We start from the raw sequence: 72,089 nt of genomic DNA, 5'->3' as shown, positions 1-72,089 counted from the left end.
GGGAGAGACACCTCTAGTGAGCTGTGGACCCCGGTCCAATTCTCTTTCTTGAAATACAATCTCTTGCAATACTTGTTCTCTTGTTTTCTCTGCAAACAATCATCTTCCACACAATACGGTTAATCCTTTGTTACAGACAAGCCGGTGAGATTGACAACCTCATCTGTTTCGTTGGGGCAAAGTACTTTGGTTGTGTTGTGCGGGTTCCACGTTGGCGCCGGAATCTCCGGTGTTGCGCCGCACTACATCCCGCCGCCATCAACCTTCAACGTGCTTCTTGGCTCCTCCTGGTTCGATAAACCTTGGTTTCTTTCTGAGGGAAAACTTGCTGCTGTGCTCATCATACCTTCCTCTTGGGGTTGCCCAACGAACGTGTGAAATACACGCCATCAAGGAGCTGGGAAGGAAAAGCCGTCGTCTTGTACGAGGTTTGGACCGTGCTGGTGCTGCAAGAAAAGGAAGGAGACTGGTTTCTCAAATTAGCCGATGAACGGTCATCGGTACCGTGGGATTGCAAAATACCACGGTCAAGAAAAAATAATAATCCGATTCGTTGCTATCGGTCTTGGTGTGGCAAGCGGAAGGATGGAAATTGGATTAATGGAAAGAGGAATTGAAAGAACAATTCTCATTAATTCGAAGGAGCGGCTTTACAAGAAGAGCCGATGGCTCTCAAAAGAGGGATCTGGTGCCTAGTGCACTGCTACTGCTAGTCCTACTCTACTAGTCGTCGCTGTCCTCATCATCGCCGTCGTCGAGGTCGTCGGCGCTGCTCCCGGGAAGCTCCTCGCCGGCTGCTGCCCCGGCCGTCGGCTGGAGCTTCCTCCTCCTCCTCGTCATCATCATCATCCTCGCTATCCGCCCGGTTGCGGAAGCGCTTCGTTGGAGGGTACCCGGCGGAGGAGGAGGAATCATCTTCCTCCTCCTCATCTTCTCCTTCCTCGTCGTCATCGTCGTCCTCGCTGTCCGCCCACATGCGGGAGCGCTTCTTCGGCGGAAGCCCGGCGGAGGGAGGCCTTGGTCTTCTCCGCTTCTCCTTCTTTCTTCTCCTTGTCGGAGGAGATCGGGTTCGCCCGGAGCGGGGATCGTCCTCTTCCTTGTTCTTCGGCGACGATTGGAGAGAGAGGTCGCAGGCGGAGGAGGAAGAGGAGGACATGGCTGCAGGGGAAGAGGGTTTTTTGGCGTTGGTGGGCAGAGCAGAGCAGGGGGATGGAGTGGTGAACCGTTTGGCACAGATAAATAAAGAGAGTGTAGTGGAGGTTTAATGCCATGACGGTTCTAGAAGACGTGATGCCGAAATTGTCAATTCGCACATAGAAGCCCAGGAGGCGAGGCGTAATGATGGAAGATTCTGCGGCAGTTCTGCTCTGCCACGACATGACCCGACGAAAGAAGAGCATAATGATTTTGGAAATGTCATTTCCAAAACCAGGGGGGCATGTGTTATCACCAGAATTTGACCGAGTCGGAGGTGGGCCGCGATCAAGATGGACTTGAAGAATATATATATAGAAGAAATACGTGAATCGGCCTTACATGCAAAGTTTGGGCTAGTTTGCCCTTGTATACGTAACATATTAGATTACGTGTCGGTTAAGAGTTAGAGTTATACCCGTGCACGGTTAGGTGCACGCCTAAATTAGAAAGTCCCTTGGACTATAAATATGTATCTAGGGTTTATGGAAAAACAACAACCAACGTTCAACACAAACAAATCTCGGCGCATCGCCAACTCCTTCGTCTCGAGGGTTCCTCCGGTAAGCACCATGCTGCCTAGATCGCATCTTGCGATCTAGGCGGCACTAGCTGCCCACGTTGTTCATGCGTTGCTCGTCTTGAAGCCTTTTTGATGGCGAGCAACGTAGTTATCTTAGATGTGTTAGGGTTAGCATTGTTCTTCGAATTACATGCTTTCGTTATGCAACCCTTGCACATCTAGCCGCCCTTACACCTATCTCGGGTGTAGGGGCGGTACCCGCTTGATCATAGTTTAGTAGATCCGATCCGTTACGGTTGCTCCTTGTTCATCAAGGATTAGTTTAACATCCGCAATAGTTAGGCCCTACAAAGGGTTGGAGGATCCGGCGGCGTGTAGGGTGACGTTTGCTAGCCCTAGAAAGGATGTTCGGGGATCAACCTCGTGTTGGTTTTTAGGCCACTGTCTAGGATCGGCTTACGGTCACCGTGCGCGAGCGCGAGGCCCAATCGTGAGTAGGATGATCCGATTATGCGGTGAAAACCCTAAATCGTCGTAGATCTCATTAGCTTTATCTTGATCAAGCGGGACCACCATATATTCGGACACCTTGTACGAATCATGGGTGGATCGGCTCTTTGAGCCGATTCACGAGGATAACTCTGAGAGCCGATCGAGGCTCGTATTTAATGTTTACGTGTATGCCATGCGGGAAACTAAGCGAGGCATCATCCACACCTTCCACGACCGGGTATAGGTCGGGTGGCACGCCCTTGCGATAGCATCGGACGTGTGACCGGGAGGCTTTGCGGGCCGTCACTGCGAGGGACCGGGGCCGGCCGCGGCCCTAGTTGTTCCCGGCTCTCTTGTGTTGCCCGTCTCCGCCCGCCGGGGGGTTTCGACGTCAACGGTACCTTAATATCCAGTAGTTTCCCTTGAGGCCCGGCTGCCACGTGCTGGTAGGACAAAAGATGTTGTGCAAGTTTCTCATTGCGAGCACGTACGACTATAATTGGAACACATGCCTATTGATTGATTAGTACTTGGATACCGTTTTATTATTATACGCAAATGCCACTGCTATGATTGTTACATGAGTTTCTCTCATCCATGCAACGCCGTCATCCGTCCCCGTGCCTACGGTATTTTAATCCTGCTTGTTTACTAAAATCACTACTGCTTGTCTTTGTTACTCTGCTGCTCGTTATTTTACTACTGCTACTACTATAAAACTGTTACTACTTGATAAACTCTTGCGAGCAAGTCTGTTTCCAGTGCAGCTGAATTGACAACTCCGCTGTTAAGGCTTTCAAGTATTCTTTGTCTCCCCTTGTGTCGAATCAATAAATTTGGGTTTTACTTCCCTCGAAGACTGTTGCGATCCCCTATACTTGTGGGTCATCAGTATGGAGCACTTGAGTCAAAGATTGAGCCCTATCAATAGTTTCTAGGTCCTTAACTTTATCAAGTTCATAAGTTTCAATTTGTTGCTTAAGGCCTTGAGATATGCACCTTTCGGTTTTTAGCTCTTGTCTTAGGAGATTGAATCTCCGTTCCTTTTCATCCAATTGATATTCTAATTCCTCAATGGACTCATCCTTTTCCTTGAGTGAGTCTGTTGCGGTCAGAAACCCACCGGCGGGCAGCGACTGGCAACACCGTAGAGCCGGGAACAACTAGGGCTGCGGCTGGCCCCAGTCCCTCAGAGCGACGGCCCGCAAAGCCTTCTGGTCACACGTCCGTCGGTGTCGCAAGGGCGTGCCACCTGACCTATACCTGGTCAGGAAGGTGTTGGATGATGCCTCGCTTAGTTTCCTGCATGGCATACACGTAAACGTTAAATACGAGCCTCGATCGGCTCTCAGGTTATCCTGTGAATCGGCTCAAAGAGCCGATCCACCCATGATTCGTACGGGGTGCACGAATATATGGTGGTCCTGCTTGATCAAGATAAAGCTAAAGCGATCTACGACGATTTAGGGTTTTCACCGCATAATCGGATCATCCTACTCACGATTGGGCCTCGCGCTCGCGTACGGTGATCGTAAGCCGATCCTAGACGGGGCCTAAAAACCAACACGAGGTTGATCCCCGGAACATCCTGTCTAGGGCTAGCAAACCACACCCTACACGCCGCTGGATCCTCCAACCCTTTGTAAGGCCTAACTATTGCGGATATTAAACTAATCCTTGAAGAACAAGGAGTAACCGTAACGGATCGGATCTACTAAATAATGATCAAGCGGGGTGCCGCCCCTACACCTAAGATAGGTGTAAGGGCGGCTAGATGTATAAGGGTTGCATTACGACAGCATATGATACGAAGAACAATGCTAACCCTAACACATCTAAGATAACTACGTTGCTCGCCATCAAAAAGGCTTCAGCACGAGCAACGCATGAACAACGTAGATAAGCTTATGCTGCCTAGATCGCAAGATGCGATCTAGGCAGCATGGTGCTTACCGGAAGAAACCCTCGAGACGAAGGAGTTGGCGATGCGCCGAGATTGTTTGTGTTGAACGTTGGTTGTTGTTTATTTCATAAACCCTAGATACATATTTATAGTCCAAGGGACTTTCTAATTCGGGTAGTACATCCTGATCGTGCACGAGGTCAAACTCTAACTAACCGATACGTAATCTACTATGTTACGGATACAAGGGAAAACTAGCCCAAACTTTGCATATAAGGCCGATTCACGTATTTCTTCCGTATATAATCTTCAAGCCCATCTTGATCGCGGCCCACCTCCGACTCGGTCAAATTCTGGTGATAACACATGCTCCCGGTTCTGGAAATCGACACTTGCCAAGAGCTTCACTACGAAGGTGCATCTAACATCATAGAGTTCACGTCATGCACGATTAATTGCTTCCTTGATTTTCGTTTATCATCAATCTAAAAGGATCATCTTAGATAAGGAAGGTGGAAGTATCCATTCACCTTGACTTTGCCGATAGCCAGTCAAGACTCCCAAGAGCCAACCGATGGTACGACAGCAGCCGCAAGAGTACAACGGGAGTCAGGTCATCTTGAGTTATTCTTGCCATGAAGGAAGAACCAACATCATTCTCCGTGGAGAAACTCAGATCCCCAAATCGCCGCCCGGCAGCTCTACGGATCTCAGATCTCAGCCGCGCCGTCCCGATTCCTCAGCGCATCCAATGGCGGAATCAGCCAACGCCAACGCCATGGCCTCCGGTCTGAAGGTAATCCTCAACAGCCCCCTTGCCACGTGCATCAATGTTAGGAGTAAACAGCAAACACCTGAATTAATGTTCTATTCCACTATCAATTTTAGGTCTCAGACATCCTGCTGCCACATCCTTCTCTCGCAAATTCTATGTGCCTCGGTCCTCGCTCTTCCGAGAGTCCCGCCCTCTTAATTTCATGCGAAGCTAACGGAATCCCCTTCGTGAATCGAACTTAGATCCGACCTCCCGGGCCGACCGCCCGCGAGCCCGGCCTAATCCTCCCGAGGGTTGGGTGACATGGTACAACAGAGTATCCAAAACCCATTATGCCACCCGGGAAGCCATAGGGATAGCCGATGCCCCGTCATTATCATTGTCTCCTCTTGAGAAGAATGAAAATATTCCGAAAACCATCGGCTACTTCGGTCCGACGCACCGAATCGCTTCATGTTTGGCCACGACCCTATGGCACCAACCCCGCTGGATGTGGCCATGATCACAGGCCTAGACATTGCATCCCCAAGCCCTTCTCGCATTCAAACCGCCGAAAGTCCCTTTCACCCTTTCTTCTAAAAAGAGTGTACCGAGTTGGGGTGCCTACCTCAATTGTTATATGAAGACCAAAGGCCCCGTGACGGAGAGAGAACACACAGCCTTCCCGAACTTTTGGTTGGAACACTTCATATTCTCGTGGCCCATCACTTGCCCCTACCAAGAATTACCTTTCCCTAGCCTATGAACTGGCCAAAGGCACCCATCTTGGCCTAGGCAAGCTGTTTCTTGGAGAGGTCTATCGATCTCTTCAACTGATGTCTGTCAAACTGTTCTCTCAAAAGACAGTTAAAACTGGCGGTCCCTGGTGGTTTATTCAATTATGGGCGCAGCTATACTTTCAGAACCAGATCCCAGACTTCCCACCTTTGACCTCCTGCACCTTTCCAGATGCTAATGGAAAGGATATCCGATGCACCAGCTATGGCCAAGCCTTGTATGGTCTCCCGAGCAGCGAGGTTGATCCCTAAGGAAGCAGACAGGGTGGTTCAAGATCTTCTTCCAAGGTTTGGATAACCCCTGTTCTTTCCTTATACTGAACCGGAGAATTTTGAAAATCCAGTCTCCTTTCGATTGGATAACTTTGCCGATGACGCTAGCACCCAACATCCGTATTCCATCATGATTCGTCCTTGCTTCCTCCCCGTTGGCATGAGTACCTCGAACCGGATCATCAAGCCCGGTTATGAGTGTTATCAACCGGTAGTGGTAGCCCGACAGCTCGGTCTTGGGCAGGTGCCTCCACACTTCTTCTTACACCACCTGACAGCAAGCGAGCCGAACCGCCCGACATCCTTATCGGCCAAAGGTGTTACACCTTCTTTGATGCTTTGGCCATTCCAATCCCCCACGACCTCCGTTTCTCCTTCACTACCGACGGTTTCGAGACTTGGTGGTCCATGTGGAAGACCCATGTCTTCGAAGGGCTTTAGGACCGCCGTTGAGACAACTTGATGCCGAGTATGACGTCCCCGCAGACCAGGTACCATCTACTCAAATATTTCTTGTAACCGCTTATGGTGATTGTCCGTGACTCGACTCCATCTCCCGGCAGCAACAAGATGGCCCAGCTCCCACGCAAGCCGATGGCTCCCCCTTCGTATTCCTTCCTCCGGCCCCGATGGTTCTCTTCTCGCTAGAGCTCGCCACCTCTGAAGAAAGTCATAATGCAGAGCCAGCCGATTTCACCGAAATCGGCTCCCAAGAGTAAAGCATCTTCGGGGCCAGTTGCCCCCCGAGCCTCGACTCAGGCGAGGACGGCAGTGAGGAAGGTGGCTGTCGAGAAGACCCCGAAGCGCAAAGCTCCCGCCCGGAAAGCTTGCACGTAAGTTGATCCGTGTCTTGATCGAACACATTTGCCTTCCCAACCTTTGTAACATGGTTGTACCTCTTCTTTCGGACTTCCACCGAAGAGAACTCCGAGCGAGGGAGCACGAGTCCAGTCCAAGGGACTCCTCCCCGAGCGATACGGAAAGATCCACCACACAGAGCCAGACGGACTCGCCAACGTCGGCTTCTAGGAAAAGGTCGACTCCCGAGCCTGCTGTCCTTCAGGCTCCGATCCAAACGAGGTCACGCATGAAGCGTCGATGCGTCAAAAGGGCTCGCACAGGCCCACAAGTCTCCTCGCCGAGCCAAGAAGTTTCAAATGTAATTACCTCAACAGCTCGTGTTCCACATCGTCTTGTCACTAATTGGATTGCCTCACCATTTCCCTTGCAGACTAATGGGACTTCTAGCGGGGACGTTGAAGAGGTGCCGATGCCATCTCGCTGCCCTTGGCCTATCCAACTCGCCAAGCGTGACCGACCAAGTGGCTAACTCTGGCCCAGTACTACCGCAAAGCCGATTGTCACAACATCGGCTTCCCTTCCTTTCTTGGGAGAGGTAAGCTCCACTCTCTCGGGCCTACTCTTTTCCTTTGTCGTATGCTCATGCTGCTCTTGCTCGTCTGTCAGGGGTGTGATACTTCAAGCTTGCTGATGTTCGACCCCGACTCCATCGAGCCAGCTGTTTCCAAAGCAGGTGAAGAGCCAGACCCTAGTCTGGTCGATGGCCCGCTCCAGCGTCTCAAAGTTTTGCTCTCCTCCTCGGTCGAAACCCTGGTCGAGAACCCCGAGGCAATCAAGGGCATCCTCGAGGACATCCAGCCCCGTCTCCCAGTGACGCCGCAAGTTAAGCTTTGGCCGGCGGTGACTTTGTCGGTTTCAGGTCAAGGGTGCGATCGGCTCGTCAAAGGATTACTCTTCGCCGCGCCCAACTCCCGTTGAGAGCCGATATTGCAGACAAATGTCAACGGCTCAACGAGAAGAAAGCCGCTTTAGACGCCAAGACCGCCACTTCTACTCATAGTGTCAAACTTGAGACCTTGCGCAAGGAACTGGAGGACCTTGAAAAGAGGGCCAGGGAGACCAAACAACTTATCCAAGATGAGGAATCCCTCATTGCTCGCTCCCAAGAGGAAGCAAAAGGTCTCACAGCTCGATCCGAAGACCGACCCGGCTGAAATTCGTGCCCCGAGCGGCCAGCCGGTGATGGGGAGAGACGAGGACGACGAGGCCGAGATCGCCGAGGTGGATCGAATCCGTGCCGATGCTCTTCACGCCCTTAATGCTTTTCTTCAGTAGGGCCTCTTTGTGTAAACTGATGCATGTAAACTTGCTTCGCTGTACTTGTCAAAGTTGACTGCCGTGCATCGGCTTTCTTAACATTCTGAAGGCTTAACATTCTGAAGGCAATGTCTGTGCATCGGCCCTGGTTGCATGTACCGATTTGATTTTTTTGTCTCTTTTTTTTACTGGCCAATTTCCCTATCGGCCACCAATATTCCTCCGCACATGCTCAATGGTGTCGTGCATGCTCATATGATTAGGTGCCCCCCGAGCCGATTCTGCCAGGTAACTGCTGATATCGGCTCTATGGTTAGCCAAGGTACTACGATGTGAACGTCGGCTTTGTTAGGAACAATGTGGATTTCTTCCAGTGCATCAGCCGACGCATCCCATTGCCCATTAGATCGATGTTGAACCCAGGCCGAATGGATGGTGAGGATGATTTTGGCAGATTCCTAGAATCGGTCTCCATGTTAGTAGGTCCATGAAGGTCTGGCGATGTTTCTTCACAGATCTTTGGGGCCAATCTCACGGATCGGCATTACCGCGTTTGCCCATACATAGTGTCGGAGCCGGTCGCGTGGAACGGCTTCTTCCTTGTCTTCGCTGTGAGAGCAGCTGCCCTCGTCTCCGTCCTTACCGGGGTGGTGCCCGAGTCCTATCATGTTGATGTCGAGTGAGGATCTTGGCTGGCACCCTCCAAGGTAAGTGCGCTCCACCATGTTAACGGTGGATGCCGGTGAAATCGGCACTCCTGGTGCTGCCAACGCGAATGGCATCTCTCCTTTATAAGTCCCCAGAGCTGGTCCTGACGGAGAATACTGATGGCTCATGATTTCCTGGATCACGCGCAGAGCGACACGCTCCAAAGTGTTCACCAGGCTCTCAGAGTGGCGGTGCAGCGAATGAGCCACCATGAAGTTGATCTCCCGACGCAGCGACCCGGTGCGTTCTTCTCGACGGGGCGGACAGGTCCACTCCATCGAGCGCGCCTTCGGTGAGAACCCCTTCCACCCGATGCCATGGGAGCGGGTTCGGTGGAAAGAGCCGATGAGGTCGGCTTCGAGGACCGCCTTGATCTCTTCATGCTTCTTCTTGAGCTCGTCGGTCGGATCCTCGTACTTGACCGGAGTGCTTTCCGCCATCTCGGATGTAGATGGCGATGCGGTGGATGTCGAAGATTGTCCCACCGGGCGTGCCGGAATGTGTTGCGGTCGGAAACCCACCGGCGGGCAGCGACCGGCAACACCGTAGAGCCGGGAACAACTCGGGGCTGCGGCTGGCCCCGGTCCCTCGGAGCGACGGCCCGCAAAGCCTTCCGGTCACACGTCCGATGCTCGTCGCAAGGGCGTGCCACCTGACCTATACCTGGTCGGGAAGGTGTTGGATGATGCCTCGCTTATTTTCCCGCATGGCATACACGTAAACGTTAAATACGAGCCTCGATCGGCTCTCGGGTTGTCCCGTGAATCGGCTCAAAGAGCCGATCCACCCATGATTCGTACGAGGTGTACGAATATATGGTGGTCCTGCTTGATCAAGATAAAGCTAAAGCGATCTACGACGATTTAGGGTTTTCACCGCATAATCGGATCATCCTACTCACGATTGGGCCTCGCGCTCGCGTACGGTGATCGTAAGCCGATCCTAGACAGGGCCTAAAAACCAACACGAGGTTGATCCCCGGAACATCCTCGTCTAGGGCTAGCAAACCACACCCTACACGCCGCTGGATCCTCCAACCCTTTGTAAGGCCTAACTATTGCGGATATTAAACTAATCCTTGAAGAACAAGGAGCAAACCGTAACGGATCGGATCTACTAAACTATGATCAAGCGGGGTGCCGCCCCTACACCTAAGATAGGTGTAAGGGCGGCTAGATGTATAAGGGTTGCACTACGACAGCATATGATACGAAGAACAATGCTAACCCTAACACATCTAAGATAACTACGTTGCTCGCCATCAAAAAGGCTTCAGCACGAGCAACGCATGAACAACGTAAATAAGCTTATGCTGCCTAGATCGCAAGATGCGATCTAGGCAGCATGGTGCTTACCGGAAGAAACCCTCGAGACGAAGGAGTTGGCGATGCGCCGAGATTTTTTGTGTTGAACGTTGGTTGTTTATTTCATAAACCCTAGATACATATTTATAGTCCAGGGGACTTTCTAACGTGGGAATAATCCCGATCGTGCACGAAGCAAACTCTAACTAACCGACATGTAATCTACTATGTTACAGATACAAGGGAAAACTAGCCCAACTTTGCATATAAGGCCGATTCACGTATTTCTTCTGTATATAATCTTCAAGCCCATCTTGATCGCGGCCCACCTCTGAATCGGTCAAATTCTGGTGATAACAACAAGCTAGGATGATCGATGAACTCTTATCTACTACATCATGCCATTGCTATCTCGGTAACAAGTATCTTATTCATGCATACTCATATAGCATCCAACCTCTTGTAAGTTGCATCTTGGCATGAAGTTCTTTATTTTGAAATTATTGCGGTTATTGAAAATCCTTTTAAATAAAACTTCTTATTGTACATTTGAGTAATTTGAGAAGATGCATACGTTGGGGATATATAAAAATCATGTTTATGATTCACCTACCCAATATGCCCTCTAGCAAGTTGTTGCATATCAATTCCTCAAAGAACTCTTATGTGCAATTTTGATAAAGTTGCGAAATAAATCCCTATTTGTGATACTTGTTGCCTCTCTCAAAGCATTCCAACTAGCTTTACTTCCCTTATTGTTAGTTGTGATGTTTTTAAGATTTAACTTGGTTGAAGTTCATTCATATACCATAAGTGAAAATTGAAGCCATAGGCTATATATGCTTCTTAAGCAAACATCCTTTGGTATATTTTATGACTTCATCTTGGATATCTTGTCTTATCTATTTTGTTAACCTCTTGTGTGTGCATGTTTCTTTATGGATCACTTTGTCCACTTTAGAAACTCATATACATAAGAGCGTTAATCCATCACCTTGATATCCTTGTTCTTTGTCGACCATCTTTTATCCCTTTGTTTTTAGTGGTGTTGGTAAAGAAGATTTATGAGTGCTTGGTTTATTTGTTTTTCTTCATGCACTCATATCTCGTAATTGTTGGACTCAAGTTATTCTTTATAAGCATATTAACTTTATCTTGGTTGTGTTCTAAAATATATATAGGTAGTAAGGATTCCATGTTTGTGCATATTGTATTCAAATGCGGACACTATAAATTATGCATGAACCTTGGGGAGCTTCCTTATTTTATTCAAAGCACTATATCTCTCTTATCATGATATCTTTGTTTGTCCAATTGGATCTTTGATTTCTTGCTTTATTTGTGAAAACTTTCTCCGTCATGTTATTCTTATGCAATCTTTGATCCTCAATATAGTTTGACTTCCTTCAAGTATTCATCATTGGATATGTGCATTTGATTCCACTCAAATTATGAGGAGTGCACACTTTGGGGAGGATCTCACATTATATTGGCTTTCTAAATTTTTCACCCATTTTGGCACTCGATGCCAATGGGGGAGAAGTTTAGAGGGTTTAAGGGAATGGTTTTATACTTAAGTTTGGTTTGTGCTTAAGTGTTTTGCCTCTCATGCATTCCATATTTATATGTCTTGCATGGTTGTATATATATATATATAGTGGAAATTGTCCCAAAGGTAGGTAATCTTGACAACGTATGCAATGAATTCATGTTCATCACACGTGCATACATTGTGGGGGAGTTTGCCCTATATATATATTGGTTATGCTCACATCCCTCACATTAGTTGTAGTTGTGTGAGTAGAGTTGGTTTTGATATGGGATAGTAGTTTTGTGTTACTTGACCATATCAAATACAACCTCTTGTACACAACTTATTCTCGGATAAGTTGAGTATTTGTATCTAATATTCATTATATAAACCCTCTTATTGTGGTTGTCATCAATTACCAAAATGGGGGAGATTGTAAGGGTATATTGCCCCTATGTGTGGTTTTTGTAATTAATGACAACCCCTATGGACTAATGTTTTCATTGAGTTTATATGAAGGAATATTCCATAGGTACTACTTGTATTCCATGTGTTGGATTCAAGTATGGATGCCATGAAGATAAAGATACACCTTGTGTATTGGCATCAAGATCATCGATTTAAAGATACATATGTGATATGATCAAGAAGAAGAAATGAAGATGGAGTTCTTATGTGGAACTCAATATTAGCCATGCTCTATCTTATGTGATAAGCAATGGATAATCAAGATCTTGAGAGCTTGATTCCAAGTGAAGAATTCTTTATATACACCTCAAGATATTATGATAGAGTATGAGAAGATACAAGGTTGAGTCGGGCAAGTTCAAGATGAGAATCTCAAGTGGATCACATGCTTGAAGCTTGCCGTCCATTTGGTGATATTGGACTTGTGAAGATGTGCATCAATGGAGCTTTCCCATCATGGTGTATGGGGGAGCATTTGTGAGTCTTCTCGAAGCAACGATGATCAAGTGAGGCATTCCGGCTTGAGTGGAGCTTGAAGAGCTATCATCAAGATCAAGCGGGATGCGCAAGGCAAAGGTATGGCCTTGCTAGGTTTTCCGTTTACCGGTCTCAAGGTGGTTGATGGGAGACCGGATTATAGGATAGACGCCGCGCTATTAAGTGGGTCTTTCGGTTGGGTAACTTGATCGCATCGTCTTAGGGAGCTCAATCCTTTGCATACTTTGCATATCCCTATTGCTTCTTGGTGTTTCTCCGTGTGAGGTTCTTGAGCTTGTTGCTAGCTTTACAACAAGCCCAAGTTCATCGAAAACGGAATCCGCATGCATCTGATATTGCGTTTTCGAGGTTGGGTGATTTTACCGGTTATTCATGATATAAGGTTCTACCTTTTATATTCATGATAAAATCCCCTCCTACATACTTGTGTGTTTGCACTTTCTATAGGATAGCATTTGTTGTTATCTTTCAAACAAAACTGGTTTCATTCGAATCGGAGTTCGAGAGCATTTGTTATTAAAGAAAAAGGAAAAAGGAGAAACGAATAAACAGAAAAAAAGGGGAAGGGGCCAGCCGGCCGGACCGGCCCAGCCGCCGGCCCACCCGGCCGTGACCGGCCCGGGCGCCTGTGCCAACCGGCGACATCCGGTGGGCCTCGCGGCTTGGTCCGGCCCAGGAGCCGGCCACCGACCGGCGCGCCCAGCGCCTACCCCGGCCCGACCGGGCACACAGCCGGCTGGGCCTCACACCCCAGCGCGGCCCACCCGCGGCCTGCGCCCCCGCGTCGCCTAGCGCGACCAGCTTCCACCCGCCCGCGCGCCTGCTACTCAGCCTGGTTGCTGGGCCGGCCCGACCGGACGGGCCACCAGCCTCCTTGATGCGTGTAGTTGACACGTCCGTTGGGAACCCCACGAGGAAGGTGTGATGCGCACAATAGCAAGTTTTCCCTCAGAAAGAAACCAAGGTTTATCGAACCAGGAGGAGCCAAGAAGCACGTTGAAGGTTGATGGCGGAGGAGTGTAGTGCGGCGCAACACCAGGGATTCCGGCGCCAACGTGGAACCCGCACAACACAATCACGATAACTTTGCCCCAACGTAACAGCGAGGTTGTCAATCTCACCGGCTTGTCTGTAAACAACGGATTAGATGTATAGTGTGGATGATGATGTTTGTTTGCGAAGAACAAGTAAAGAACAATTGCAGCAGTTTGTATTTCAGATGTAAAGAATAGGACCGGGGTCCACAGTTCACTAGCGGTGTCTCTCCCATAAGATAGCAGATGTTGGGTGAACAAATTACAGCTTGGGCAATTGACAAATAAAGAAGGCATAACAATGCACATACATATATCATGATGAGTACTATGAGATTTAATCGTGGCATTACGACAAAGTACATAGACCGCTATCCAGCATGCATCTATGCCTAAAAAGTCCACCTTCAGAGTTATCATCCGAACCCCTCCAAGTATTAAGTTGTAAACAACGGACAATTGCATTAAGTATGGTGCGTAATGTAATCAACACAAATATCCTTAGATAAAGCATCGATGTTTTATCCCTAGTGGCAACAAGACATCCACAACCTTAGAACTTTCCGTCACTCGTCCCGCATTTAATGAAGGCATGAACCCACTATCGAGCATAAATACTCCCTCTTGGAGTCACAAGTATCAACTTGGCCGGAGCCTCTACTAGCAACGGAGAGCATGCAAGAACATAAATAACATATATGATAGATTGATAATCAACTTGACATAGTATTCAATATTCATCGGATCCCAACAAACACAACATGAAGGATTACAAATAGATGATCTTGATCATGATAGGCAGCTCACAAGATCTAACATGATAGCACAATGGGGAGAAGACGACCATCTAGCTACCGCTATGGACCCATAGTCCAGGGGTGAACTACTCACACATCGATCCGGAGGCGATCATGGCGATGAAGAGACCTCCAGAAGATGATTCCCCTCTCCGGCAGGGTGCCGGAGGCGATCTCCCGAATCCCCCGAGATGGGATTGGCGGCAGCGGCGTCTCTGGAAGGTTTTCCGTATCGTGGCTCTCGGTACTGGGGGTTTCGCGACGAAGACTATATGTAGGCGGAAGGGCAGGTCAGGGGGACACACGAGGGGCCCACACAACATGCCGGCGCGGCCAAGGCTTGGGCCGCGCCGCCCCAGTGTGGCGCCACCTCGTGGCCCCACTTCGTAAGTCCTCCGGTCTTCTGGAAGCTTCGTGGAAAAATAGGCCCCTGGGCGTTGATTTCGTCCAATTCCGAGAATATTTCCTTACTAGGATTTCGAAACCAAAAACAGCGAGAAAACAAAGAATCGGCTCTTCGGCATCTCGTCAATAGGTTAGTGCCGGAAAATGCATAATAATGACATATAATGTGTATAAAACATGTGAGTATCATCATAAAAGTAGCATGGAACATAAGAAATTATAGATACGTTTGGGACGTATCACTCCTCAGCGCTCAATCCGGTCGGCCGGCCTGGCAGCCGGCTGGTCCACTTTTCTGGCCCGTTTTTCCTGCAGTTTTTCTGTCTTTTTCCCCTTAAACGGCTATATTTGCTCTTGGGCTATAAATAGCCCTTCTTCCACCTTGGGCCTAACCAGTTATTCTATTCTCTCTCCTCCATTGTTGCATTTGAAGAACTTGCTCTCTCTCTTGTCTCCCCCCATGATTCTTGCTCATTCTTGAGGGATCTAAGAGAGGAGATCTAGATCTACACTTCTACCAATCCATTTCTCCTCTAAGTGAGGGGAACTCTTGGGATCTAGATCTTGGAGTCTTTTGTTGACTTTCCCCATTGTTCTTCCTCTCCAATCTCATCTTAGCATTTGTTGCTTGGGTGGGATTTGAGAGTGAAGGATTTGAACACCTCTAGTGTTCTTGCTTTGCATCATTGCATAGTGTTGAGCTCTCCACCACGATTAGTTCGAGTGAGAGACCGTGAGCTTGTTACTCTTGGAGGGAAACCTCCTAGCTGGCTTGGCGGTTGGTGCTCCGGTGATCTTTTCAAGAAGATTGTGAAGAGGCCCGGGCTTCTCCTTCGTGGAGCTTGTGAAGTGGTTGTGGATCTTGCCATCTCCGGAGCGGAGAAAAAGCTAACCATAAGGAAAGGGCCATTATCCTTCGTGGGTGTGGTTCGTTGAATAGGGTGAGCCTTCATGGCGCGGGGAATCCTTCGTGGGACCTCCACTCCTCCAAACGTGACGTACCTTCTTGCAAAGGAAGGGAACACGGGAATACATCCTCGTCTCCGCGTGCCTCGGTTATTTCTATACCCGAGCTCTCTTTCCTTGTGATAGCCTTCGTGCTTGAAGTACATATATCTTGCTATCACTTGTGTTACATATATCTTGTGCCTATCTTGCTTAGCTCTAGTTGCTATTGTTACACTTAGTTGAGCTTAGCATATTTAGGGTTTGTGCTTGTAAACTAAACATTAGTTTAATTCCGCATTCTTACAAGACAAATCCGCAAGAGTTTGTAATTGCCTATTCACCCCCCCCTCTAGGCGACATCTGGATCTTTCAACATTCAACTTCTCGAATGTGTATTGAATGATTGCTGTCACGGGCAATGCACGAACACCCTTCAACACATTGTTGAAGCACTCAGCCATGTTGCTTGTCATTTGGCCATATCTCCTCCCATCCTCATCATAAGCTCTTGCCCACTTTGAGTTAAATATAAGGTGTCTATGAAGAAACTCTTGACTACCCGCGTTGAGGTCTTTGAAGGAGATATGCCCTAGAGGCAATAATAAAGTGGTTATTATTTATATCTTTATGTTTATGATAAATGTTTATATATCATGCTATAATTGTATTAACCGAAACATTAGTACATGTGTGATATGTAGACAAACAAAGAGTCCCTAGTATGCCTCTTAACTAGCTTGTTGATTAATGGATGATTAGTTTCATAATCATGAACATTGGATGTTATTAATAACAAGGTTATATCATTGTATGAATGATGTAATGGACACACCCAATTAAGCGTAGCATAAGATCTCGTCATTAAGTTTTTTGCTATAAGCTTTCGATACATAGTTACCTAGTCCTTATGACCATGAGATCATGTAAATCACTTATACCGGAAAGGTACTTTGATTACATCAAACGCCACTGCGTAAATGGGTGGTTATAAAGGTGGGATTAAGTATCCGGAAAGTATGAGTTGAGGCATATGGATCAACAGTGGGATTTGTCCATCCCGATGACGGATAGATATACTCCGGGCCCTCTCGGTGGAATGTCGTCTAGTGTCTTGCAAGCATATGAATAAGTTCATAAGAGACCACATACCACGGTACGAGTAAAGAGTACTTGTCAGGAGACGAGGTTGAACAAGGTATAGAGTGATACCGATGATCAAACCTCGGACAAGTAAAATATAGCGTGACAAAGGGAATTGGTATCGTATGTGAATGGTTCATTCGATCACTGAAGTCATCGTTGAATATGTGGGAGCCATTATGGATCTCCGGATCCCGCTATTGGTTATTGGTCGGAGTGAGTACTCAACCATGTCCGCATAGTTCACGAACCGTAGGGTGACACACTTAAAGTTGGATGTTGAAATGGTAGAACTTGAATATGGAATGGAGTTCGAATATTTGTTCGGAGTCCCGGATGAGATACCGGATATCACGAGGAGTTCCGGAATGGTCCGGAGAATAAGATTCATATATAGGAAGTCATATTCCAAGTTTGGAAATGATCCGGTGCATTTATGGCAGGTTCTAGAAGGTTCTAGAAAAGTCCGGAAGAAATCACCATGGAAAGTAGAGTCCCGGAGGGACTCCACCTTGCATGACCAGCCAACCCTAAATGGGAGGAGTCCAAGGTGGACTCCTCTAGGGTGGCCGGCCAACCCACCTCAAGGAAAGGTGGGAGTCCCACCTTGGGTAGGACTCCCTCCTTGAGTAGGTTTCCCACATATGGGAGGTTTTAGTGTTGGGGTCTTATTCGAAGACTTGGACTAGAACTCTTGGTGCTTCCACCTATATAATGAGGGGCATAGGAGAGGGGGCTGACCACTTCAAGCCTCAACCTTGGCCGCACCCCTTAGAGGGCCGGCGCCCAAACCCCCTCTCTCCCCAAACCCTAGCGGTCTCTCTCCTCCACCATATCCCGCACGCTTAAGCGAAGCTCCGCCGGATTTCTCCACCACCACCGACACCACGCCGTCGTGCTGTCGGATTCAAGAGGAGCTACTACTTCCGCTGCCCACTGGAACGGGGAGGTGGACGTCGTCTTCATCAACAACCGAACGTGTGACCGAGTACGGAGGTGCTGCCCGTTCGTGGCGCCGAAACCGATCGTGATCAAGATCTTCTACGCGCTTTTGCAAGCGGCAAGTGAACGTCTACCGCAGCAACAAGAGCCTCATCTTGTAGGCTTTGGAATCTCTTCAAGGGTTAGTCTCGTTCATCCCCTCGTTGCTCCCATCTTCTAGATTGCATCTTGGCTTGGATTGTGTGTTCGCGGTAGGAAATTTTTTGTTTTCTATGCAACGTTATCCTACAGTGGTATCAGAGCCGTGTCTATGCATAGATGGTTGCACGAGTAGAACACAATGGTTTTGTGGGCGTTGATGCTCTTGTTGTCTTTAGTTTGAGTACTTTGCATCTTTGTGGCATAGTGGGATGAAGCGGCTCGGGCTAACTTTACATGACCGCGTTCATGAGACTTGCTCCTCGTTCGACATGCAACTTGTATTGCATAAGAGGCTTTGCGGGTGTCTGTCTCTCCTACTATAGTGAAGATTCAATTTACTCTTCTATTGACAACACTAGTATCACCGTTGTGGTTCATGTTTGTAGGTAGATTAGATCTCACTCGAAAACCCTAAACCACGTAACATATGCAAACCAAATTAGAGACGTCTAACTTGTTTTTGCAGGGTTTGGTGATGTGATATGGCCATAATGTGATGATGAATATGTATGAGATGATCATTATTGTATTGTGGCAACCGGCAGGAGCCTTATGGTTGTCTTTAAATTTCATGTTGAGTAGTATTTCAAAGTAGTTGTAATAGTTGCTACATGAGGTGAACAACCATGAAGACGGCGCCATGGACCTTGACGCTACGCCGACGATGATGGAGATCATGCCCGTTGATGATGGAGATCATGTCCGTGCTTTGGAGATGAAGATCGAAGGCGCAAAGACTAAAGGGCCATATCATATCACATATGAATTGCATGTGATGTTAATCCTTTATGCATCTTATTTTGCTTAGAACGCGACGGTAGCATTATAAGATGATCCCTCACACTAATATCAAGATAATAAAGTGTTCTCCCCTCGTATGCACCGTTGTACAGTTCGTCGTTTCGAAGCATCTCGTGATGATCGGATGTGATAGACTCAACGTTCACATACAACGGGTGTAAGCCATGTTGCACACGCGGAATACTTGGGTTTGCTTGACGAGCCTAGCATGTACAGACATGGCCTCGGGACAACGGAAACCGAAAGGTTGAACACGAGTCATATGGATGATATGATCAACATGTTGATGTTCACCATTGAAGCTACTTCATCTCACGTGATGATCGGTTTTGGTGTAGTGGATTTGGATCGTGTACCACTTAACAACTATGAGGGATGTTGTATTAAGTGAGAGTTCATTAGTAATTAGATTAAAACATGAACTAATTATCATAAACATAGTCTGAGTAGTATTTTGAATTAATTTGTAGAATTGGCATCCGTTATTCTACCATGCACTAGTCTTATAATTGAGATAGAAATACTGTTAAAATATGACAAGAAACTTTACGGACTGGTACCGTATTGTTAAAGAATCAAGAAATGATTAAGTCTTATTGCAAACTTTTAGTAAACCTCACATAGTTGATTCAAAGAGTTGTGGTTTCAATTAGTACCTAAAGTTATCTTGTCTCCATGAAACTTGAAGTTCAAATCTGTTTGAAAAAGTAAGGAGCTGAAAATTTAGTTTTCCGAAATAAGCAAGGTATGAGATATATGTGATATCTAAGACCTTATTGCAAGATGATAGAATATAATCTAGTGAGACTACATAAACTCATAAGTTTTATGGGAATGTATGAAGGTTGAAGACGCCAGGCGTCACAATCCTCCAACTATTGGGGCACTAACGATATTCGCATATCCATGAAGTGACCATCCTTAATATGCACCGTTGCTAAGACTCGTCGTTTCGAAGCATCACGTGATGATCGGGTGTGATAGATTCTACGTGTGCATACAACGGGTACAAGCTAGATTTGCACATGCAAATACCAAGGTTAAAACTTTACGAGCCTAGCATGTACAGACATGGTCTCGGAAAGTCGTCATGATATGATGGATAAAATTATGAGTGAAATTGTTCATCATATTACAAGGTTACTAATAGTGAAATCCGGAACACTTGTCATATGATAATCAACTTCAAAAATAAGAACCTCAAGGTTATTGGTATCAGACCAACAAACCTAGAAGTTATTAATGTTGAAGTGTTTTTCTAAATAATGAGGAAAGCTAAAAGAGAAACTGCAAAAGATATTTTGGCAGAAAGAAAGAAAAGACTAGAAAGTCTAGCTCAGGTGTATATAAATGATATACATGTTATGATTGTATTCCTAGTTAGGTCACACTATGAAATTCTTGGGTATTGGTAATATATTGGTTGGTATGAAGTGTCATACAAAAACAACGCAATAGAAGAATTCAATGGCCTAAGTGACTGACAAGGAATATGATAGGAATGCACGCCTGGAACAAAAATAAAGTGTTATTATGTTCATCGTTGGCATTCTATCTAGCCCTTAGAATTTATAATAAAGAACTTAATAATTGTTATTTTGCTCTGGTCAAATGAAAACAATGAGTTGTTTAAATTATGACATTACTCCATGTACGATGGATAAGTTATTATAAATCTTAATGGTGAAACACACATACATAACACCGACGCTAAAATGCCATAAGGCAAATGATTTGAATTCCACTTATTTGTGGAACCGCCATTTAGGTCATGTTGGAAAGGAACGCATGAAGAAACTCCATGCAAATGGATTTTTGGAGTCATTTGATTTTTTGAATCGTTTGGCGCTTGCAAATCTTTTCTAAAAGAGAATGACTAAAATACCGTTCATAGGCCAAGTTTTGAACGGGCAACTAACTTAGTGGAAATATACATGATGATGTATATGGATCACTAGGCATAGTTGTGTGCGGGAGATTCTTATACTTCATGAAAACTTCAAACAATGAATTGAGTATATATATGTGGATATATTCGATAAGGAAGAAGTTTGAAACATTTGAATGGATTCAAATAAATTTCAGCATGAAGTAGAAATTATCGTAATAGAAAAGTCAAATATCTATGATTGGATCATAGTGGAAATATTTGAATTACTAGTTTTAGCGAACATCTAAGAGAGTTATGAAATTGTTCTACAACTCACATTTCTTGGAGTATCATAGCGATGATGAAGTATCCGAGAGATGTATCCAAACCTAGTTGGGTCAATGATGAGATAAAATATTAATGCCATTATATTTTTGTGAATTATGCTTTAGAGACTACCGCTTTACACTGAATAGAGCATCATCATGATCCGTTGAAATGACATCATACGAGTTATGGTATGGGTATAAACCCTAATAGTCTTTCTTTAAATTTTGGTCTAAGAGTTTACAACCAAAAACGGATGAATGTCTTTGTTGGTTATCCCAGAGATTTAATTGGGAATTCTTCCCACGAGACAAAGAAAAAAGTGTTTGTCAATGTTTCTTATTTCTGAGAAATTGTTTCTAGTGAAGTATTTGAGTGGGAGGACAATATAATTTGATAAGGTTTATGAACCTGAGCATAATGATCAGAGTAGCGCAGCATCGGAATTTGTTTCGGAAGCGGCCACGACGATCATGGCTCCCATGACTACAAAGTGTTTTAGCCATGGAGATCGAAGTACATATTGAACCTTGTAGGTATGGTTTACTTTGTGATCAAATAAATGATTTGTGAACAAAGGATTGATTTTGAATAATGATAAACCAACTACAAACAAAGAAGTTATGATGGGCCCTGATTCCGTTAAAATGGCCATACGCCATGAAATCCATAATAGATGAATACTTTTTGAAAGTAAATGGATCTATAGACTTGGATGAAATATCCTTAAAGAAGCTCGACTTGTCAAAAAATTGTTTACGACAAAGTTCAAAGAGTTGACTACGATAAGATTAGATCTTCCGTAGCAATGCTTATAGTCTATGTGGATTATTCTGGTAATCACTACATATTTCTTTTATGAGATATGCTAGTAGGATGGCAAAATACACTACTTAACAGAAGTATGTATACAAGATACAACCAATTGTTTTGCTAGTCCGTGGAATACTAGATAGGTATACGAACTTCAATTGGATGAAGTAAGTATCACGGAGTTGGAATCTTCACCAGATGAAATAGTCAAAGAGTTTTTTGATTTCATCAGAGACGATGAAGAGGCTTGCATTTGCAAGAAATTAAGTGAGAGCGCTGAGACATATTTATAATACTTTATGTAGATGACATATAGTTGGTTATAAATAATGTAATTATATACTTGATTAAAATGTTTCATTGAAAATTAACTTCAATGAAAGGATATGGACTAAAACATATTTAGTGTCAAGATCTATGAAGATAGATTGAAACACAAAATAAGTTTAAAGTCAAAGTACATAGAATGGATATTGAAAATAGTTCAATATAGAAATATTAAGAAAATATTCTTGTCATGTGAAGTTTTAACAAGACTTGAGTGTATCTGACACTCAATGAGTAAAAACACATGAGTGATTATAGATCACGAATAATATGTACACAATCTGATATCATGTGCTATAAAGTGTTATGAGCATATACCAGAATGATTCATATGATGATCATTGGACGACAGTAAGAATATCCTTGAGTACTTTAGAAGAACTAAGGATATATATTTTTTTTTTGTATGAAGAAATGACAAACAAATCGCTGTAAGGTGTTACACCGATATTGGTTTTGTCACATATAAAATATAATTTCAATCTCAAATTAGATTAAGTGTTGTTTAAAAGGTAGCACAATGAGCTAGAAGTTGTCTATACTAGATTTAGAAGAGTTCTAAATATTGTGACGGATTCTACAAAAGAAGGCAGAGTATGTCATTGTTTTGACAATGACAAAGGATGTTAAGTCAAGAGGTTCTTTGAGAACTTGGTGTATTTCCGACGAGTCGAACTTTGAAGCTATATTGTGTGTGACAATATTAGTGACATATTTCAGACCGCGGAATTAAGGTTCCACCAAAAGACCAAACATATTTAATGCCGACTCATTTGGAAATGAGTGATGCGTTGAGACGCAAATGAATTACAAAATACATACGTTTCTGAGCGTGTCAGATCCGTTGACTAAAAACCTCTCCCGTGAGCAATACATGATAAAGCACCATAAGGCCAAGGTGTTATATCTTTACAAATGTAAACTAGATTATTAACTCTAGTGCAAGTGGGAGATCTGAAGGAGATATGCCCTAGAGGCAATAATAAAGTGGTTATTATTTATATCTTTATGTTTATGATAAATGTTTATATATCATGCTATAATTGTATTAACCGAAACATTAGTACATGTGTGATATGTAGACAAACAAAGAGTCCCTAGTATGCCTCTTAACTAGCTTGTTGATTAATGGATGATTAGTTTCATAATCATGAACATTGGATGTTATTAATAACAAGGTTATATCATTGTATGAATGATGTAATGGACACACCCAATTAAGCGTAGCATAAGATCTCATCATTAAGTTTTTTGCTATAAGCTTTCGATACATAGTTACCTAGTCCTTATGACCATGAGATCATGTAAATCACTTATACCGGAAAGGTACTTTGATTACATCAAACGCCACTCGCGTAAATGGGTGGTTATAAAGGTGGGATTAAGTATCCGGAAAGTATGAGTTGAGGCATATGGATCAACAGTGGGATTTGTCCATCCCGATGACGGATAGATATACTCTGGGCCATCTCGGTGGAATGTCGTCTAGTGTCTTTCAAGCATATGAATAAGTTCATAAGAGACCACATACCACGGTACGAGTAAAGAGTACTTGTCAGGAGACGAGGTTGAACAAGGTATAGAGTGATACCGATGATCAAACCTCGGACAAGTAAAATATCGCGTGACAAAGGGAATTGGTATCGTATGTGAATGGTTCATTCGATCATTGAAGTCATCGTTGAATATGTGGGAGCCATTATGGATCTCCAGATCCCGCTATTGGTTATTGGTCGGAGTGAGTACTCAACCATGTCCGCATAGTTCACGAACCGTAGGGTGACACACTTAAAGTTGGATGTTGAAATGGTAGAACTTGAATATGGAATGGAGTTCGAATATTTGTTCGGAGTCCCGGATGAGATCCCGGATATCACGAGGAGTTCCGGAATGGTCCGGAGAATAAGATTCATATATAGGAAGTCATATTCCAAGTTTGGAAATGATCCGGTGCATTTATGGCAGGTTCTAGAAGGTTCTACTCCCTCCGATTCATATTAATTGACTTCAATATAGATGTATCTAGAACTAAAATGTGTCTAGATACATCCATATTAGAGTCAATTAATATGAACCGGAGGGAGTAGAAAAGTCCGGAAGAAATCACCATGGAAAGTAGAGTCCCGGAGGGACTCCACCTTGCATGACCAGCCAACCCTAAAGGGGAGGAGTCCAAGGTGGACTCCTCTAGGGTGGCCGGGCAACCCACCTCAAGGAAAGGTGGGAGTCCCACCTTGGGTAGGACTCCCTCCTTGAGTAGGTTTCCCACATATGGGAGGTTTTAGTGTTGGGGTCTTATTCGAAGACTTGGACTAGAACTCTTGGTGCTTCCACCTATATAATGAGGGGCATAGGAGAGGGGCTGACCACTTCAAGCCTCAACCTTGGCCGCACCCCTTAGAGGGCCGGCGCCCAACCCCCCTCTCTCCCCAAACCCTAGCGGTCTCTCTCCTCCACCATATCCCGCACGCTTAAGCGAAGCTCCACCGGATTTCTCCACCACCACCGACACCACGCCGTCGTGCTGTCAGATTCAAGAGGAGCTACTACTTCCGCTGGCCGCTGGAACGGGGAGGTGGATGTCGTCTTCATCAACAACCGAACGTGTGACCGAGTACGGAGATGCTGCCCGTTCGTGGCGCCGAAACCGATCGTGATCAAGATCTTCTACGCGCTTTTGCAAGCGGCAAGTGAACGTCTACCGCAGCAACAAGAGCCTCATCTTGTAGGCTTTGGAATCTCTTCAAGGGTTAGTCTCGTTCATCCCCTCGTTGCTCCCATCTTCTAGATTGCATCTTGGCTTGGATTGCGTGTTCGCGGTAGGAAATTTTTTGTTTTCTATGCAACATTATCCTACAGTCTTTGTGCTTCAGCAAGCCGTTTTATAGGTTTGCGAAGCGGCGCTCAAAGTAAGCGAGGCAGCAATCTTGAAGAAGGTCAGACAACTCTTTGCTCTTGCATGCCCGGTAGAAGTTTGCACAAAAATGCCTCATGCACCATCGGTGGTGCAAGGGAGCATGCCCGGGAATGTCAAGCTCCACCGCATTGAGAATTCCTTGATGACGATCCGAGATGACACACACTTCCTTTGAGGGTGGTATGACCCTCGTCCTCAATATATGGAAAAACCATTGCCAGTTATCATTGTTCTCAATCTGTACCAATGCAAAAGCCAGTGGTAGTAAACGGTTGCTCGCATCATTTGCTATTGCCACCAATAGTGTGCCCTTGTACTGCCCGGTCAAAAAGGCACGGCTATGACCGGCCTACAATGTTCGAATGCCCTCGTGCATTGCTGGAATGACCAAAATGCACGGTGAAATACCCTCACTCTTTTACCGTCATGCAATGTCATTTTGGTTGCGGAAGGCTCCACCACATGCACCATGCCCGGGTTAGTTGCGGCCATCGCTAACAACAACCTAGGGACTCGGTTGTATGCTTCCTCCCAATCACCGTACAACATCTTGAATGCGGCTTGTTTGGCCTTCCATGCCTTCCCGTACTTGACGTCGTAGGCAAACCGGTATTTCACCGTATCTTGCACGGACCTAATGCTCATGGTAGGAAGTGATGATATCTCCGCCCAGAGCTTGTATGCAATGAACTCGGATGTGAGTTGACGGTGGTCCGGCTGCGCATCCTTGCCATCAAGCTTCGGCCCCCGACACATGTGAGTGGCTACACAACTTGTTATGTGCCAAGAGGGCCCTTTTTTGAAAGGTCTTGCACGGACAACCCATGGGCACCTTTTATCCACACATTTTAGCGTGTACCGCTTCTTCAAGTCCGAGTGAACAACGATGTAAGGGCGATGATGCTTAATGGAGAACTCCTTCAACCATATCTTCAATTCCAAGAAGGTATCAAACGTGAGTCCTTTAGAGATCATAGCCGTCCTACCATCCACATCTCTCTTGGAAATTGGCCTAGCTCCAAGAAGTAAACTTTTGCCACCATCAACCACGACTCCATCCGCAAGACTTACATCACGGAACAATGGTACCCGAATATCCCGTCCGGTTACCTTCTTGAAGATCTCGGCTCTTTCGGCTTCCTTAGCCGTCAAGCCATCCTCGTCAACTTCCTCTTCGGGTCCATCATCATCCGAGTCCGACGCATAGCATCGGGAATAAGGAATGGAGTGGTCCATCTCCTCTTGCATCCAATATTTATCCAAATCACTGACATTGGTGTCATTCATCTCGAAACCATCATCACCATCGTCATGCTCGTCATACTCATTCTCCAACGGAGGTTGTTGGGCAATGGGAGATTGGACAATGGGAGACTGGGTGGCTTCTTCTTGGCTCATGGGTGGCGGACTCCTCTCTTGAACGGGGGAGGAGGGACGGTTAAGGTCAAGCTCGATACGAGCATCAACCGTCTTGGTTGCAAACAACTCCAAAGCCTTGTCTTGTGACTCGGCCATCGTCTCCTTGTAAACGGACCAACGTTGCTCGGAGTTGATACGCATTGTCTTCCAACGGTTGTGCATTCCAAACCCCACATTATGTCTTCCCTCTAGCTCAACACCGTCATTTGGCTCATTCCAATTCAACTCAACCCTCACTTGTGCTACCACCTCCGCAAAGCTAGGGCTAAGGTCAAACACCAAGTCAACCTCTTCCGGGTCCGGCTCTAGGTTTCCCTTCAAAAAAGCATCCTTGTCCACATGATGAACATGAACAATTCTTTCCATCCCCCTAGCATAATGTGAACAACACATACATACATGTCTTCATTAGTTACCATAATCAACATAATCTACCCATACAACCTAGCACACTACCATTTCTCCTACTTCAACAACCCTAACATCCAACCAAATCCACATCCACCCTCAAATCAACCAAATCCACATATAGGGTTTCACATGTAGATTCAACCAAATACACAAAATCAATGGATGAAAAGGAGGGGAACGGAGGAGATTACCTCAAGGAACGGGTTGGGAACGATCTTCACGGACAGATCTGACGAAATTCAACGGATTTGAGTAGGGATTTGAGGGGGGGAGAGAGAGAGTCGGCCGCCTTTCTTGAGGGAAGAAGAACAGAGGGAGGAGAATGGCTGGGTCGGGCTGGGGCAGGCTCACGCGGCCACACATAACAGGATGTGTGGCGCCCCTGCCACGGGTGTCGATTTGTGCGGCGTCACACATCCTACCACGTCAGTTTCGAGCACACCTCAGCATCGACGGCGCCACGTCGGATGGGAGTGTGGCGCCGGCAGCACGGGCGCCACTCGGCCATGTGTGGCGCCCATGGGAGGGGCACCACACAAAAGGGTTAGATGAGTGAAATAGTTAGCCCGGAGGGTCAGTCTGTGCTATAGTTTCAAAAAAGGTTATTTCTGTGTAAATCGCCTACCTGGGCTGGGTCTGTTCAGTATAAGGTTCACATTTGTGGCCCAGATGTGCTTACTGGGCCAGCCCAAGTCGTCTCGCGAAACCCTAACCAGGAACCTTGTGGGAGATGCGGCTATATATAGCCAGGCCTGTTCTTGCCGTCTGCCCATCGTCAGCCCGCCGCCTCTTCTCGCGTTCTCTCAATCTCTCATTTGCCCTTCTTTCGTGCTCTCAAATTGATTCTCTCTGCGTTGTTTTCTTCGATTCGACTTAAGATTTTCGCTCCTCGTTGTTTTGATTTCGCAAGATCAGCTTCTTGTCTGGGCCTTGAAATTCACGGCTACAGCCAATCGGCAAATCATCCTGCCATCTTGCTAGATTAAAGTCGGCTTTCAACTCACCTGGATCTGATTACTCGATGATTTTCCGGGCCCTTTCCGCCGGCACATGCCATTAAGTTCTCGTTTCCCCTTTTCTTGTTTATTTTGCAAGATCAGCTTCTTGTCTGGACCTCGAATCTCACAGTTTCAGCCAATCGGCAAATCGTCCTGCCATCTTGCTAGAGCAAAGTCGGCTTTCAACTCACCTGGATCTGATTATTTGATGATTTTCCGGGCCCTTTCCGTCGGCACATCAATCATGTATTTTTTTCTTTGTTGTGTGTGTTTATGTGGAAGTATAGCAAACTCACTCTGTCCCAAAACCTGTCCATGTTTTGAGGCAATTTCTTCGTTTGCGAGATGGATAACCCGAATATCTCGTCCGCGAGTTAGGTATTCCCGTGATCTCGTGGAGGTGTTTTGGTGACATTCACTTTGTGAACCAGTATTTTAACTTCCGTTTGAATATTTGTTTATTTTGTTATTGGGGATCGGTATATTAATGCCTTGCGTAAAGAAAGACCTCACATGTGACGTAACGAGCTATCTCCAGGAGCAATGTATGGAGCGACCGATCTCAGAAACTCAATCCATGTTTAGAGCGCCGGTAACTAAGGAGCACTACAGAATGCTGATAACTAGAGAACCTGATAATGCTGATAACTAAAAAGCACCAGAGAATTGTTAATGGGAGACGCATTGCTTTTACGTCTGCTTCAGTATGACTGGCATTCAATAAGTTGCTATATATGTCAAACTGTCAGAATCCTTGATGTATGCGAGTGAAAAAATGTAGTTTATAAATCTAAGAAAATCTAAGCTGACAGCTTACAAGGCTGCCATTTGATTAAAGTTAAGAACAGTTTCGCTTGTCGATTGAGGTCAGACGCAAGATCCCTGTCAAACAGGGGTTTGAAAATCTAAGCTAACAGGGCTGCCACTTGTTTAGCAAGTTGATAACAGTTCTGCTCATGATACACGATCGAGGTGATCCAAACAAAAAGTTAGCAGCTTACAAGTCTTCCATTTGATTAACAGTTGATAGCAGTTTCGCTCATGATACACCTATGATCGAGGTGATCTTAGAAGCAATATCGCCCTTTGTAGCTGTCCCTGCTCTGGTTCTCTGGCGTTTATCTCCGAACTGAATGTACTGACTACTGAAGGCAACGTGAGCTGAATTCTCTGGCCACATCGATGTTGAACAGGTGACGCTTTCCGAGATCGCAAGTTGCATCATAGCTTCTCTTCCATCCATTGTCGGCCATCGAGGCAGCTTTGGTATCTGGTAATGCATAAGCACTACAAAGCACAAGGGCAAAGATTTAAACTCCATGGTGGCCTAAATGTTTTGATCAACAACAAAGCGGTGGCAAAAGAAAGAACATTCTAGATTTGTCGACGATAAAAATTGTGAAAATCCAGATGAGCACAAATTCAATTCAGAGATCACAATCAATCTAAAAGGCCAAAAGAGTTAATCCTACAAGCAAAGAATCAGCTAACTGACTTCCTACAAGTTTCTTCACTACATGATCCAATCACATCGATAACTATCAAAAATAAAAACATGGTATATTCAGAGCCTCTTTGTTTAGGTTTTACGGACTTTCCACAAAAATAAGCAAAAATAGATGTTTTCATGATTATATGGGCATTTTAGACAGTTCATCAGATTACAGCCAGACAGCTAGCTAAGTTGCCAAAGAGGCCAGCAACAGCCAGCCCAAACAAAGAGGCCCTCATCTAGTTAAGTAGTAAGATTACTGGGAACAACACATAATCAATGAAAACAAGGCTAAGAGCAATGGGCATAGCTCGTGGTTACTATGTCTACATAATCACATTATGTGCTACCAAAGCAGATGTTTGTGGAAGATTTTAGACCTCACCTTTCCAACACATGATCTGCTTCCTGAATATATATCACCATAGTCATAAGAGATTATTCATTCTGAATCTCTCATTCTGCTTGTTTCGGAATCTATGAGCAGCCAAAACAGCCCACACATTATTAACATAACATATGAAGCTGTGTTCTGATATATCTATTTAATCATTCAGGAGAAATGCACATAACACTAGAACGCTGTGCTACAATTTTAATTGCCGCAATCTATAAAGCAGGCCATGAGATTCTTAATCAAAGGAACAAACATATAAATGAGATATATAATATATAATAGTCTTTTGAGTCTCATCCCAAAACCTACAAATATATAGACGTGTCCACCAAATAAGCACCATAAAATTTATTAACATAAGATGCAACCCCTGAGAGCTAATTGATCTTCAATAGGCCATTTGTTCAATCCTTGTCTATTTTCAAATCAATTGCTGCTGTGTTTAATCTTTCTCTTTATTTCCTAATTCGCCAACATTTGGATCCATAATCTTTGTCTGTTTTCAAATTGTGACAAGCTGTAAGCCTTTAATGTCTGCATGCTTATCATATAATCATATCAACAATTAGTGGGAGAAGCAGGAGCAACAGCTAATGTACATAATACCAGAGGGACAATATACCTAAGCAGATGATGGCCTGGTCTAAGCTTGGCTTCTTCCCCCCTCTCAAGGTTTAGCCTAATTTTGACCATGAAATTAACTACTCCCTCCGATCCATAATACGATGTTATGGATCAGAGGGAGTAATACAATATGAGTCATATGCCACAGAAAATATAAAAAATGCAAAGCATTTACCAAGTAATTAGACTGCTTCTGTTTTTATTTCTGACACTTAGTGTTCAACGTTTGAAGGGTAGGTATAGCGCAGTGGTAGAGTATATCCTCCTGGAGGTCCTGCGTTCGAATTCACCTCTTCGCATAAAAGCAACGAAAAGGCTGCCTAGAAATCCCCTTCACCAAAAAAACCCCAAAGGTGTGGGAGCTTTGGGTACGCGCTTTTGAGTGTCCAACGTTTCCTTTAAAATTATGTGCTGCAATCTAAAGATGTATTTTAATATGCCAGCATCTTATGTCCATAATTTTAGTGATAATACTTCACCGTGTATAGTACCTGTTAGTAAAGGAGGAGGCCGGCTGTTGCTATGCACATTCAGGAAAGTCTGAAGAAAAAGAAAGCAAAAACAGGTGACAGTAAATGGGAACCACCACCATTAGGAGACTAAATGCAAATTGTTGATGGCTCTTTCCTAGAACAAAATGGTGTGGGAACAACAGTCAACAGGCATTGTAATTCGTGACCATCTACGCAAAGTAATTGTTGCAGCTGGGTGTAGCAATGCAGAAGAATCAGAAGCACTTGCTCTCATCGATGGACTAATGCTAGCCAGTGAGTGGACAAAGGATCCAATTATTTTAGAGTCAGACTGTATTTCGGTGCTTACTGATCTGCAGCTAGGGAAGGTGTCCTTGTCAGAGAAGCATTTATTCAGATTTTGTAGATTATGCTTCGGTGTTTGGGAACTGGAAATCTATCTATGCTAAGAGCATCTCCACCGGTGCCTCCCAAATAAGTGCCGGTACGGGCGCCGGCACTGCATCCTCCATTTGGGGTGCTGCTCCCACACCGGCGCCCCCAAACCGGCGGCCCAATAGGATTTTTTTAGACAAACTAAACATTTTCTTGTAGTTTCATTTTCATGTCATTCAGAACTGAGGAATGAATATTGTTTCAGCAGAGCGAATCCGGGTTCACTTCACTGGCAGTAAAACATTATGCATTCCTCGATTCCGGATGACATGTGAAATCGGCTTCAGCTCTAGCCTACTGGCCAGCCGACTCCATGGAGAGGTGGACGATCGACCGCTGCTCCTCCGTCGTCGATCCCCCGCTGCTCTCTCCGCCGCGAATGCCAAGTATGCCGCTCTATCCGTGGCCGCCGCCTCCTGACGATGCTGCTGCTCCAGCTCCTCCCGTCGCTGACGGTGCTCCACCTCCTGCCTCCCGTAGCCGAAGCTGCATCTCCTCCAAGCGCCGCCGCTCGTAGACTTCATCCTGACGCTGCTGCTTCCCCCCGCACCTCCCGCCGCCACGCAAGCTCCTCCCACGGCAGTCCGCTGCCGCCACTCCGCCTCCTGCTGCTGTCGCTCGTCCGCGACAAATGCATGTACGATCGCGCTAGCGCCGCCTCCTCCCACGCCTCGTACTCTGCGAGCTGCGGGTCCTCCTCCACGACATCTATGGTAACCGCTAGCGCCACCTCCTCCCACGCATCGTACATTGTGGGTTTAGATTTTTGCACGATTGGAAGGAGGGGTTAATATAGACCAGCGGCGAGGCGGAAAACCTCCTGCGCGGCGTCATGGCGGGAAATCTTCCGCGCGGCCCATCGCAAAACGCGATGCACCGATGCGCCTGATTCGCGCCCTTCGCGAAGGGGCCAGCACGGGGTTGCCGGCGTTTCTATTGGGCTCGAAAACTAGCCGGCGCTTTTTGGGGCTTTTTGGGGCGCGCCGGTGTGAGCCCATTTTGGCCGCCGGCCCCCAAAACGCTATCAGGGCCGCTATGGGGCGCCCCGGTGGAGATGCTCCAAGAGAGCAAAAAACGGTGTTGGTCATGAGTGTGCTGCCTTTGTGCGGCGGTAGGTGTCGGGTGTCTAGAACAATTGTTTCTCAGGCCGTATAGCTAAGGCGCTGGCCTTAGATTGTAACAGAACATTATCTATCGAATGAATGAAGCTCTTTAGCACTAAAAAAAAGAAATTTCGCATACAGAAAAATCAAATGAAAACTAATTAACGGTTTGCAACAATTCCCAAACTTGAGTTGATTAAATGTTCTCTACGAAGAACTGGGTGCATCTTCGAAAATTTTGTCCTAGAAATCACTACCATTACAGAATTACAGAAATAAAAAAAAGTATATCCCGATGAGCATCCCTACTCGCCACCATGGCAGCAAAAAATAAAGAAATTTGCAGAAACAATATCACAAAAACCAACCTCTTAGAACGCTTGTGCTGGCTGGGGTATTGGGGAAGGGCTTTGCTGGTTTCGAGAAGGATCAGTGTCATTCCTACTGCAGAGCCTCCATCTCACACACCTTATTCAAACCAGGCAAAAACTGAATGAAATAAGCATGAACTCCAAAATGGAACTATAGCACAGAAGAACAAAGTGATCTGGGTAACAAACACTCACTCTGTGCAGCTTAGAGTGGATGAGCTCATGAGCAGAGAATCGGGAGAAAAGCATTCAGCAAGAATGCACCCCTTCTTGCAAAGTTTATGGTTTCAATTGAAACGACTTCACAGCTCTTGAAAAGCATTCAGCAAGGATGCTCCCCTTACTGCATTATTCAGCAATACATATTTTGCCAAATGTGGCAATTTCCAAGACTTTATAACAGTTCCGAATGTACAGCACATTTGAGGTTTTCCAGGATGCAAGACTGCCAGCATGTACAAATCTACAACTATGTTCTAAACAATGTCCACAAAGGATTGGTGCACAGACCTGAGATGGCCATAACACTCCTCGCTGCTCCTGAAGTTCGCCAAGCATGCCCAGCAAATATGGCTGCCACATCTGCACTCAACATGGTTGCAGCCATCAGCTTTCTCGATAGTGTACCCACAGGAAGAGCAGTTCTTCACATTCTCCTTCCCTTTACGCCATTCACGCAGTGTCGCGTCTGGGTCTTCCTTGTATTCTTTGTATGCCTCACATGATATGAAAGGATGATACTCAAGATGGCACTTGGTGCAGATCTCCACATAGCAAGCCCCACAGACAAAAGGTTTGGCCTCTGCATCTGGAGCTGCCACCTCGTAGATCGACCGGCAATCCGGTGTTGGGCAGAAACGGTACATTCCTGCCCTGGATGCAACAAATGCCCTCAGGGAAGCTCTAAATAGGTCATCCATCTTCTCTTTCGACACAAGGTGCTTCAGGTCAACAATGAGGAAGGGCTTCTTGCACCCGGTTCTGAGGCAACAAAGAGGGAACCCATCATGTGATTTTGTGGCAGATTCACACTGGTCCACCAAGCAAGCACGACAAAACACATGCGCACATGTTTCAAGCTTAAAAGGATCTTCAGTCTCACACAAGCAAATAGGGCATGTATCATTTGACAACTCATTGTCATCCACCCTTTGTTTATCTTCTTTACTGCCTCCAACATTCTCTGATGGAAGTTGAACCAGAGCATTGCTTTTAACAGAGATTATCAACTCGGAGACCATCCCTTCCACTCGTCGCTTGTCCTCTTTACTGCCCCAAACTTTGAGTAAATGGCGGTGCTTATGTAAGTCAACCTTTACTGTGGGCATCTCTTTCTTGAATCCTTCCAGATCAACTCCAAAATTTTCAATTGTTTTCTTCATCAAGTCTGGAGGGAGGTTATGCCCACGAAGAAAAATTTCAAGAGGCCTCTTCTCAAGGAGCTGCAGAAGTACATGAACTAATTTCTCCTCTGCTTCAGCCATATGATGTTGGTTTCCAAAGACTTTAATATTTAGACTTCGCCTGTCATACATAATGTAAGTACCAGTCTCTTGTTCAATTGATTTCAAATGTGTTACACCATCACGGGACAAGAGCATATGAACTGCACTTAGTGTCAGATCTGGGTGGTTTATGGTTTTCCCTTTCATCAAAATTTCAAGCGGCCTTCTCAAATCTGCTATTGTTTTGGTGGCATTTGCAGTGAGCTTTACTCGAAAAATACCATTCTCAGTCTTCTCAAAACTGTAAGACACACCTGCATGATGTAGAGCCATTTAAACTTCAAACTCAGCAGCAGATATAAACACACATTCTCCTAGAAACATCAATAAAGTAACACCCCATTGATGCTAGAGCAAATGGCATGCTCCCTGACTTAAATTTATATATGAACCATAACTCATAATGGTTATGAAGAAGTTGAGATAAAATATAAGGTGACCTATATAAGTACTCATGTTCCCTGACTTAAATTTATATGAACCATAACTCCTAGTGGTTTTCTCCCTGGAGCAAATAAAGATGGAAAATAATGTAACTGGGAACCACATGTGCATGATCCTATCTCAAACCACCTTATCAGCCAGTATAGACTTTTTGAAGTTTCACAAAAAGAACACAGCAAAGCCAGCAGTAGTAAGTTGCTTCCTAGGGAGGTAGGCATCCTAGATGAGGGAAAAGATGGCTCAAAAATACTGGCTAGCTCATATAAACTAAATTAAGTGAAAAAAGGACAAAAAAGAATAAAAAAGCAACCGGAATATGATTCAACCAACGGAACAGTGAATTTTTTTGAAAGTATACAGGGAATGAGGAGTGCATGCACACCTTTTTGGCTTCGGAAACTCTCAAGCAGAGAAGCAACTTCCAGGCTGATAACATTGTAAACACGTACCGGACAGGACAGAGTGCTATGAAATACATGCTTGCATTCTATGATCTGCCAAGGTTGACAACAAGGAAGAATACTTCCTTGCAGATGGTCCAGTGCTCTTGCAGCTTCTTGATAAAGACTTCCATCAAAAGTTAAAGTTGCTCTCATCATTGAATCATTTTCCTCTGGAGGGAACACCTCAACACGGAAATTTTGTCCAGGAAAACTCTTGTTTCGCATGAATGAAGAAATTTCTCTAATCAATGCTTCTTCACATACTGAAACAGAGGGGCCAGCTATGGCTCCCTTGACCCTGAGTAAACGGATATTAAGGATTCTCCTTGTTGTTGTGCTACGGAAAGCATCATACAGTTCTGGCTCCGTGACATGCAATGGAATTCTTTCGACAAAGACACAGTTCTCCTCCTTCGTACTAACCCTACAATTGACATACCTTCCATCAATTCCTAGGGCAAAGCAGTCATTTGCAACAGATTGAGCTTCCCCGCTGGCACATGTTACAAGTGCAAGGCCCTTGCTTGGCTTACGTGGCCAACATAATTTAGCTCTTACTGCAGGAAATGGTAATCCTTGATTATCGGAAGAATACACAGGAACTACTTTTAGGGAAGAACCATGAAACTCTACTCCGTTCAATTTTGAGACAGCATCTTCAGCATTTTCAGGTTTGAGGAATGTAAATTTACCCCATTTAGTTTCATCTGAAGCTATGCGGAAATTTCTGGCGAATTTATGAATATTAACAACACCGGAGACAAGACTATCCACCAGACAAATGAGCTCCATCTCATTGATGTCATGGGCATTTTGATGCAGAACCTCTACTGTCAGATATCTCTTCTCAAGTTCCAAATGCTTGATTTCAGCACCTGAGCCAAATAGTGCAATGGGAGAACTGCCACACCTCTCAGGAAATAAACTTCTCTCAAGGCATTCATTCCGCATCATCTTACCTTCACATTCCAAAGCATTGTTAACAATGCAAAAGACCTTTTCCATGTGCTGTTCTGTAGCAAACAGAATAACCTCATTATTTTTGAAGTTAATTTCAACAGTTAATCGGTCATCCCTGCATTCTTCCTGGAGACGTGAGACAATCTTCTGCTTATTTTGGCCAGATTTGCCACAAAATTTTCCTAGCAGGTTATTACCAAGCCCGCTAATCACCTTTATCTGCAATTTCTGTTTCTCCAGTTGCTGAATGAAAGACATTGGGTGAATTGTACACAAGGCATCATGATCAACAGCAGTCACGCATACCAAATATTGATTTGGCACTGACAAGATTTCTGCAAACACCACCCACTCTGGCTTGATGCCATAATTGAGCAATGAGCATGAAGGATGAAGGTTCACAACCTGATCTGTAGAAATCACCTGGTAACCAGACCTTTCATGTCCTAAAAACATAGCAAGATTACCTGCAAGAGATGACAGGATAATTCTCTTCAGCAACTTATCATGCACAGTGGGAGCCTCAGGATTCCAACACCAATAACTTGGGATAATAATGTTCAGCTCATGCTTTAGGCACTTTTCAAGTTCTGATATAGTTTCCTGGCACCTCCTCATGGTCTTGGCGTTGATGCTGTTCTGCCAGCACCACGTATTCCTGTTTTCATGTCCATCCTCCCATTTCTTATAAACAGCGAGTAGAGTGAACAGATCTCCATCTTGGTGACACAATCGGACCTTCTGAAGGTCAGCTTTATGTTTCTCCTCATCAGTGCCCACTCTACAAAATATACTGCTAGAATTTGCCATAACAGCAGCTAAAACAACACCTTCCTTCCTCAAACCAAAACTGAAGCAATCAAGCATAATTTTTCCAAGCCTTGGCTCAATTCCCAATTTTACCAAGTGGCGTCCAATATCAGTCAGCTCAAAGCAATTATATTTACATTTGATAGCACCCAACTGTTCAAGGTTCTTCACAGCTATATTGATAGCTTCTGGATTTGGGGCATCAACAAACTCAAAATTTTGTGCATCTTTAACACCCAAAGCAAGTATTCTCAGAACAGCAGTGCCGAGATGAACTTTACGGATTTCAGGTTCTTGATGCACTTCCATCATACTGAAGTCAGATTGGGAGTAAAGCCTATAACACTTCCCTGCTCCCGTTCGACCTGCCCGGCCAGCACGTTGATTAGCTGAGCTTTGGGAAATCCAATTTACTTTCAGGACATTGAGGCCGCTGGTAGGAACAAATCTGCTCTCCTTGACCAGACCAGAATCAACAACATACTTCACTTCTTTTATAGTCAGTGATGTTTCAGCTATATTCGTGCAGAAGATAATTTTTCTCTTTCCAGGAAAGCTTTTAAAAACACGACTCTGTTCTACAGGGGAAAGCTTTCCATGCATAGGAAGAACCACAGCCCTGGCATCACTGAAATTTTCACAAGCCCATTCAACTTCCAGTTGAGATGTCAAGAAAGCAAGGATGGCACCCTCGTCTTCACCCTTGTGAATAATGCTTACCTGTCTTATAACATCATCGACATAAGAAGCAGTGGCACAAGCACCACGCGGAGAATTTAGCCCAGTATTCAAAGAAGCCTCCACTGACAAATCTGGCACATATTTAATTTCAACAGGAAAATTTCTCCCTTTCACATGGAAAGTTTGACAGCCATAAAAATATTCAGCAAGTCTATTAGCGTCAGCAGTGGCAGACATTATAATGAGTCGCAAATCCAACCTATCAAGCAGCTTCTTCTTGATCAAAGCTAAGAGAAGATCAGTGTTCAAGCTTCTTTCATGAGCTTCATCAACAATGATATATGAAATGCCACTCAGGTCTGTATCGTCCATATAGTGATGTAAGAGACAACTATCTGTGCAAAATATGATCTTAGAGCTTAAATCTTGGGAATTAAAAAAGCTTGAATATGATGACACGAAATTGTCCTTGTAGCAGCCCTTGCTTTCTTCATCTACTCTATGTGCCAGCGACAGACCAGCAACTTTCCGCGGTTGCGTGCAGACAATTGAGCCATTTGCAGCAAGACCTGAATCAGCAAGAAACTGGACTAGTTGTGTGCTTTTCCCAGAACCAGTTTCCCCAATTAAGATCATAACCTGTAGAGAACAAAGTTCATACAAATTAAATCATGATTTTTGCATCAGCATGTCATGCTCTGCAAACGCAAATGAACAGATAAAACTAAATACACAGAAAACTGTGGGTAAAGCCCAACGCTGATTGCTGAGTATTAGACAAACTACATAATCAAAAATAGGAAATTTATATCGGAACAACGTGCCCGCGATTGAATCCTGCCGCAACGGAACAACAGGCGTCGGATCTGTTTTCCCCTGGACACGTGGCAAGTTGACAATAGTTCGCGGCAAAAAAACACCATGCCCTATTGGATCCTGTAGAAACGGAACAACAGGCGTGGGATCTGTTTCCCCCCTGGCCACGTGGCAAGTTGCCATTCTTTCGCGCCAAAAAAAAAATTAACGCCACGCCCTATTGGGGTCCCAAAAATTTGTTGCCTCGTCAGCAAAATGCACCTAATAGTCCTTTAGAAAAGCACAAACAGGATTATCATGTCAAGTTGCCAATACAGATGAAAATTTTATAAACTCGATACACGAAACTCACTTTAATTACAGCTTCGGAGTACACCTAACCTACGTATACGAGGTTAGAACTAAATGGCACATTGTAATAATTTGATAACATGCACAACAAAACTCCATAAACTAGTCTTTCCCCATTATTCTAAGCATGAAGTGGTAATAAAGGATCGAATGGTTCACACTGCAGTGCAAATTTGCAATGTCATGAAACCCACCTGGTTATTGAAAATGTGATCGAGAATTTTTCTGCGGTAAGCGTAGATGGGTAGCCCCTCGTTGAGCCTCCTGCACTCGCGCAGCATCATCATGTGCAGCCTCACAAAGTCCACATCCTCGTCTTCCCCGATAATCCCAAACACATCCACCCCCTCCCCATCCACCTCTTCCTCGCCATCCGTCCCACATAACATGGCGCGCCGTATCGAATTCATGGCTGCTTTGTACTCTGCAATTTTGTCATCCACCAAGTCCTTCTCAGCCTCCAGTGTTCTCTTCTGGAGATCGAGCTGATCGAAGTCGCGGAGCTTATTGTGGGCGCGCAGGCGGTGTTTCACGGACTGGATGGAGACTGCGAGCTCGGCGGAGCGGGCGGCGCAGCGGGAGACGAGGTCGGAGTCGAGGAGGCGGGACGCGTGGGAGGCGAAGAGGGAGGCGAGGAGCGGGTAGGCGTGGGCGGCGAGGGGCGCGTCGGGGAGGTGCGGGTTGATGAAGTGGAGGCCGTCGAGGCGGAGCGACCAGAGCTCGCGCGCGGCCTCCGCGGCTTTGGGGAGGGAGCGGAAGAGGAGGCGCGCGGCCTGGCGGCCGGAGGAGGAGACGGAGAGGCTGTCGGGGGGCGGCGACTGGAGGCCGGCGACGAGCGCGTCGATCTCCGTGGCGGACGGGGTGGAGGAGTCGGGCGCCGCGCGGAGGAGGATCACGGCGTACTGGCGCGCGTGCGGGGGCGGCTGGCGGTGGTGCTGGTTGTGGTAGCGGTGGGGAGGCGGGGAGCCCCGATCCGGCGGGCGGTACGGGCGGCGGTCGTGAGATGGACGCATGGCGGCGGCGGCGGCGTGCGTGCGCTCCGAGGGTTTGCGGAGGTTTGGGCGATGGATTTGCCGGTGTCGAGCAGATCGCTTCTGCAAAGGACGAACAGGGGACAGGGCGATAGAGCAAATAAACCGTTCTATATGCAGATAAACCGCAAATCTTGCATCAGGGTCGGTTCGGTCTCGGGCTGGCCGGTGTAGAAGGTTATAGAAAGACTAGAGAGTATGTGTGTAAAACCCTTTTCCAGCTCACCAGAGTTCAAATCCCAGATTTGACACTTTGATGTCTCATAAAGGCAGCATCCTTGATGAACTTAAACTCTGGGAGGCGGCGAGAGTTGGAGGGAGAGCGATAGTGCCGCGAGAGTAGGCGTAGGTGTGTGTTGGGGTCTTTCGGTGGGGTTGTTCGCAACCCTTTCCGTCTCTTGTAAATTGTTTTGCTGCCTTCTATAAAGATATGGTGCGCCTTTGGCGCACTCTCGAAAAAAAAAGATGTCTCATAAAGGCGGAATATTCTTCAGTGGAAGGCGATGTTCCTGTCGACAGCGAGGCGCCTGTGGTGACTTCGTCAATCTCAAGACCCGCCGGATCAGTTCTTCGATGCAGTATCTTGAAGGTGCTCATAGGGGTAGGGTGTGCGTGCGTGCGTTCATAGGGGTGAGTGTGTGCGCGTATGTATGAGCGCCTTTGATTGTACTGTGTTTCGCAAAAAAAAAAAACCTTTCCCTCTAGATACGATATAAGAGCATCTCCAGCCGCGTCCCCCAAACCGCGCCGAATTGAGCGTTTGGGGGACATGTTCTGTTCGTGCCGCGTTTGGGGGACGTCGCTCCCTAGCCGCGTCCTCCAAACGCCTCCCCCAAACATTTAAAATACTTTTTTTTGGCATTTTTATTTCAATTTCCACAAACTAATACATAATTGGGAACGTGGTTTACACGAAGAGACAGTTTGGAACATGGTTTTCCACAAACTAATACATAGTTTGAACCATGGTGGACACAAATATAAAATTTTGCAAAAAAACTAAACCTGACTAGACCGTGCATCGAAGGTTTCCTGTGTTCGCTGCTAAGAAAGAACACTCGAGGCACACCCAGTCACCCAAACTGGAAAATCCAGCGGGAGGATGGTGCCCTTGTTGGTTCTACATATGAGGCGAACATCCAGAAACTTCCGTGCACGTATTCGCTGCGAAGAAACAACACTCTTCATCATCAGTCGTCCTCCTCGTCGGTGCTGTCGTCGTGGTAGTCCCGGCGGCAGCGCATCTCGTCGAAGACCTTGACGCTCATGTCCCTGTCGCCGAAGTAGGAGAACAGGAGGATGAAGCCGGCTTCGAGGTTGTAGTGTCGCGCGAACTTCTCCCAGCCGATGTTGAGGTACATCTTGCCGCGCGCGTCGTAGATCACGTCGACGATCCACCGGTAGTAGCCGCACGCAGCCTCCCGTAGATGCATCGTGCGCGGGCGGTCGTCGCCGGTGACGTAGTCGGCGAAGGAGTCCGGCAGCCTCTAGATGCTGCGCGGGTCGCCCTTGAGGACGAGGACGAACTCGAACAGCACGTCCGGCTCCACGTCCATCTCCGACGATGAAGCCGGCGGCGTGGGAGGCGACGGCGAGCGTTCAGCTCTGCCGCGGCCACGACCACGACCACGGCCGCGAGGTCGGCCTCCGCCTCTACCAGACATAGCGTCGAGTCTTGTTGAGATGATGGCGGCTAGGGTTTGGGAGAGAGGCACTAGGGTTTGTGTGTGAGAGGGACGATGAGACGCGGCCCTTTTATAGGCCAGAGGGAGGCGGAGGAGCGGTGGCGCTCATTAACACCGGCACGCAGAGCTAGGCGCGACGGGACGCGTCGCTGCGCCTCTGCGGGAACTGCACTGTCGCTGCGGGAACTGCACCGTCGCTGCAAAGACAATAACTTCCGTCGCGAGGTAGGCGACGGTTAGGTTAAAATTTATTGTGCCGCTGACGGGTCGGCCCCGCCACTCCCCACCTCGCTTTTCGGTGTGTCCAGCGTCCCCGGAGCGTCCCCTATGGGACGGGGATGGGCTCGGGGCACCGGACACCGTATCGGGGCGCGCCGGACAAAATTCGGGTTTGGGGACGCGGCTGGAACGGTTTTTTGGTCCGGCGCACCCCAAATTGCTTTGGGGGACGCTTTGGGGGACGCGGCTGGAGATTCTCTAATGAGTCCTGCAACCTCTGCCGGCTCACCGGTGCTGAGGATGCATAGCGTAGATGAAGTAGATGAACAATAAAGTCGAACCGAATGTGAAAGAGCTCTTTATTAATCTTTTTGTCAACTAATACGTACAATGATTGAACTTTATATATATATATATATATATATATATATATATATATATATATATATATATATATATATATAGGGTCGCACTATTCTGAAACCGGTGCTCAAAATATTATTTTGAGCACCACCATCCTCTATAAGGCCCGATCCGTGGAAAAAGGAAGTCAACCCACGTTCCCAGACCAAGTTCGATCACCACGAACCAACAACCCCCGCCTGCCCCACCGCCGGGAATCGCCGCCACGGCGCCACATGCCCCGGCCATGGCAGCCCCCCGCCTGCCCCGCCTCCGGGAACCGCCGCCCTGCCGGCCCCTCCGCGGGGAACCCACACAGCCGCCTCCCGTGACGGCCGCCCCTTCCCTGACTCCGGCAAGCACAGCCGCCTCCCGCGACGGCCGCCCCCTTCCCTGACTCCGGCAAGCACAGCCGCCTCCCGCGACGGCCACTTCCTTCCCCAACTCCGGCAAGCACAACCGCCCCCTTCCCCAACTCTAAAAGTTTTCAGCTAGGCGGCGCTGCCCTTTCTTCCGCCATCCGCGCCCCCGTCTCCGGGCTCCCTCCCGCCTGGTCCTCGTGACGCTGCAGGTGAGAGAGACTCCGCTACCAGTCGCCGTCGCCCCGGCCGCCGCCTCGCTGTGTCGTGCGCTGACGGAGGAGTACCAGCCACCGCTGCCCCGTCCTCTGCAGCGAGTAGGGAAGCCCCACCGGTTGCCGTCGTCGACCCGGATGCAGCAGCAGCAGCAGTACAGGCTCGTCCTCAGCAGCAGCTCGTCCTCGCAGCAGCAGCAGTACGTGTGCAGCACCATACCATCGACTTCCAGTTCCGTCGTCAGGTGCGACGCCATGCAGCGCCCACGCGCGAAGCCGCCGCTGCTTCGATCTCTCTAGGCGAGCACAGCCGATGCTGCTTCTCTCCTTGTACGCGTGTGTTTGCTGCTGCTCTTGCTGCCTTTACTCTTCATTCGTGTGTTGCTGCTAGCTACTCTCATTGCGGTTCTCTTTTTTTATGTTTATGTTCGGCAGTTTGGACAGATTGAGAAGAGAAGTGCATATGAGAAGAGAAGAGAAGTAGAGCACTGGTCTGAACTTTGGCGTCAGGTCTGAATTTCTTCGGCGCCTCGTCTGAACTTCACGCTGGTCTGAACATCAGGTGTGCCGGAGACCTGCTACATCTACTGGCCCTTCACGATGGTGCCAGGAAAGCAACAACCTCAAGCCTATCACTGAAATTTCAGGTCATTGTGAATGCATAATGCATGGTTGATGTACTTTTCTTTTTGTTCCCGTTCATCTTCCGTGAAGTTCGCATTTTATGGAGTTTGTCAGCTGGGAAGTTGAGGTCGTTCGTGTGTGAATTGTGAAATTCAATTTTCTCTATGTGAAGTTCAAAAATGGTTTGTGGTTTGCGCCGCCTCGACCTCCCTGCTCGTCGCGTTGGGCCTCATCGAGCGGCGGCCTCCTGGGATTCGCTGAAGCAGCGCCTGCCTACGCTCCCCTCCTGCGCGCTGGCCGGGAGCTCCTCACCGCACCTCATCAACTCCACCGCACGGCCGTCGCCACGAAGCGATGAAGGCTGTTGGTCTTGTTTTTTCCGTGAACGGGTTGTACTGCACAGACGCGGAGGTTGTACTGCCATATTGTGTACCATTGTATGAGGCTGAGAGAGATGTATACTACTACGAATCATAAACCAGTCCTGAGCAACAATAAACGCAACTCGTGAGCAGCAGCGTACACAAACGTATTCAGTAGCAGTACAGGAAACAGCACATCCTTGCAGTAGTAGCCATACATAATTATTTTGTCTTTCGACCTTATGTACTTTCCTGCTGTGTGTACTTCCGAAAACTTAATGCAAAACTTCATTCGTCAAAAGGTAGAGCATTATATATGACATGCACAGGAAAAATGCTAATAATGTTTAAAAGTAACAGCCGAGAAGTACACCAAGTAACTACCAGAAAGTGCAAAAAAATAATTTTGAGAAGAACAGACAACGCCACCACCATCTGTTCCAGCCCATCGCCACCACTATTTTCCAACGAAATATGTAGGAAGTTTAATTGGAAAATTTGAGAAGTACATGCTGATAATTATTGAAACTAAAGGGAAACATTAAGTCAACTCATGGCAATATTTCACAACTTATGGCTAAAATTAAGTCTTGAATAAGTACATGGCAGTAAATCAGGAAGCACAGTAGCGACAATGCGAGAAGTACAACCCAGGATACTGCTAAAAACAATATGGCAACTAAAAAAACTCCCGATAAGTACGAATACCAATGTTTGGAAGGTCAAAACTTTGATTTTGAGAAGTATACATCAATTCGGAAAATTAAAAACAATAGTGCCAAGAAACACACGAAAAATGGCGCCGAGAAGTACAAATTCTTCTTTTTGAAAAGTGCAAAACTGCTGTTTCAGGAAGTACATATGCCTATAGTGAAACAGAGAATAAAAATAAAATCATCCATACAAAAAAATCTTGGAGGAACTCAATTATTGTGTCTCGGTAGTGCAAATTCCCGAAGTACACACGTCAACGTTGGGAAGTACAATTGATTGGTTTTGGAAAGTATACGATATGTCTTGTAGTGTATTGAAAATAATAAAAATCATCCATTTTTTTCTCACAAGAAATACATGAAATAATTTCTAGAAGTACAAGGGGTGACTTTTAGAAGTACACAAATAATAAAAATCGTCCAATTTTTTTATATCAATGGAAGTACGAGTAGTGATTCTGAGAAGTGCAAACGGTGGCCAAGGGAAGTACGAATTGTCATTTTGGAAGTTCTAGTTCTCCATTAATTTCAAGAAATGAGGAAATCCTCCAGAATTGAGTGTTTGGACACCCACTTAATATAGGAAGTACAAGAAAATCGAGAAAATCCAAATGTACAAAAACAAAAATAATCCCGTCACACGCGAGGAAGTTCATATACTTGAAAACGAGAAGCACAACCATTCGGCACGAGCAGTACACCCACTTAATATAGAAAAGTACAATAAACCCGACAAAGTCTAAATGTAGAAAAAACAAAATTATCCCGTCATATGCGAGGAAGTACGTGCAGTGATTCCGAGAAGTACATGCGGAGACAACAGGAAGTACAAGCGGTAATTACATGAATTAAAAGGGTTCAAAGAAAAATACTCCCACCTAAGTTCACATAGGAAAAAACAATCATTGTCACCAAAACAGCGCCGAGAAGTACAACCGCATTTCCCTAGAAGTACAAGTTCGTGTCGAGGAAAGTTCAATGCTCTGTTTTTACGGGGCGGAAATCTATTGTTCAAATCTCATCGATTTGACCACCAACCACTTTAATCATTGTCACCAAAAGCTTTATATGGTAGAGTATATGTCTAATTTCATTACATACAACATTTTACAACAAATAGATGGATCTAATCTATTAAATTCAAATTGTTATCCCACAAAATATACCGGAAACATGATTTCAAAACATCTAAAATTACTTTCAAATCGTTTGGAGTTGGAAAAAATGGTAGATATGAAAAAGATGCGCCATTTTGAGACCTTTCCAACCGTATATCATTTGCATTGGTTAAATATGCCGCATGGAAATCGCGGGGAAAATCATTCGGTGCCCATCACATAAAACGGGCGGACAGTAAATCGAGTTATTCTCTTAAACTGTAAGGAATTAGAGAAAACAATTGGAATAAGAAAGTTGCGCCTAGTCCATAGCTTTCCAACGCCATATCATTTGCATCATTCCGAAAAACGGTTGAAAAAATTCATCCAAATTACTGTCCGATCGTTTTTGAGTACGTCCGAATTTCGGTATTTTCAAAATTGTTCAAAAACTGTGAGAATTTTGAAAAAACTTAAAACATGAAAAAGTTGCGAAATTTCATTATCTTTCCAACGGTATATCATTTGCACAGTTTAGATAAGCGATTCGAAAATTGAACTAAAAGTTCGTTTTCTGGCCATATAGAAGTGTTTTCGTATTTCCAAAATTAAATTTAAACCGTGCAAAATCTGTGAAAAGTGTGAACATGAAAAAGTTGCGGTTTTTCATTATCTATCCAACGGTATATCATTTGCATAGTTCCGACAAATAGTTGGGAAACACGAAGTAGAATCAGTAGCTCTGAAAAAAACGGGAAGTTCAAGTAAGTTCGACAGAAAGTTGAACCCTGTTATCCGGGAAGTATAACCTTGTGTCCAGAGAAGTATGAGTCGGTGCTCAGAATATTATTCTGCAACCGGTTGCAGAATAGTGCTGTTATATATATATATATATATATATATATATATATATATATATATATATATATATATATATATATATATATATATGGATAAGACCCACTTAACGTTAAACGTGGGGGATAGACTTAGCCTAGTTGTATGCCACCGAAGTGGGCCACAACGGAGGCCTAAGTTTCCCAAAACTTCTCATAGGTATTATCCGTATATTCATGTCTCAAAACTCCGAAAAAACCAGTGGAAAGAATATGGAGAAAAGTAAATAGTATACATTGCTATGTTGCACGAGTTGCCTCAACCTCATAGGAGAAATTTCATAAATACTCACTTGAGGAATTCACTTAATCAGTTAAGTACTCAGTCATCGGGATCAAGATGTCAGTGACGATTTTGTGAAGATTCTCCCCTAAACCTTGCATCTCCTTAAGTCTCATCGTACCGATTTCACGAACACATCTCTCGAAAGAGATGATGTTGATGACTTAGTGAATAAATCAGCAAGATTTTCACACGACTAAGTATGCAAGATCTTTAGCTCGTTCATCTTTTTCAATTCATGTGCATATATAGAAGAACTTGGAGTTTATATGCTTCGTAAGATTGCTCTTCATATAACCCGTCTGGACTTGTGCAACACAAGCGGCATTATCTTCGTAGATAATGGTTGGGGTTTGTACGGTGTTCAACCCACATGTCATCTGGATGTGGGCGATCATCAGTTAAAGCCAAACACATTCACGTGATGCTTCATATAGTGCTATGATTTTTGAGTGGTTCGTCGAAGTTAACACACGAGTTTGCTTAGACGATTTCCAAGAAACCGCAATTAAACCACAAAGCAAATCATATCCAGTCTGCCCACCATCAGCATACCCTACGACTCATAGGTCTTGATTCCTTCGATAAAATAAGTCAAGATCTTTAGTTCCTTGCAGATATCGGAAGATGTACTTAACGCCTTTCCATTATCTCTTGGTAGGCTCAGAAATGTACCTAGCAAGAAAATTGAAGGCGGATGCAGTATCTGGTTGTCTACAATTTGCGAGGTACATGAGTATGCCAATTGCAATCAAGTAGGGGAATTCTGGTCCTAGAATTCCCCCCCCCCCTCTCCCTTAGGTCTGAACAGGTCCTTGTCTTGCTGCAAAGATCTTCCGGTCATCGGGATCTTAGAAACATACACATGTTTAAACTCAAATATTTCCAACACCTTTTGGGTGTAGGTCGACTAGTGCACGAGAATGCCAGCACGGGAATGGACAAGTTGCAGACCCAAGCATATTTTGTTTTTTCCTAAGTCCTTCATCTCGAATTCCAACATCAGGTAGGAACTCGCTTCCTCAATATCATCAGGTGTACCGATTATATTCAAATCGTCCACATATACCGAGATAATACATAAACCATCGTGTGATCTCTGTATGAAGACACATGGACAATCTTCATTGCTCGTGTAGCACTTCTGATGAAGGCAATCGCTTAAACGATTATACCACATCCTACCAAACTACTTAATTCCACACAATGACTTCTTAAGTTGAACACTGTATAAATCTCTATTTTCTCTATCTTGGTTCGGGACAGGTATACTTCCGGTAATGTATATGTTTGAATCCAAGTTACCATAAAGATAAGAAGTGACAACTGATGGGGTTCGTAGCATAGAAAACAAAAAATTTCTACCGCAAGAACGAGAACCACCAAGATCTTATCTACTAGATCTGAGCAACGAGATAGATGAGAGACGTACCCTCGAAGATCCAAAGTGTTAATGAGATCAAATCTCGTGGATGATGTAGTCGTACTCTTGCCGAACTAAAGTTCGAGATGTGGTCCTTCTAGTGCTGCAAGCGGGCAGCACCTCCATACTCGGTCACACGTACGGTGTCGGTGAAGACGTCCTCTCCCCATTCCAGCGGGCAGCGGATGTAGTAGATCCTTCTCAGAATCCCAACAGCACGACGGCGTGGTGGTGGTGGTGGAGAAGATTTCCTGCAGGGCTTCGCCAAGCCGGTACAGGAGCAAGGACAAAGAGAGGATGGTGGCTAGGGTTTCTTAGTTCTTAGACGCCTAACACCCTTGCCCCTTCCCTCTTTATATAGGGGAGGGAGCAGCCATGGGATGCCTTGGCCCTTACTTTTCCTCCTTGGGCCGGCCCACAAAAGGGCAAACTTGACCCTCAAGTTTCGAGGAAACTTAGCCCTCAAGTCTTAGGAAACTTGTCCCTTAAGCAATGGGAAACTTGTCCCTCAAGCTTGCTTGGGGTTGGGCTGGTTGGCATGGTGCGCCCAGCCCATTAAGGCTAGGCAGCACCTCTTCGGCCCATGTGGCCCCTCCCGAGGTGGTGGGCCCACCGGTGGCCCACTAGAACCTTCTAGAAGCTCCGGTCAAAATACCGATATTTTTCCCGAACCTCGGAAGACGACTTCCCTTATATGAATCTTATTCTCCGGACCATTCCGGACCTCCTCGTGATGTCCTGGATCCCATCCGAGACTCCGAACAACATTCCGTCTCCATTTCATATTCCATATCTACTTAAACAACATCGAACCTTAAGTGTGTCACCCTACGGTTCGTGAACTATGCAGACATGATCGAGACTCCTCTCCGATCAATAACCAATAGCGGGACCTGGAGATCCATAATGGCTCACACACATTCAGCGATGACTTAGTGATTGAATGAACCATTAACATACGATACAAATTCCCTTTGTCGCGCGATACTTTACTTATCCGAGGTTCGATCATCAGTATCTCTATACCTAGTTCAACCTCGTTACCGATAAGTACTCTTTACTCGTACCGTGATATGTCATCTCTTGTGACCTTGTCACATGCTTGCAAGCCAATTATACGACATTCCACCGAGAGGGCCCAGAGTATATCTATCCGTCATTAGGATGAACAAATCCCACTCTTGATCCATATGCCTCAACTTATACTTTCTGAATACTTAATCCCATCTTTATAACCACCCATTTACGCAGTGGTCTTTGATGTAATCAAAGTACCCATCCGGTGTAAGTGATTTATGATACGTCTCCGACATATCGATAATTTCTTATGTTCCATGCCACATTATTGATGATATCTACATGTTTTATGCACATTATATGTCATATTTATGCGTTTTCCGGAACTAACCTATTGACAAGATGCCGAAGTGCCGGTTCTGTTTTCTGCTGTTTTTGGTTTCGAAATCCTAGTAACGAAATATTCTCGGAATCGGACGAAATCAAGACCCGGGTTCCTATTTTTCCCGGAAACATCCGGAACACCCGAGAGCCGCCGGAGGAAGCCCCGGGGGGCCACACCACACCACGGCGCGGCCGGAGGGGGGCCGCGCCGCCCTATGGTGTGGTGGCCCCGAGCCCCCTCCGAGGCTGCCCTTCCGCCTATTTAAAGCCTCCGTCGCGAAAACCCTATTAGGAAGGACGAAACCCACGAAACCTTCCAGAGCCGCCGCCATCGCGAAGCCAAGATCCGGGGACGGGAGTCTCTGTTCCGGCACCCTGCCGGAGCGGGGAAGTGCCCCGGAAGGCTTCTCCATCGACACCGCTGCCATCTCCACCGCCATCTTCATCACCGCTGTTGCTCCCATGAGGAGGGAGTAGTTCTCCATCGAGGCTCGGGGCTGTACCGATAGCTATGTGGTTCATCTCTCTCCTATGTACTTCAATACAATAATCTCATGAGCTGCCTTACATGATTGAGATTCATATGATGATGCTTGTAATCTAGATGTCATTGTGCTAGTCAAGTGAGTTTTACTTATGTGATCTCCGGAGACTCCTTGTCCCACGTGTGTAAATGTGACGAGTGTGTGCACCGTGTGGGTCTCTTAGGCTATATTTCATAGAATACTTACTCACTTGTTATGAATGGCGTAGTGAAGTGCTTATTTATATCTCTTTATGATTGCAATGTGTTTTGTATCACAATTTATCTATGTGCTACTCTAGCAATGTTATTAAAGTAGTTTTATTCCTCACTGCACGGTGTAATGGTGACAGTGTGTGCATCCGTGTTAGTACTTGGCGTATGCTATGATCATGATCTCTTGTAGATTGTGAAGTTAATTATTGCTATGATAGTATTGATGTGATCTATTCCTCCTACATAGTGTGAAGGTGACAGAGTGTGCATGCTTGTGTTAGTACTTGGTTTAGTCGTGTTGATCTTTCTTGCACTCTAAGGTTATTTAAATATGAACATTGAATTGTGGAGCTTGTTAACTCCGGCATTGAGGGTTCGTGTAATCCTACGCAATGTGTTCATCATCCAACAAGAGTGTAGAGTATGCATTTATCTATTCCGTTATGTGATCAAAGTTGAGAGTGTCCACTAGTGAAAGTCTAATCCCTAGGCCTTGTTCCTAAATACTGCTATCGCTGCTTGTTTACTGTTTTACTGCGTTACTACTGCTGCGTTACTACTGCTACCATATTACCACCATCAACTACACGCCGTTACTACTTGCTCATATTCACTCATACCACCTGTATTTCACTATCTCTTTGCCGAACTAGTGCACCTATTAGGTGTGTTGGGGACACAAGAGACTTCTTGCTTTGTGGTTGCGGGGTTGCATGAGAGGGATATCTTTGACCTCTTCCTCCCCGAGATCGATAAACCTTGGGTGATCCACTTAAGGGAAAATTGCTCGCTGTTCTACAAACCTCTGCTCTTGGAGGCCCAACACTTGTCTACAAGAATAGAAGCACCCGTAGACATCAAGCACTTTTCCGGCGCCGTTGCCGGGGAGGAAAGGTAAAAAGGCACTCATACTCCGGTTCCGAGTAACTGATACTTTTCTGGCTCCATTGTGTTTGTGCTCGAAGCTATTTCCTTTAGATCCTGCAATTGCATCTTTTTGTTTTTTGTTTACACTAGTTTGGCATAATGGACAACAATGAGCTTCTTATTCTATTTCCTGATTTAAAACATGGATTGTTTGATGCGAAAATTAAAAAACCTATGGAATCTTATTTGCATGCTTGGTAGTAATATTAGTATGAACGCTTTGAACACCATTGTTGATAATAATGTAGAAAGTTCTAAGCTTGGGGAAGCTGGTTTTCATGATCTTTTTAGTCCCCCAAGCATTGAGGAGAAAATTTTCTTTGATGATACTTTGCCTCCTATTTATGATGATTATGATAGTGGTCTTTTGGTGCCACCTACTATGGAGAGTAAATTTTGTTGTGATTATACTATGCCTCCTACACTTGATGAGAATAATAATGATAGCTACTTTGTTGAATTTGCTCCCACTACAATTAATAAGAATGACTATGCTTATGTTGGGAGTAGTAATAATTTTATGCATGAGACTCATGGTAAGAATGTTTCATTTGATAGTTATATTGTTGAGTTTGCTCATGATGCTACTGAAAGTTATTATGAGAGAGGAAAATATGGTTGTAGAAATTTTCATGTTACTAAAATGCCTCTCTATGTGCTGAAATTTTTGAAGCTACACTTGTTTTATCTTCCTATGCTTGTTACTTTGCTCTTCATGAACTTGTTTATTTACAAGATTCCTATGCATAGGAAGCATGTTAGAATTAAATTTGTTTTGAATTTGCCTCTTGATGCTCTCTTTTGCTTCATACTCTATTTTTCATGTGAGCATCATTAAAACTGCTGAGCCCATCTTAACGGCTATAAAGAAAGAACTTCTTGGGAGATAACCCATGTGTTATTTTGCTACAGTACTTTGTTTTATATTTGAGTCTTGGAAGTTGTTTACTACTGTAGCAACCTCTCCTTATCTTAGTTTTGAGTTTTGTTGTGCCAAGTAAAGTCTTTGATAGTAAAGTAAGTACTAGATTTGGATTACTTGCGCAGTTCCAGATTTCTTTGCTGTCACGAATCTGGGTCTACCTCCCTGTAGGTAGCTCAGAAAATTAAGCCAATTTACGTGCATGACCCTCAGATATGTACGCAACTTTCATTCAATTTGGGCATTTTCATTTGATCAAGTATGGTGGCCTAATAAAATCCATCTTTACGGACTGTTCTGTTTTGACAGATTCTGCCTTTTTATTTCGCATTGCCTCTTTTGCTATGTTGGATGAATTTCTTTGATCCATTAATGTCCAGTAGCTTTATGCAATGTCCAGAAGTGTTAAGAATGATTGTGTCACCTCTGAACATGTTAATTTTTATTATGCACTAACCCTCTAATGAGTTGTTTCGAGTTTGGTGTGGAGGAAGTTTTCAAGGATCAAGAGAGGAGTATGATGCAATATGATCAAGGAGAGTGAAAGCTCTAAGCTTGGGGATGCCCGGTGGTTCACCCCTGCATATTTTAAGAAGACTCAAGCGTCTAAGCTTGGGGATGCCCAAGGCATCCCCTTCTTCATCGACAACATTATCAGGTTCCTCCCCCGAAACTATATTTTTATTCCGTCACATCTTATGCACTTTGCTTGGAGCGTCGGTTTGCTTTTGTTTTTGTTTTTGTTTGAATAAATGCTTGTGTGGGAGAGAGACACGCTCCGCTGGTTCGTATGAACACATGTGTTCTTAGCTTTTAATGTTCATGGCGAAGGTTGAAACTCGCTTCGTTCATTTTTATATGGTTGGAAACGGAAAATGCTACATGTAGTAATTGGTAGAATGTCTTGAATAATTTGATACTTGGCAATTGTTGTGCTCATGTTTAAGCTCTTGCATCATATACTTTGCACCCATTAATGAAGAAACACTTAGAGCTTGCTAATTTGGTTTGCATATTTGGTTTCTCTAGAGTCTAGATAACATCTAGTATTGAGTTTTGAACAACAAGGAAGACGGTGTAGAATCTTATAATGTTTACAATATGTCTTTTATGTGAGTTTCTGTCTGTACCGTTCATCCTTGTGTTTGTTTCAAATAACCTTGCTAGCCTAAACCTTGTATCGAGAGGGAATACTTCTCATGCATCCAAAATACTTGAGCCAACCACTATGCCATTTGTGTCCACCATACCTACCTACTACATGGTATTTATCCGCCATTCCAAAGTAAATTGCTTGAGTGCTACCTTTAAAATTCCATCATTCACCTTTGCAATATATAGCTCATGGGACAAATAGCTTAAAAACTATTGTGGTATTGAATATGTACTTATGCACTTTATCTCTTATTAAGTTGCTTGTTGTGCGATAACCATGCTTCGGGGACGCCATCAATTATTCTTTGTTGAATATCATGTGAGTTGCTATGCATGTCCGTCTTGTCCGAAGTAAGAGAGATCTACCACCTTTATGGTTGGAGCATGCATATTGTTAGAGAAGAACATTGGGCCGCTAACTAAAGCCATGATTCATGGTGGAAGTTTCGGTTTTGGACATATATCCTCAATCTCATATGAGAATAATAATTGTTGCCACATGCTTATGCATTAAAGAGGAGTCCATTATCTGTTGTCCATGTTGTCCCGGTATGGATGTCTAAGTTGAGAATAATCAAAAGCGAGAAATCCAAAATGCGAGCTTTCTCCTTAGACCTTTGTACAGGCGGCATGGAGGTACCCCATTGTGACGCTTGGTTAAAACATGTGCATTGCAAAGATCCGGTAGTCCAAGCTAATTAGGACAAGGTGCGGGCACTATTAGTATACTATGCATGAGGCTTGCAACTTGTAAGATATAATTTACATAACTCATATGCTTTATTACTACCATTGACAAAATTGTTTCATGTTTTCAAAATAAAAGCTCTAGCACAAATATAGCAATCGATGCTTTCCTCTTTGAAGGACCATTCTCTTTACTTTTATGTTGAGTCAGTTTACCTATCTCTCTCCACCTCAAGAAGCAAACACTTGTGTGAACTGTGCATTGATTCCTACATACTTGCATATTGTACTTGTTATATTACTCTATGTTGACAATTATCCATGAGATATACATGTTACAAGTTGAAAGCAACCGCTGAAACTTAATCTTCCTTTGTGTTGCTTCAATACCTTTACTTTGATTTATTGCTTTATGAGTTAACTCTTATGCAAGACTTATTGATGCTTGTCTTGAAGTACTATTCATGAAAAGTCTTTGCTTTATGATTCACTTGTTTACTCATGTCATTACCATTATTTTGATCGCTGCATCCATTACATATGTTTACAATATGATCAAGTTTATGATGGCTAGTCACTTCAGAAATTATCTTTGTTATCGTTTTACCTGCTCGGGACGAGCAGAACTAAGCTTGGGGATGCTGATACGTCTCCGACATATCGATAATTTCTTATGTTCCATGCCACATTATTGATGATATCTACATGTTTTATGCACATTATATGTCATATTTATGCGTTTTCCGGAACTAACCTATTGACAAGATGCCGAAGTGCCAGTTCCTGTTTTCTGCTGTTTTTGGTTTCAGAAATCCTAGTAACGAAATATTCTCGGAATCGGACGAAATCAAGACCCAGGTTCCTATTTTTCCCGGAACCATCCAGAACACCCAAGAGCCGCCAGAGGGAAGCCCTGGGGGGGCCACACCACACCCTGGCGCGGCCAGAGGGGGGGCCGCGCCGCCCTATGGTGTGGTGGTCCCAGGCCCCCTCCGAGGCTGCCCTTCCGCCTATTTAAAGCCTCCGTCGCGAAAACCCTATTAGGAAGGACGAAACCCACAGAAACCTTCCAGAGCCGCCGCCATCGCGAAGCCAAGATCTGGGGGACAGGAGTCTCTGTTCCGGCACCCTGCCGGAGCGGGGAAGTGCCCCCGGAAGGCTTCTCCATCGACACCGCTGCCATCTCCACCGCCATCTTCATCACCCCTGCTGCTCCCATGAGGAGGGAGTAGTTCTCCATCGAGGCTCGGGGCTGTACCGGTAGCTATGTGGTTCATCTCTCTCCTATGTACTTCAATACAATAATCTCATGAGCTGCCTTACATGATTGAGATTCATATGATGATGCTTGTAATCTAGATGTCATTGTGCTAGTCAAGTGAGTTTTACTTATGTGATCTCCGGAGACTCCTTGTCCCACGTGTGTAAAGGTGACGAGTGTGTGCACCGTGTGGGTCTCTTAGGCTATATTTCACGGAACACTTACTCACCGTTATGAATGGCGTAGTGAAGTGCTTATTTATATCTCTTTATGATTGCAATGTGTTTTGTATCACAATTTATCTATGTGCTACTCTAGCAATGTTATTAAAGTAGTTTTATTCCTCCCGCACGGTGTAATGGTGACAAGTGTGTGCATCCGTGTTAGTACTTGGCGTATGCTATGATCATGATCTCTTGTAGATTGTGAAGTTAATTATTGCTATGATAGTATTGATGTGATCTATTCCTCCTACATAGTGTGAAGGTGACGAGTGTGCATGCTTTGTGTTAGTACTTGGTTTAGTCGTGTTGATCTTTCTTGCACTCTAAGGTTATTTAAATATGAACATTGAATTGTGGAGCTTGTTAACTCCGGCATTGAGGGTTCGTGTAATCCTACGCAATGTGTTCATCATCCAACAAGAGTGTAGAGTATGCATTTATCTATTCTCGTTATGTGATCAAAGTTGAGAGTCTCCACTAGTGAAAGTCTATTCCCTAGGCCTTGTTCCTAAATATTGCTATCGCTGCTTGTTTACTCGTTTCTATCGCGTTACTACTGCTGCGTTACTCATCGCTACCATATTACCACCATCAACTACACACCGTTACTACTCGCTCATATTCATTCATACCACCTGTATTTCACTATCTCTTCGCCGAACTAGTGCACCTATTAGGTGTGTTGGGGACACAAGAGACTTCTTGCTTTGTGGTTGCAGGGTTGCATGAGAGGGATATCTTTGACCTCTTCCTCCCTGAGATCGATAAACCTTGGGTGATCCACTTAAGGGAAACTTGCTGCTGTTCTACAAACCTCTGCTCTTGGAGGCCCAACACTGTCTACAAGAATAGAAGCACCCGTAGACATCAATTTACATGATCTCATGGTCGAAGGATTAGGTTACTATGTATTGAAAGCTTATAGCAAAATGAACTTAATGACATGATCTTATGCTACGCTTATAATGTGTGTGTGTCCATTATATCATTCTCCCAATGACATAACCTTGTTATTAACAACATCCAATGTTCATGATCAGGAAACCATGATCATCTATTAATCAACAAGCTAGCTTAACAAGAGGCTTACTAGGGACTCTTTATGTTTACATAACACACAAGTATTAATGTTTCCGATTAATACAATTATAGCATGGGATGCAAACATTTATCATAAACACAAAGATATAATAATAACCACTTTATTATTGCTTCTTGGGCATATCTCCAACAACAACATCCATAAGTTTCATTTTTAAGTCCAATCGACTTCCATTGAGATCAAGTATCTATAGATAATTCCATCCATGACTGGGGAGTAAGTTTCATCAAAGTCGACACCTGGTCGCTGAGTGGAATCTTGAGCAACGAGTCTTGCTTTGTACCTTACTACTTCATTATTTTTGTTTATCTTTGAACAAAAATCCACTTATGGCCAAAAGGGAGAATGTGGGGAGGAGGTAGACAAATAGGTCCAAACACCTCTCTTTTGTTAAGAGATAATAATTCAGCAGTTATTGCCTTCTACCAATCATTCCAATCCACCTTTTCTTACAATTAGCGAGCGTGTTAGGCTTTAGGTCAATATATATGATTGAGGCCTCAAAGTCTACCACAAGTGAAAGAGGTATTCCTTCGTGGGATAGGCTCGGAGAAGAAGGTGAGCCTTCGTGGCGTTGGGAAATCCTTCATGGGATCCCCACCTCTCCAAACGTGACGTACCTTCTTGCAAAGGAAGGGAACACGGGAATACATCTTCGTCTCCTCGTGCTTTTGGTTATTCCTAACCGAACTCTTTACTTGTGTTATATATCCTGTGAGAGCCTTCGTGCTTGAGATACTTGTATTATCATCTAGGGTGCCTCACCTAGTTTGCATTAGGCTCACCTTTATATTCCGCAAAGCCTAATTTGCAAAGAAAGAATTAAAATTTATAGAAACCTATTCACCCCCTCTAGGTTTACCATCTCTGAACTTACAACAAGTATCAAACCCAAGATGTTACTGCGGGATGGCGTGGAGATGGTGGTGATGACGGTACTGGTGGTGGATATGATGGTGATGATGATCCCGATGAAGTCCAGCTCGATGGCGGTAACGATGGCGACGATTTCCCCCTCCGGGAGGGAATTTCCCCGGCAGAATTTTGCCTGCTAGAGAGCTTTTCTTTCTCTCTGGTTCTCCGCCCCGTAGCAGCGGCGGAATATTTCTCTGGTCACTCTCTCGATCTTAGGTTTCTCGGGGGGTTGAAGTACGCGAGGGGGCATCGTTAGAAGTGGGCCAGGGCGCCCAGACCATGCCTAGGCGCGACCTGAGGCTGGCCCGCGCCTAGGGGTGGTCTGGCCCCCTCAGGGCCCATCTGAAATGATCGTATGCCGTAACTAGAGGGGGGGTGAATAGGTGCTAACCAATTTTTAGTTATTTTTCAATTTATGTTTGACACAAAGGTAAATTCTCTAGATATGCAACTATGTGAATTTACCTATATGACAAGGTTAACAACTAAGCAAGATATAGCTACGCAATATAGGAGATATAATAGGATAGAGGTAACCGAGAGTGGAGCACGCGGAGACACGGAGTTGATTCCCGTAGTTCCCTTCCTTTGCAAGAAGGTACGTCTACGTTCGGAGGAGTGTGGTCGCTATGAAAGCCAGACCAACACCACGAAGGCTTCACTCAGGTCTCCTGTGAGCACCGCCACGAAGGCCTAGCCCACTTCCACTAAGGGATTTCCTCGAGGCGGAAACCGGGCCTTTACAAAGTTCTTGGGGCACACATCCACAACCAAATTGGAGGCTCCCAAATCTGTAACAACACAACAATCAACAACAATACATCAACAACAAACAACTAGGGATCCAAAGAGGAACACTAGCAAGAGGGCCCTCAACAAAATGAGGGGGAAATGCAAATCGCTTCGGTGAGGATGTAGATCGGGGTCTTCTCCTTCGATTCTCCAAAGCACAAGGGATTTGGGTGGTTGAGGGAGGAGATCTGACGATTTTGGTGTTCTTGGTGGCTCAGCAATGGTGGAGGAAGATTTTAGGGTTTGAGCTCAATTCCAAGGTAGGGGAAGGGTCCTATTTATACCCCACCCACTTTTTTGCCCGTTGGAGAGGTATCGCCGGCAGTGCCGGCCCTAAGGCGGCGGCAGTGCCGGCCACGACAAGATCCAGCTGGTCAACACAGCAGGCCGGCAGTGCCGGGGTTGAACCGCCGGCAGTGCCGGGGTGCAGCCACCGGTAGTGTCGGGGTGCATCCACCGGCAGTGCCGGGGTGCATCCACCGGCAGTGCCGGCCAAGGAACTTCTTCAGCTTCTCCTTTTCTTCCTTTTTGAGTGGGTCGAGATTTATCTGATGATATCTTTTCTATATCTGTAAGTCACTGAGCACACAGTTAAATTGTCACCGGTGTTGTTAACAAACACACAAAACCTTTGAGATCATGAAATGCTCTTTAATCTCCCCCTTTTTGGTGTTTGATGACAATACCGGGATTTTTCAAAGTATAGAGCAAGAATAGCATTATGTTTGACATAAGAGAGAAACTCCCCCTAGATGTGTGCATACATGAATTTTGTGCTTGAATATAGATGCACACATTAGGTATAGAGCAACTGCAACTTTCAAGGTAGTGAACACAATGCTTATAAGACAAATATGACAGATAATAGATGGAAGATAATAAAAATTGAGATGTGAAGATCATACCCTTCCATAATGAAATCCTCAACTGTGTAAAATCTCAAACAAGAGTCCCATAATCATATCATGTATCAATTTGAGATAAATCCATAGACAAGTTGAGATATATAAGATGATCATACCATTTCATGACGATAATCTCAACCATATTGAATACCGAAAACCATAGCAATATGTCACACACTAAATGGTCTTGCCACCACACATAGAACAGAGTTTTAAACAACATAAAACACAAGATAAGGTTCAACATAAGCATAAATGATAAACGGAGGACACAAGCTTTAACGGAATGATAAAAAGCAAATTCTTGTGCCCTCAACCCTAGCAAATCCCGTGCAAGTCCTAATAGACCTTCTTCTCCCCATTTGGCATCAAGACACCAAAAAGGAGAAAAGAAGCGATGTTACACCGTCCCATGGAAGCTCACACATCCTCGGAGGATTCCTCTGTCTCTTCATCGTCTTCAGACTCGGCAGGTGATGTCTACGCACGCTTCTATTCCTGTAGACAGTGTTGGGCCTCCAAGAGCAGAGGTTTGTAGAACAGCAGCAAGTTTCCCTTAAGTGAATCACCCAAGGTTTATCGAACTCGGGGAGGTAGAGGTCAAAGATATCCCTCTCAAGCAACCCTGCAATTAAGATACAAGAAGTCTCTTGTGTCCCCAACACACCTAATACACTTGTCAGATGTATAGGTGCACTATTTCGGCGAAGAGATAGTGAAATACAAGTAATCTGGATGATTGTAAGTAGTAATTGCAACCTGAAATAAAAATGTCAGCAAGCAAACATGGAGCAGAACTTGTTGGAAACGGTGTTTCAATGCTTAGAAACAATGCCTAGGGATCATACTTTCACTAGTGGACACTCTCAACAATGATCACATAATTGAATAAATAAATGCTACTTTCTCACACTCTCTTGTTGGATAACAAACACCATTCATTGTGTAGGGCTACAAAAGCACACCTCAAGCCGGAGTAAACAAGCTCCACAACATCCGGAGTTCATATTAAAGTTACCTCTAGAGTGCATAATAGACCGTTGCAATTTAGACCGAGTACTAACATAGCATACACACTCGTCACCAATAGCTATGAAAGGGGAATAGATCACATCAATACTATCATAGTAATAGTTAACTTCATAATCTACAAGAGATTACAATCATAACCTACGCCAAGTACTACATGATGCACACACTCGTCACCTTTACATCATGGAGGAGGAATAGACTACTTTAATAACATCACCGGAGTAGCACATAGATTAATAGTGATACAAAGCTCATGATCACATAAAGATCACACCATGGGAGAGAGAGATGAACCACATAGCTACCGGTAGAGCCCTCAGCCTCGGGGGAGAACTACTCCCTCCTCATCATGGGAGATAGCAACGGCGATGAAGATGGCGATGGTGTCGATGGAGATGACTTCCGGGGGCACTTCCCCGTCCCGGCGGCGTGCCGGAACAGAGACTTCTGTCCCCCAAAACGGAGTTTCGCGATGGCGGCGGCGCCCCTGGAGTCTTTCTGGAGTATGATTGATTGTTGTAGGGTTTTCGCGTCACGAGGGATTATATAGGCGAAAGGGCAACGTCGGTGGAGTCCCGAGGGGCCCACACCATAGGGTGGGGCGGCCCCCCCTCCTGGCCGTGCCGGCTGATGGGGAGGAGGCCCTGGGCCTCCTCTGGCCTGGCCCTTCTGGCTCCGTGAGTCTTCTGGCGAAATAGAATTTCTGTGATTTTTCTGGATTTTTCCGAGCACTTTGGTTTTTGGACCTTTTCTGCAATAAACATACATAATAAACAGAAACTGGCACTGTGGCATCTTGTTAATAGGTTAGTCCAATAAATGCCATAATATGATATAAAGTGCATATAAAACATGTGAGTATTGTCATAAAACTAGCATGGAACATAAGAAATTATAGATACGTTGGAGACGTATCAAGCATCCCAAAGCTTAGTTCCTACTCGCCCTCGAGTAGGTAAACGATAACAAGGATAATTTCTGAAGTGACATGCTACTATCATAATCTTGATCAATACTATTGTAAAGCATATGAGATGAATGAAGTGATTCAAAGCAATGGTAAAGATAATGACTAACCAACTGAATCATATAGCAAAGACTTTTCATGAATAGTACTTTCAAGACAAGCATCAACAAGTCTTGCATAAGAGTTAACTCATAAAGCAATAGATTCTTAATAGAAGTTTTTGAAGCAATACAAAGGAAGATATAAGTTTCAGCAGTTGCTTTCAACTTCAACATGTATATCTCATGGATAATTGTCAACACAAAGTAATATGATGAGTGCAAATAAGCAAGTATGTAGGAATCAATGCACACAGTTGACACAAGTGTTTGCTTCTAAGATAGAAAGAAGTAGGTAAACCGACTCAACATAAAGTAAAGGAAAGGCCCTTCGCGAGAGGAAGCGACGATTACTCTTGTGCTAGAGCTTTTTATTTTGGAATCATAGAAACAATTTTGTCAACGGTAGTAATAATTCATATGTGTTATGCATAAGACATCCTATAACTTGCAAGCCTCATGCATAGAATACCAATAGTGCTCGCACCTTGTCCTAATTAGCTCGGATTTCCATGGATTATCATTGCATTACATATGTTTCAACCAAGTGTCACAAAGGGGTACCTCTATGTCACCTGTACAAAGGTCCAAGGAGATAGATCACATTTGATTTCTCGTTTTTGATAGATCTCAACTTAAGGACATCCATACCGGGACAACATAGAAAACAGATAATGGACTCCTCTTTAATGCTTAAGCATTCAACAACAAATAATATTCTTATAAGAGATTGAGGATTAATGTCCAAACTGAAACTTCCACCATGATACATGGCTTCGGTTGGCGGCCCAATGTTCTTCTCTAACAATATGCATACTCAAACCATTTAATCATGACAAATCACCCTTACTTCATACAAGACGAACATGCATAGCAACTCACATGATATTCAACAAAGGTGTAAAAGTTGATAGCGTCCCCAGAAGCATGGTTACCGCTCAACAAGCAACTTATAAGAAATAAGATACATAAGCAACATATTCAATACCACAATAGTTTTTTAAGCTATTTTCCCATGGGCTATGTATTGCAAAGACAAAGAATGAAATTTTAAAGGTAGCACGCAAGCAATTTACTTGGAATGGCAGAGAAATACCACATAGTAGGTAGTTATGGTGGACACAAATGGCATAAGTTTTGGCTCAAGGTTTTGGATGCACGAGAAGCATTCCCTCTCGGTACAAGGCTTTGGCTAGCAAGGTTGTTTGAAGCAAACACAAGTATGAACTGAGTACAACAAAACTTACATAAGAACATATTGCAAGAATTATAAGACTCTACACTTGTCTCCTTGTTGTTCAAACACTTTTACCGGAAAATATCTAGACTTTAGAGAGACCAATCATGCAAACCAAATTTCAACAAGCTCTACGAGTAATTCTCCACTAATAGGTTCAAACTACATGATGCAAGAGCTTAAACATGATCTATTTGAGAGCTCAAAACAATTGCCAAGTATCAAATTATTCAAGACAATATACCAATTACCACATGAAGCATTTTCTGTTTCCAACCAAATAGCAATGAACGAAGCAGTTTTCAACCTTCGCCATGAACATTAAAAGTAAAGCTAAGAACACCAGTGTTCATATGAAACAGCGGAGCGTGTCTTTCTCCCACACAAGGATTGCTAGGATCCGAATTTATTCAAACAAAAACAAAAATAAAAGCATACAGACGCTCCAAGTAAAGCACATAAGATGTGACGGAATAAAAATATAGTTTCACTAGAGGTGACTTGATAAGTTGTCGATGAAGAAGGGGATGCCTTGGGCATCCCCAAGCTTAGATGCTTGAGTCTTCTTGAAATACGCAGGGATGAACCACGGGGGCATCCCCAAGCTTAGACTTTTCACTCTTCTTGATCATATTATATCATCCTCCTCTCTTGACCCTTGAAAACTTCCTCCACACCAAACTCAAAACAAACTCATTAGAGGGTTAGTGCATAATCAAAAATTCACATGTTCAGCAAGGACACAATCATTCCCAACACTTCTAGACATTAACCAAGGCTACTGAAAGTTAATGGAGCAAAGAAATCCATTCAACACAGTAAAAGAGGCAATGCGAAATAAAAGGCAGAATCTGTCAAAACAGAATAGTCCGTAAAGACGAATTTTTTAGAGGCACTTAACATGCTCAGATGAAGAAGCTCAAATTGAATGAAAGTTGCGTACATATCTGAGGATCACTCATGAATTTTCGCAGATTTTTCTGAGTTTTATACAGAGAGTTCTACTCAAATTCGTGACAGCTAGAAATCTGTTTCTGCGCAGAAATCCAAATCTAGTATCAACCTTAGTATCAAAGACTTTACTTGGCACAACAATGCAATAAAATAAAGATAAGGAGAGGTTGCTACAGTAGTAACAACTTTCAAGACACAATAAAACAGTAGCAAAATAAAACATGTGTTATCTCCCAAGAAGTGCTTTCTTTATAGCCATTAAGATGGGCTTAGTAATTTTAATGATGCTCTCGCAAGAAATAAGAGTTGAAGCAAAAGAGAACATCTAAAAGCAAGTATAAAACAAATTTAAGCCTAACCCACTTCCTATGAAAAGGAATCTTGTAAATAAACAAGTCATGTAAGCATAATGCAACAAGCATAGAAAGGCAACACAAGCGCAACTTCAAGATTCTCAACATAAAGAGGGGAAACTTAATATTATTAAGATGCATATAACCATGTTTCCCTCTCTCGTAATAACTTTCAGTAGTATCATTGATGAAATCCACAATATAACCATCACTTAAAACATTCTTATCATGGTTCATATGCATGAAAGTATCATTATTTTTGGCATAAGAAAAACTCTTCTCATTAATAGTAATTGGAGCAGGATCATTATCAAGAATTTGAACATGGTAAACAAGTTGCATACTAAGGGGATGGTTTTTGGCAATCACATCATGACTATGACAAGTTTCATAAGGATAATTATAATCTGTGTCATAGTATTCTTTATAATAATTGTCAAAGATTGGAGGCATAGTATCATCATAAGAAATAGAATAGTTATCTTCCACAGTGTGTTCATATGTAATCATACCATCATTGTTACTAGAAGGAGATGTATCAAACATATAATCATCAATAGCAAAAGGATTTTCAAACACCTCATCCCCAAGCTTAGAGCTTTCTATATCATTATGGGAAGAAGCATGGATAGTACTAATACTATGGCAATTATTAACATCATCATTTTCAGAATTAGTTTCCCAGAGATTTTCAATATCAAAAGTAGTGTGCTCTTCTAAATCATAATCATTAATGTAGGTAAAGGGCATAGGAAGATCATTGTACTCGGATTCATTATCATAATAATCATTAGGAGCAACATACTTACGGTTACCTATCGTTATCTCATACACGCGGGAATATGTCGTTACCTCTTTCTTTTTATTCCCCCTCTTCTTCTTCTTCGTTCCCTTCTTCTTCTTCTTCTTCTTCTTCTTCTTCTTCTTCTTCTTCTTCTTCTTCTTTTCCTTCTCCTCGTTCCATTCTTTAGGAGGAAGAGGCTTGAAGGGAGGCTTCTCCATATAACCTGATTTATTTCCAGAAACAATAGAAGAAACTTGGGAGGATTCCTCCTTTTCATTAATAAGTTCAAAACACACAACGGTCCTATCATATTTTGGCAAAGTGTCATCTTCTAAAATATTTTGTATGTAAGTATTTGTGTGGCAATTATCAATGCAATAAGAAAGACACCCATGCAGGACACTATTAATATCAAGAGCACTCATATCCACCAAAGAAGTTTTTCTCAATAACTCTTCACACTCCAAAAATAATGTAAGTTCATCATGCTGATTAGGAGCGATTTCATCATCACAATACAAATTTGCAGCACTCATAAGGTTTGAATTATCATTGGAGGAGCATTGAAAATTAAAATGACCCACTCTATGGCAAAGTTCACAGATAAAAGGATAGAGGGCACAAACTTTTTCACCAAGATCATCTAGAGCCCTAGACCACTTTCTAGTTTTTTCATTCCTGTGATGGATACAATATTCTTCTTCAATTTTATTATTTTCACAAGGTCTATGAACTCCACAAAAATGAACATGCTTATAGGAAATAGCATTCTCAGAAGTTTGAGCATGTTCATTGCAATCATTAACAACAATTTCATTTTCCATGCAAGTGTCTTTAAAAGGTTCATGATACATGTACCAATTTTCTTTAGGAACATTAATATGAGAAGCAAAGGCTCTATAGCAATCAACCATAATTTGAGGATAAAAACCATATTTAGCACTAAGCTCTTGAAAATCAGCAGTTTCAATGAAAGACTTAATGCATTCATATTCATAGTTTATACCTGATTCTTTACCTTTGTCGTTGTTGTGGGTATACTTCATGGGTGTACCATCGACAGTGCCTAGATCCGGCAAGCCCGGGTGGCCCATAGATGGTGGTGGCATGTGGCCCATCGGGCGGCCCAGTTGCTGTTGATCCTGAAGGATGAAGTCCAGCCCAGGAGATGGAAGCCGGATCCCAACCGACCTTCGGAGGAAGTCGGATCCATGGAGGCCCATATGGAACCCGGATCCGGTACGACGTTTAAGGGAAGGCGGATCCTTGACGTACACGACAAGACATTGTACCGTAGTTAGGCAACCTGTAATCCGGCTAGGACTCTCCATGTAAACCCTAGATCCGTGCGCCTTTATAAGCCGGATCTCGGGAGCCCTAGAGGCACGACGACAACTCATTGTAACAACGCGAAAGCGCTCAGATAATTCCAGACAAGCAGCAGTAGGCCCTGTCCTCGTGCAGGTGTTCCGAAGCTGGGTAAATCGCGTACCACCGTCCCGTGTGCACTCCGCCCTATGGCCCATACTTCTTCTCCCCCTCGTGAGGATCCCTCCTCCGAGGCACCGTTGATTAGGCAACGACAGTTGGCGCCCACCGTGGGGCCAACGGCGTCTGGAGGCCGGAACCGGGAGGGTTCCGCCATGGGAAGCTACGACGACACCATCGCTGTGGGGCGCGTCCTTTACGCCGGAAACCTTCCGATCGTCCCTCCGGACGAGTGCTGGATTCCGGCTAAGACTGACCCCGTCAAGCTCTCCATCGTCCCAGTTGGTGGCATACACATCTTCATCAGCGAAACCGTCGATTCTAATGGGAACGCACTGGTAAGTAACGCTGACGCGACCGCCGCTGAGCAGGACGCAGTCGCGAAGATCCGATCTGAGATGCGGGAACTTCCTAAGGAGGATTCCGCCTTAGATCTGGAAAAATCAAAACCCACCCAATCCGCCGCTGAGCAGGAAACAAAGGTGGAAGACCAATGCAGATCTGCCTGGGTCTCCCAGGTGTTAGAGAAGCAAAGGTGTCACTTCGTCCACTTCTTAGCCCATACCGTAGGAGCCGCCCCTCATGAAGTCGGAGCAGGCCCCATGCAGGTTGAGGAACCGGAAAATAATGTTGCTCCGAATCAGCAGGAGGCTGTCGGAGAAAGCAGTGCTCCGGGTGAAGAATCGATCCTGGGTAATCTAAGCCCAATTTCCGGGGATGCCCCTGATACGTCTCCAATGTACCTATAATTTCTGATGTTCCATGCTTGTTTTATGACAATACTTACATGTTTTGCTTACACTTTATAATGTTTTTATGCATTTTCCGGAACTAACCTATTAATAAGATGCCGAAGTGCCGGTTCTCGTTTTTCGCTCGTTTTTGGTTCCGGAAAGGCTGTTCGGGCAATATTCTCGGAATTCGACGAAACGAAGACCCAACATCTTATTTTTCCCGGAACCTTCCAGAAAGTCAGAGGGGGACCAGAGGGGTGCCCTGGGGGCCCCACACGTGTGGGCCGCGCGGGCTCCACCCTGGCCGCGCCGGCCTGGTGTGAGGAGCCACCGTGGCCTCTCCGACTCCGCCTCTTCGCCTATAAGAGCCCTTTCGACCTAAAAACGCGATACCAATTGACGAAACTCCAAAAAGACTCCAGGGGCACCGCCACCATCGCGAAACTCCAATTCGGGGGACAGAAGTCTCTGTTCCGGCACCCTGCCGGGACGGGGAAGTGCCCCCGGAAGCCATCTCCAACAACGCCATCGCCTCCATCATGCTCCGTGAGTAGTTCCCCCATGGACTACGGGTTCTAGCCGTAGCTAGTTGGTATTCTCTCCCCCATGTACTTCAATACAATGATCTCATGAGCTGCCTTACATGATTGAGATTCATCTGATGTAATCGGTGTTGTGTTTGTCGGGATCCGATGGATTGTTACATTATGATTGTCTATCTACAAAGTTTATGAAGTTATTGTTGCTGGAATCTTGTTGTGTTTAATGCTTGTCACTAGGGCCTGAGTGGCATGATCTTAGATTTAAGCTCTATACTTATTGCTTAGATTGTATCTACAAGTTGTATGCACATGTCTATGTCCGGAACCAAAGGCCCCAAAGTGACAGAAATTGGGACAACTGGAGGGAAAGGCTTAGATATGAGGATCACATGTTTTCACGGAGTGTTAATGCTTTGCTCCGGTGCTCTATTAAAAGGAGTACCTTAATTTCCAGTAGATTCCCTAGAAGCCCGGCTGCCACCGGCTGGTAGGACAAAAGATGTTGTACAAGTTTCTCATTGCGAGCACGTATGACTATATATGGAAAACATGCCTACATGATTAATGATCTTGATGTTCGTCTTAATGCTATTTCAATCCTATCAATTGCCCGATCGTAATTTGTTCACCCAACACTTGTTATTGGAGAGTTACCACTAGTGTAGATAGCTGGGAACCCCGGTCCATCTTTCATCATCATATACTCGTTCTATATGTCATTGGAAGTAGTATCAACTATTTTCTGGTGCCATTGCTCTCATGTTACTATTACTACTGCTGTGTTACTGTTACTATTGCTCTCATATCACTGCTACTTTCACATCACCCTTGTTACTAGTGCTTTTCCAGGTGCAGCTGAATTGACAACTCAGTTGTTAAGGCTTATAAGTATTCTTTACCTCCCCTTGTGTCGAATCAATAAATTTGGGTTTTACTTCCCTCGAAGACTGTTGCGATCCCCTATACTTGTGGGTTATCAAGACTATTTTCTGGCGCCGTTGCCGGGGAGGCATAGCTCTACTCATAAGTTCACCTGGGGAGTACACTCTACCTCTCTCTCTGTTTTATTTTATTTTGTTTTGCTTAGTTTACTTTTGTCTAGTTTATTTTTGCTTAGTTTATTTCTGTCTAGTATTATTTTTCTTAGTTTACTTTCGTCTAGTTTATTTTTGTCTTGTTTTATTTTTCCTATATACCCAAAAATCCATAAAAATTTGAAAAACCGAAAAACTAAAAAACTGTTGCTATGGGAGAACCTACAACCTATTTGGAGCTTATTGAATTATATAATAGTTATAGAGAATCAAGAACGGGTAAAGTTATGAGTGTTGTGATAGAAAAATTGAATACAATTGCTAAAATCTTGCTTAAACGCCATGATATAAACTGTTGCTCTCAACAGGATACTAAACATCTTAAATTTCAATGTGGCTTTAGTGAGAAATTTTTAATTAAGAACTATAATCGGAATAGCTATATTCATTTTGGGTTCAAAGAAGTAGAACAATTTGTTTTGTTTATGGGAGCTTCTGAGATCGAATCCTTCATTGCTAAAAATTATGAAACTTGTGTTGTTTGTAAGGACCTTAAAGATTATGTCTCTTCTATCCTTTATTTTTGCATAGAAAGCTACGGTGATAATCCTTATATCATTGATTATAAAGAGAGACTCATTAATGCACAAGAATGCACTCACAATTTGCAGGAACCTGTGGAAGAAGAAATTGATGAACCTGAAAGCTCATTGGATGAAAAAGAGGAGGAAATTTATGAACCTGAAAGCTCATTGGATGAAAAATAAGAGGAGAGTGATGAACAAAAGGAGGAAGAATGGATTATCTACCCATGCCAACCTTCTAATGAGAGTAACTCTTTATCTCTTACACTATTTGATTGTCCTCCATGCTTACCAAAAGAGGATGAATGTTATGTTCCTGTGGATTCTCTTGAAATATTACCTATGAGTAAAACTTGTGAGAATAATTATGCTACTGTTATCTATGATAATCCATGCTATTTTGATAAATCTTTTGATAATGCTTTGATTGTTCCTGATGTCGATATGCATGGTACTAAAGAGTTTTGCTTAGCAAATGTTTATGATAAATCTCTAGATGATGGTCCTATGTTACTTGATAATATTAATTGTACTACTAATGAAAATGGGATTGGAGAGATCATGACTTTATCTAGGAGTCCCATATCTTTTGAGATTGATCAATCATCTTGTTATATTATTGATAAAAGTGGGTTTGAAAGTTTTAATCCTATTATTTTTGAGCTTGATAAAAATTATGTGTTTATGGATCATGAAAGACATGCTTTATGTGATAGTTATATTGTTGAGTTTGTTCATGAAGCTACTGAAAATTATTATGAGAGAGGAAAATATGGTTGTAGAAATTTTCATGGTACTAAAACACCTCTCTATATGCTTAAATTTTTGAAGTTACTCTTGTTTTACCTTCTTATGCTTGTCACTTTGTTCTTCATGAATTTATTTGTGTACAAGATTCCTATGCATAGGAAGTGGGTTAGACTTAAATATATTTTGAACTTGCCTTTTGATGCTCTCCTTTGCTTCAACTCTTATTTCTTGCGAGTGCATCATTAAAATTGCTGAGCCCATCTTAATGGCTATAAAGAAAGCACTTCTTGGGAGATAACCCATGTGTTTATTTTGCTACTGTTTTGTTGTGTTTTGGAAGTTGTTACTACTGTAGCAACCTCTCCTTATCTTTATTTTATTGCCATGTTGTGCCAAGTAAAGTCTCTAATAGAAGATTGATGCTAGATTTGGATTTCTGCGCAGAAACAGATTTCTTGCTGTCACGAATCTGGGTATGATTCTCTGTAGGTAACTCAGAAAAATCTGCCAATTTACGTGAGTGATCCTCAGATATGTACGCAACTTTCATTAGTTTTGAGTTTTCTGATTTGAGCAACGGAAGTACCTCTTAGAAATTCGTGTTTACTAGCTGTTCTGTTTTGACAGATTCTGTCTCTATTTTTTGCATTGTCTCTTGTGGACTTTAAGTGAGGTTTTCGAGAAGTGGAGAGCTGTAGCTAATGTTTTATTGAGTTCTTGCAATGTTTCACTACAGGGCCAAGGTGGATTAAAGTTTTTTGAGTACTAACCCCTCTAATGAAGTTTATGAGAAGTTTGGTGTGAAGGAAGTTTAAGGGTCAAGAGAGGAGGATGATATATGATCAAGAAGAGTGAAAAGTCTAAGCTTGGGGATGCCCCCGTGGTTCATCCCTGCATATTTTAAGAAGACTCAAGCGTCTAAGCTTGGGGATGCCCAAGGCATCCCCTTCTTCATCAACTTATCAGGTTTCTTCTATTGAAACTATATTTTTATTCGGTCACATCATATGTGCTTTACTTGGAGCGTCTGTGTGTTTTTATTTTTGTTTATGTTTAAATAAATTCGGATCCTAGCAATCCTTGTGTGGGAGAGATACACGCTCCGCTTTTTCATATGAACACTTGTGTTCTTCGTTTTACTTTTAATGTTCAATGACAAAAGTTGGAAGCTATTGCACTTATGGTTATTTGGTTGGAAATAGAAAATGCTTCATATTGTTTTGGATAATTTGATACTTGGAAATTGTTTTGAGCTCTCAAAGTAGATCATGATTAAGCTCTTGCATCATGTAGTTTAAACTTATTAGTGGAGAAATACCGTAGAGCTTGTTGAAATTGGTTTGCATGATTGGTCTCTCTAAGGTCTAGATATTTTCTAGTAGAAGTGTTTGAGCAACAAGGAAGACAATGTAGAGTCTTATAATGCTTGCAATATGTTCTTATGTAAGTTTTGCTGTACCGGTTCATACTTGTGTTTGCTTCAAACAACCTTGCTAGCCAAAGCCTTGTACTGAGAGGAAATGCTTCTCGTGCATCCAAAATCTTGAGCCAAAACCTATGCCATTTGTGTCCACCATATCTACCTACTATGTGGTATTTTCTGCCATTCCAAGTAAATACTTCATGTGCTACCTTTAAACAATTCAAAACTTTATTATCTCTTATTTGTGTCAATGTTTTATAGCTCATGAGGAAATATGTGGTGTTTTATCTTTCAATCTTGTTGGGCAGCTTTCACCAATGGACTAGTGGCTTCATCCGCTTATCCAATAATTTTGCAAAAAGAGGCTGGCGCGGGGTTCCCGACCCCCAATTAATTAACCTTCACTAATAATTCTCTTCACATGTTTTGCCCCGATTCATCGGTAAGCAACTTAATTTTGCAAATAGACACTCCTTCATGGTATGTGAATGTTGGAAGGCACCCGAGGATTCGGTTAGCCATGGCTTGTGTAAGCAAAGGTTGGGAGGAGTGTCAACCATAAATAAAACTAAAGTACATGTGTAAACAAAAGAGAAGAGGGATGATCTACCTTGCTCGGTAGAGATAACGTCCTTCATGGGAGCCGCTCTTGAAAGTCTGGTTGATGAGGTAGTTAGAGTGCCCACTACCATTCGTTGACAACAACAAACACCTCTCAAAACTTTACTTTTATGCTCTCTATATGATTTCAAAACTTAAAAAGCTCTAGCACATGATTTAATCCCTGCTTCCTCTGCGAAGGGCCTTTCTTTTACTTTATGTTGAGTCGGTTTACCTACTTCCTTCCATCTTAGAAGCAAACACTTGTGTCAAGCTGTGCATTGATTCTTACATACTTGCTTATTTGCATTCATCATATTACTTTGTGTTGACCATTATCCATGAGATATAC

At 44.2% G+C, this 72,089-nt stretch overlaps 1 protein-coding gene across 1 annotated transcript; it reads right to left on the bottom strand.

Annotated features, from left to right (window-relative positions):
• Nucleotides 1–28,673: 28,673 nt before the first annotated feature.
• Nucleotides 28,674–42,986, bottom strand: LOC124664861 (ATP-dependent RNA helicase DEAH12, chloroplastic-like). Its single transcript, XM_047202286.1, has 8 exons — nt 42,746–42,986; nt 39,013–39,959; nt 35,140–38,290; nt 33,004–34,567; nt 32,806–32,905; nt 30,425–30,966; nt 29,791–29,882; nt 28,674–29,200 (listed from the first exon to the last, which is right to left on the bottom strand). The coding sequence occupies exons 1-4, from the start codon at nt 42,984–42,986 to the stop codon at nt 33,285–33,287; spliced, it is 5,622 nt and encodes a 1,873-aa protein (XP_047058242.1). The 3' UTR covers nt 28,674–29,200; nt 29,791–29,882; nt 30,425–30,966; nt 32,806–32,905; nt 33,004–33,284.
• Between the last annotated feature and the right edge of the window lie 29,103 nt (nt 42,987–72,089).

The sequence above is a fragment of the Lolium rigidum genome, chromosome 6 (genome assembly GCF_022539505.1).
Source record: "Lolium rigidum isolate FL_2022 chromosome 6, APGP_CSIRO_Lrig_0.1, whole genome shotgun sequence".
Lineage (NCBI taxonomy): Eukaryota > Viridiplantae > Streptophyta > Magnoliopsida > Poales > Poaceae > Lolium > Lolium rigidum.
Note: the sequence above shows the minus strand (reverse complement) of the source record. Positions and strands in the feature narration are given on the sequence as shown.

What these genes read in the sequence shown, in the direction of transcription:
- LOC124664861 (XM_047202286.1), bottom strand. Translation starts at nt 42,986, where the DNA reads ATGGCGTCGCACCTGACGACGGAACTGGAAGTCGATGGTATGGTGCTG. An exon ending in ATCACATTTTCAATAACCAG is followed by an intron (nt 38,291 to 39,012) that starts GTGGGTTTCATG and finishes TGTTCTCTACAG; the next exon opens with GTTATGATCTTAATTGGGGA. An exon ending in GAGTTTCCGAAGCCAAAAAG is followed by an intron (nt 34,568 to 35,139) that starts GTGTGCATGCAC and finishes TACATCATGCAG; the next exon opens with GTGTGTCTTACAGTTTTGAG.